General features: G+C 46.6%; 3 protein-coding genes across 3 annotated transcripts; 2 read left to right on the plus strand and 1 right to left on the minus strand.

Moving 5' to 3' along the window:
• Positions 1 to 14,687: 14,687 nt before the first annotated feature.
• LOC125556409 (uncharacterized) lies at positions 14,688 to 16,033 on the minus strand. The gene has a single exon (XM_048719149.2). The coding sequence runs from the start codon at positions 15,800 to 15,802 to the stop codon at positions 14,831 to 14,833; it is 972 nt and encodes a 323-aa protein (XP_048575106.1). The 5' UTR covers positions 15,803 to 16,033; the 3' UTR covers positions 14,688 to 14,830.
• Positions 16,034 to 33,762: 17,729 nt separating this feature from the next.
• LOC125510047 (cytochrome C oxidase assembly factor) lies at positions 33,763 to 36,545 on the plus strand. Its single transcript, XM_048675135.2, has 3 exons — positions 33,763 to 34,013; positions 34,216 to 34,320; positions 36,179 to 36,545. The coding sequence occupies exons 1-3, from the start codon at positions 33,945 to 33,947 to the stop codon at positions 36,218 to 36,220; spliced, it is 216 nt and encodes a 71-aa protein (XP_048531092.1). The 5' UTR covers positions 33,763 to 33,944; the 3' UTR covers positions 36,221 to 36,545.
• Positions 36,546 to 46,327: 9,782 nt separating this feature from the next.
• On the plus strand, positions 46,328 to 48,033 carry LOC125510051 (uncharacterized). Its single transcript, XM_048675138.2, has one exon. It carries the CDS (start codon positions 46,637 to 46,639, stop codon positions 47,651 to 47,653), a length of 1,017 nt encoding a protein of 338 aa, XP_048531095.1. The 5' UTR covers positions 46,328 to 46,636; the 3' UTR covers positions 47,654 to 48,033.
• The last annotated feature ends 24,056 nt before the right edge of the window (positions 48,034 to 72,089 follow it).

Here is a 72,089-nt window from a genome sequence, read left to right on the forward strand (position 1 = left end):
AATAAGTATCATGTTTTGTATGCTCGAATAGCTCATGTATCAACTAGTGTTGTCCGTATCTTCCATGTTAGGCGGGTTATTCTCAAGAGGAGTGGACTCCGCTCCTCACTCACGAGAAAGTGGCTGGTCACCGGGATGCCCAGTCCCATGCTTTATGCAAATCAAATCAAAATAATTGCAAACAAAACTCCCCCTGGGAATCTTGTTAGTTGGAGGCACTCGTTGTTTCGAGCAGGCCATGGATTGATGCTTGTTGGTGGAGGGGCGTATAAACTTTACCATTCTGTTTGGGAACCGCCTATAATGTGTGTAGCATGGAAGATATCGCCATCTCTTGGTTGTTATGTTGACAATGAAAGTATACCGCTCAAAATATTATTCATCTCTATTTCAAAACTGAGCTCTGGCACCTCTACAAATCCCTTCTTCCCTCTGTGAAGGGCCTATCTATTTACTTTCATGTTGAGTCATCACCTTCTTATTAAAAAGCACTAGTTGGAGAGCACCACTGTCATTTGTATTCATTACTGTTAGTTTACATTGAGTATGACTTGACTGGATCTATTTTACCATGAATTATAATGTCTAGTCAGTCCTTGATCTTTAAAGGTGCTCTGCATTTATGTTTTGCGGTCTCAGAAAGGGCTAGCGAGATACCATCTTGTTATATCATATTATGATTGTTTTGAGAAAGTGTTGTCATCCAAGATTTATTATTATTGCTCGCTAGTTGATTATGTCATTGATATGAGTAAACATGAGACCTAAAAGTTATTGTGAATATGGTTAGTTTATAATCTTTGCTAAAAACTTGAATGTTGGCTTTACATATTTACAACAACAAGAGCAAACCGAGTTTGTAAAAGTTTTTCTTTATCACTTTCAGTATGTCAACTGAATTGCTTGAGGACAAGCAAAGGTTTAACCTTGGGGCAGTTGATACATCTCCGGCGTATCTACTTCTCCAAACACTTTTTGCCTTATTTTGGACTCTAATTTGCATGATTTGAATGGAACTAACCCGGACTGACGTTGTTTTTAGCAGAATTGCCATGGTGTTATTTATGTGCAGAAACAAAAGTTCTCGGAATGACCTGAAACTTCACGAAGATTATTTTTGGAAATAATAAAAAATACTGGCAAAAGATCAAGACCAGGGGGCCCACACCCTAGCCCTGAGGGTGGGGGCGCGCCTCCCTACCTCGTGGGCCCCCTGGAGCTCCTCCGACCTCAACTCCAACTCTATATATTCGTGTTCGGAGAGAAAAAAATCAGGGAGAAAGATTCATCGCGTTTTACGATACAGAGCCGCCGCGAAGCCCTAAACTCTCCCGGGAGGGCTGATCTGGAGTCCGTTCAGGGCTCCGGAGAGGGGAATCCGTCGCCATCGTCATCATCAACCATCCTCCATCACCAATTTCATGATGCTCACCGTTGTGCGTGAGTAATTCCATCATAGGCTTGCTGGACAGTGATGGGTTGGATGAGATTTATCATGTAATCGAGCTAGTTTTGTTAGAGTTTGATCCCTAGTATCCACTATGTTCTGAGATTGATGTTGCTATGACTTTGCTATGCTTAATTCTTGTCACTAGGGCCCGAGTGCCATGATTTCAGATCTGGACCTATTATGTTTTCATGAATATATGTGAGTTCTTGATCCTATCTTGCAAGTCTAGTACCTACTATGTGTTATGATCCGGCAACCCCGAAGTGACAATAATCGGGACCACTTCCGGTGATGACCGTAGTTTGAGGAGTTCATGTATTCACTATGTGTTAATGCTTTGGTCTGGTACTCTATTAAAAGGAGGCCTTAATATCCCTTAGTTTCCGCTAGGACCCCGCTGCCACGGGAGGGTAGGACAAAAGATGGCATGCAAGTTCTTTTCCATAAGCATGTATGACTATATTCGGAATACATGCCTACATTACATTGATGAAGTGGAGCTAGTTTTGTGTCACGCTAGGTTATGACTGTTACATGATGAACCACATCCGGCATAATTCTCTATCACCGATCCATTGCCTACGAGCTTTCCATATATTGTTCTTCGCTTATTTACTTTTCCGTTGCTACTGTTATCACCACTACAAAACACCAAAAATATTACGTTTGCTATCATTACCTTTTACTATCGTTACCACTACTATCATATTACTTTGCTACTAAATACTTTGCTGCAGATACTAAGTTTCTAGGTGTGGTTGAATTGACAACTCAGCTGCTAATACTTGAGAATATTCTTTGGCTCCCCTTGTGTCGAATCAACAAATTTGGGTTGAATACTCTACCCCCGAAAACTGTTGCGATCCCCTATACTTGTGGGTTATCAATCATTGCCTGGATATTGTCAAGATTATTTGAAGTTCTATCAATTGCCCAACAGTAATTTGCTTACCCACCATTTGCTATTTTTCTCGAGAGAAGCCACTAGTGAAATCTACGGCCCCCGGGTCTCTTTCTCATATTATTTGCCTTTGCGATCTATTTTCCTTTGCTTTCATTTTTAGATCTATTAAACCAAAAATACAAAAATACCTTGCTGCACTTTATTTTATTTGGCATTTGATCTATCAATCTACTACAATTTATTCACGTCCGTTTGCCAATTTCTGGCGCCGTTACCCAAAAGGGATTGACAACCCCTTTAATATGTTGGGTTGTGAGTATTTGTTATTTGTGTGCAGGTGTCATTTACGTATTGTTGCTTGGTTCTCCTGCTGGTTGGGATAACCTTGGTTTCATCATTGAGGGAAATACCTACCGTCGCTGTGTTGCATCATCCCTTCCTCTTTGAGGAAATACCGACGTAGCTTCAAGCCGCATCAGCAAATTGTGTTTCAAAACATGCCCTTGATTAAAGAATATTTCATCTATTTCCCTTCTTTCATTCATAAATATATCATTTTCATGGTCTAGCAAATATTGTTCTAAAGGATCAGTAGGAGGTACGACAATAGAAGCAAGACCAATAATTTCATCCTCACTGGGCAGTTCTTTATCATGGGGTTGTCTACAAAATTTAGATAAATTAAAATCATGAGACATATCCCCTAAACCAACAGTAACAATATCTTTCTCGTAGTCTATCTTAGCATTAATAGTATTCAAGAAAGGTCTACCAAATATAATGGGACAAAAATCATCTTGTGGGGTAGAAAGAACAAGAAAATCAGTAGGGTATTTTATTTTCCCACACAAGGCTTCAACATCTCTAACAATCCCAATTGGTGATATAGTATCTCTATTGGCAAGCTTAATAGTAACATCAATATCTTCTATCTCAGCAGGTGCAATATCATTCATAATTTCTTGGTATAAGATATAAGGAATTGCACTCACACTAGCACCCACATCACATAAGCCATGATGACAATGATCTCCTATTTTAACAGAAACAATAGGCATGCCGACAACGGGTCTATGTTTATCTTTAGTATCGGGTTTAGCAATTCTAGCAGCTTCATCATAGAAATAAATAACATGCCCATCAATATTATCGACCAAGAGATCTTTAACCATAGCAATACTAGGTTCAACTTTAATTTGTTCAGGGGGTGTAGGTGTTCTAGTATAACTCTTACGAACCACAGTTGAAGCTTTAGTATGATCCTTTATTCTAACAGGAAAAGGTGGCTTCTCAATATAAGTAGTAGGAACAATAGGATCAACATTATAAGTAATAGTTTCTTCTTCAACTTTAATAGGTTCTACTACTTTCACTTAAATGGGAGGATGATATTTAAACCACTTCTCCTTAGGGAGATCAACATGAGTAGCAAATGATTCACAAAAGGAAGCTACTATCTCAGAGTCAAGTCCATATTTAGTGCTAAAATCACGGAAAGCATCGGCATCCATAAAAGATTTAACACAATCAAACTTAAGGTTTATACCTAACTCATTACCTTCGTTGAGTTGCCAATCTTCAGAGTTGCGTTTAATTCTTTCCAATAAATCACATTTGAATTCAACATCCTTCTTCATAAAAGAACCAGTACAAGTAGTATCGAGCATGGATCGATCATTATGAGAAAGCCGGCCATAAAAATTCTGGATAACAATTTCTCTTGAGAGCTCATGATTGGGGCATGAATATAACATTGACTTAAGCCACCCCAAGCTTGAGCGATACTTTCTCCTTCATGAGGCCAAAAATTATATATGTAATTTGGATCACAATGAACCAGATGCATAGGATAAAACTTCTGATGAAATTCCAATTTTAATCGGTTGTAGTTCCATGACCCATATCATCACATAGCCTATACCATGTCAATGCCTTCTCCTTCAAAGATAAAGGGAAGACCTTGTTCTTGACTTCATCCTCGGCCAAACCTGCAAGCTTAAATAATTCACAAACTTCATCCACATAGATTAGATGCATATCAGGATCTAATGTTCCATCTCCTGCATAAGGATTAGCTAGCAGTTTCTCTATCATACCCGAAGGAATTTCATACTAAATATTTTCAGTAGGTGCAGTAGGTTGAGGGGAAACTCTTTGTTCTTCTCGTCGAGGTGAAGATACCCCGAACAAGCCCCTCAAAGGATTATTTTCCATAGTAACAAGTGACAGTAAATTTCAGCACACTATATAAATGTTTCCTTACCAAATTCCACTTACCAAAGGCGCTTCACTCCCCGGCCACGGTGCCAGAAAAGAGTCTTGATGACCCACAAGTATAGGGGATCTATCGTAGTCCTTTCGATAAGTAGTAGTGTCGAACCCAACGAGGAGTAGAAGGAAATGACAAGCGGTTTTCAGCAAGGCATTATCTGCAAGCACGGAAATTATTGATAACAGATAGTTTTGTGATAAGATAATTCGTAACGGGTAGCAAATAACAAAAGTAAATAAGGTGCAGCAAGGTGGCCCAATCCTTTTTGTAGCAACGGAAAATCCTGGACGAACTCTTATATAAAGCAAAGCGCTCCCGAGGACACATGGGAATTATTGTCAAGTTAGTTTTCATCATGCTCATATGATTTGCGTTCGTTATTTTGATAATTTGATATGTGGGTGGACCGGTGCTTGGGTGTGTCATTCCTTGGACAAGCCTCCCACTTATGATTAACCCCTCTCACAAGCATCCCCAACTACGAAAGAAGAATTAAGATAAATCTAACCATGGCATGAAACATATGGATCCAAATCAGCCCCTTACGAAGCAACGCATAAACTAGGGTTTAAGCTTCTGTCACTCTAGCAACCCATCATCTACTTATTACTTCCCAATGCCATACCCTAGGCCCAAATCATGGTGAAGTGTCATTTAGTCGACGTTCACATAACACCACTAGAGGAGAGACAACATACATCTCATCAAAATATCGAACAAATACCAAATTCACATGATTACTTATAACAAGACTTCTCCCATGTCCTCAGGAACAAATGTAACTACTCACAAAGCATATTCATGTTCATAATCAGAGGAGTATTAATTATCATTAAGGATTTGAACATACGATCTTCCACCGAATAAACCAACTAGCATCAACTACAAGGAGTAATCAACACTACTAGCAACCCCACAGGTACCAATCTAAGGTTTTGAGACAAAGATCGGATGCAAGAGATGAACTAGGGTTTGAGAGGAGATGGTTCTGGTGAAGATGTTGATGGAGATGGAGATTGACCCCCTCTTGATGAGAGGATCATTGGTGATGACGATGGCTTTGATTTCCCCCTCCCAGAGGGAAGTTCCCCCGGCAGAATAGCTCCACCGGAGCCCTAGATTGGTTCTGCCCAGGTTCCGCCTCGAGACGGCAGCGCTTCGTCCTGAAAGCTTTTTCTGATTTTTTTTCTAGGTCAAAACACATCATATAGCAGAAGATGGGCATCGGGGGCCTGCCATGTGGCCCATAAGGCAGGGGCGCGCCTAGGGGGTAGAACGCGCCCTCCGCCCTTGTGGATGGCTGGTGGCCCCCCTCTGGTGCTTTCTTCGCCCAATTTTTTTATTAATTCCTAAATGACTCTCCGTGAAGTTTCGGGACTTTTGGAGTTGTGCAGAATAGGTCTCTAATATTTGCTCCTTTTTCAGCCCAGAATTCCAACTGCCGGCATTCTCCCTCTTTATGTAAACCTTGTAAAATAAGAGAGAAAAGGCATAAGTATTGTGCTATAATGTGTAATAACAACCCATAATGCAATAAATTTTGATATAAAAGCATGATGCAAAATGGACGTATCATGTTGCTTCAAGGCTCTTCTCTTCTACTCTTTTCACTTGCTGGTCCTGTAATAAAAATGAACGTATCGCTCCTACTTTAAAATGCATGTAATAATGTTGATACTTGATTCGTAGGTTCTGGGACGATTTTGAGCCCAAGCCGTAGATCTGGTCCTTTGCGGGGGGGGTTGTGGGGGAGGGATGGCTCCCCTTCTGACCTTTCTTAGTTGGGATTAGATGTGTCGTTAGTACGTGTGGTACGTCCCAAACATATCTACTTTGCCAAACACTTTTGCTCTTGTTTTGGACTCTAATTTGCATAGTTTGAATGAAACAAACCCGGATTGATGTTGTTTTCAGTAGAACTACCATGGTATTATTTGTGTGCAGAAATAAAAGTTCTCGGATTGGGCTAAAACTTGACGGAGAATATTTCCAGAATATATAAAAATATTGGTGAAGATACCCATTGGAGGGGGCCACTAGGGAGTCACGAGCTTAGGCAGCGCCCCCTAGGGTGCGCCCTGTGAGCTCGTGGGTCCCACATGCCTCCGTTAGCCCTAACTCCAACTGCATAAGTAAAGTCTCGTGAAGAAAAAAAATTAGAGAGAAATAATCATCGTGTTTTACGAGGCGGAGCCACCACCACCTCATGTTCTTCATCAAGAGAGATGATCTGGAATCTGTTCGAGGCTCCGGAGAGGGGTATTCGTCGACGTCGTCATCATCAACCCTTCTCCATCAACAATTCCATGATGCTCAGCACCGGGAGTGAGTAATTCCTTCATAGGCTTTCTGGATGGTGATGGAGTTGGATGAGATTTGTCATGTAATCGAGTCAATTTGTTAGGGCTTGATCCCTAGTATCCACTATGTTCTGAGATTGATGTTGCCATGACGTTGCTATGCTTAATGCTTGTCACTAGGGCCCAAGTGCCTTGATTTCAGATCTGAACCCTCTATATTTTCATGAATATATTTGAGTTCTTGATTTTATCTGCTAGTTATATGCACTTGAATATATTTGAGTTCTTGATCTTATCTGCTAGTTATATGCACTTGTTATTGTTTTGATTCGTAGACCCCAAAGTGACAATAGTTGGGATACTCTCTGGGGATGACTATAATTCGAGGAGTTCATGTATTCACCATGTGTTAATGCTTTGTTCCGGTTCTCTATTAAAAGGAGGCGTTAATATCCCTTAGTTTCCTTATGGACCCTGCTGCCATGGGAGGGATAGAATAAAAGATGTCATGCAAGTTCTTTTTATAAGCACGTATAACTATATACGTAATACATGCCTACATACATTGATGAATTGAAGCTCTCATGTATCTCTCTAGGTTGTGACTATTATATGATGAATATCATCAAACACAAATATCCATCGCTGATCCAATGTCTACACTTTTCCCGTATTCATCTTTGCTAAGTTACTACTGCTGCTGCTGTTACAATCATCACAAACTACTTCTGTTACTGTTCTTATTACTATTACTACTGTTACTGACTTACTGCTACTATCGAAACTATCAAACTACTGTTCTACTAAACACTTTGCTGTAGAAATATTATTTCCCACGTGTGGTTGAATTCACAACTCAACTGCTAAGGCTCATAAATATTCTTTGGCTCCCTTGTGTCGAATCAAAAAATTTGGGTGAAATACTACCCTTGAAGACTGTCGTGATCCCCTATACTTGTGGGTTATCAAGGTGCTGCTCCCTTTTGTTTCTCCTTTAGTTTGGTCCCTTGTAAGAACTTGGTGGTTCCTGGTAATAGAAATCGGAGAGACGGGCTCACTTTTATAAAAAAAAGGGATAGCCCGTCTAAAATTTGTGATGCCCCACGGGTGTCGACTAAACAGTTTAAGTGGGATGGGCTAAGTTAGTCGCACTATTATCCACTCCCACTTGTAGCCTGAATCGACGCTCATGGGGTGCTGCATGACCCGGAGGGCCGCGCCACGACGGAGGTTTGCCGCATCCTGCATGGGCTAGCAGCGCCCGACGGCTCTGGCATGGCCACCATCGGTGCATACATGGGTATGCATGATCAGGAGATCCGCTCTGTCTTCCTCATCGTCTCGGACCAACAAGCACCTATACAAGCAGCAATGGCTGCTTGCGCATGGTGCTTGTGCACTTCAACAACCATCACGTCAAGGTCTTCTTCGGAAATGCCAGGACACTCTCGTCATGGGATGGTGCGTCGTCAAGGTTGTAGCTGCATCTTGTGGATACATCGATTGACATCGATACCACCCAAGTTGTGATGGGAGACTGCGATGCCAGCATGTTGGATGCATTCGAGGCGTCAGATCTGAAGCCAGAAGTGGCGCGCGGCTATGCTGCTAACAACGATGCAGTGGCTGGGAAGGATGGGCCGACCTCAAGAGAAGTGGCCATGGAGCAGTGTACTAGCAACGGGGCGCGCGGGGACAGGGCAGATCTAAGTGATGCAACTCCTATGATGTGTGTCGATACGTCGAAGTCGATGAGGCTATGGCTAGGCATGGAAAATAGGCACACCTTGTCGTCAATGAGGCTCTGGCAGGCACCACTACTGAGGTTGATGCACGACGGGTGTTCAACACTGAGGCGCCAGTCACGGTAGACGGCTGTCGACATGGGATGCAAGCAGGGTCGGCCTTGGGCATGTGCAACAAGCGGAGTTGCACAGGGCCTCAAATGTCCTAGGGCACCCGTTTAGGCCAACTCCAATGCGCTGACACATTTCGTCCGATCGCGACGCGCCAACGCGTTCCCAAAATATGTCCACTTGAATGTCCGTCTGGAAGCATTTGCTATCCAAATTTTGCCCAGATTTGTGTCCATGTGGACATGAGACAGACACGTTGCGCGTCCACTCGGTGTCTGCCTTAGGTCCGTGTGTCGGCCGCCCAACCACCAATGTTGGCCCAATTAAATGTCACACACACACCCGGGCCCACACGTCGGCCACGGGAAGTCTCACGTGCCCGTCCTGTCCACATCTAGCTTCTTGCTCCCCGACCAGCTGACACAAACCTTAGCCGCCGCCGGCGCTATGGGCTTCTTCAACAAGCGTGGCAAACTTCACATTGGGGCGTGATACGTCTCCAACGTATCTATAATTTATAAAGTATTCATGCCATGTTGACAATAATTTTATATGGTTTTGGTGCACTTTTATATTATTTTTATGGACTAACTTATTAATCTAGTGCCCAGTGTGAGTTCATGTTTATTGCATGTTTTTCGTTTCACAGAAAATCCATACTAAACAAAATCCAAATGCGATAAAAATTTACAGAGATTTCTATGGAATATATGTGATTTTTGGGAGGAAGAATCAACACAAGACGGTGCTCGAGGGCCCCACAAGGAAACATGGCGCGACCTACCCCCTAGCCTTGCCGGGATGCCTTGTGGGCACCTCGTAAGTCGGTTGGAGCATTCTTTATCCGCAAGAAAGATAATTTCCCAATTAAAATCCCCTCAAAATTTCGGCCCAATCGGAGGATCTCCGGAAATATAAGAAACAGTTTTCGGCCACAAAAAAGTAGCGAGAAATAGAAGAAAACATAGATATCCAATCTAGTGGAGAGATCCCTACCCCCACCCCCGGAGGGCCAATGAAAAAGAAGGAGGGGTCCCTTCCCCTCTCCCACGGTTGTGTCGAGACACCGCCGGGGACATCTCCTCCATCACCATCACCACCAACTTCTCCTCCATTCTCATGGTGATGTGTGAGTAGTTCACCCCCGAGGGCTGAGGATATGTACTAGTAGCTATGTGTTTGATCTCTCTCTCTCTCGTGTTCTTGATTTGGCACGATCTTGATGTATCATGAGCTTTGTTAATATAGTTGGATCATATGGTGTTCTTCCCTCTCTATCTTTGTTGTGATGAATTGAGTCTTGCTCTTTGAGCTCTCGTTATGTTGGATTAAATATTGGATTTAAGATCACTTGATGTATGTCTTGCATATGGATACCCATGATGACAATGGGGTATTCTATTGATTCGCTTGATGTATGTTTTGTAATCAACTTGCGGATTTCTGTGGTGACATTGGGGTAATCTAGGCATAGAGGTTGATACATGTTTTCGTCCTACTTTCTCAGATAGAAAATTTGGAGTGATTCTTTGTTGCACGTTGATGACCCAGAAGTATAGGGGATCTATCGTAGTCCTTTCGATAAGTAAGAGTGTCGAACCCAACAGGAGCAGAAGGAAATGATAAGCGGTTTTCAGCAAGGTATTCTCTGCAAGCACTGAAATAATAGGTAACAAATAGTTTTGTGATTGGATAATTTGTAACGAGTAATAAGTAACAAAAGTAAATAAAGTGCAGCAAGGTGGCCCAATCCTTTTTGTAGCAAAGGACAAGCCTGGACAAACTCTTATATGATGTAAAGCGCTCCCGAGGACACATGGGAATATCGTCAAGCTAGTTTTCATCACGTTCATATGATTCGCGTTCGGTACTTTGATAATTGGGTATGTGGGTGGACCGGTGCTTGGGTGCTGCCCTTACTTGGAAAAACATCCCACTTATGATTAACCTCTATTGCAAGCATCCGCAACTACAACAAAAGTATTAAGGTAAACCTAACCATAGCATGAAACATATGGATCCAAATCAGTCCCTTACAAAGCAACGCATAAACTAGGGTTTAAGCTTCTGTCACTCTAGCAACCCATCATCTACTTATTACTTCCCAATGCCTTCCTCTAGGCCCAAATAATGGTGAAGTGTCATGTAGTCGACGTTCACATAACACCACTAGAGGAGAGACAACATACATCTCATCAAAATATCGAACGAATATCAAATTCACATGACTACTAATAGCAAGACTTCTCCCATGTCCTCAGGAACAAACGTAACTACTCACAAAGCATATTCATGTTCATAATCAGAGGGGTATTAATATGCATATAGGATCTGAACATATGATCTTCCACCAAATAAACCAACTAGCATCAACTACAAGGAGTAATTAACACTACTACCAACCCACATGTACCAATCCCGGACTTGGAGACAAGAATTGGATACAAGAGATGAACTAGGGTTTTGAGAGGAGATGGTGCTGGTGAAGATGTTGATGGAGATTGCCCTCTCCCAATGAGAGGAGCGTTGGTGATGACGATGGCGATGATTTCCCCCTCCCGAAGGGAAGTTTCCCCGGCAGAACAGCTCCGCCAGAGCCCTAGATTGGTTCCGCCAAGGTTCCGCCTCGTGGCGGCGGAGTCTCATCCGGAAAGATGTCTTGTGATTTTTTCCTCATCGAAAGACTCCATATAGCAGAAGATGGCCATCGGAGGGCCACCAGGGGGCCCACGAGGTAGGGGGCGTGCCTAGGGGGTAGGGCGCGCCCCCCACCCTCATGGGCAGGGTGTGGCCCCCCTGGTGAACTTCTTGCGCTCAGTATTTTTTATATATTCTGAAAACGTCTTCCGTGAAGTTTCAGGGTTTCAGGACTTTTGGAGCTGTGTAGAATAGGTCTCTAATATTTGCTCCTTTCCCAGCCCAGAATCCCAGCTATCGGCATTCTCCCTCTTTATGTAAACCTTGTAAAATAAGAGAGAATAGGCATAAGTATTGTGACATAATGTGTAATAACAGCCCATAATGCAATAAAAATCGATATAAAAGCATGATGCAAAATGGACGTATCACACGCTGAGGGATTGTTATATGATTCAGTTATGTTAGCACTGTTGAGAGATTGCACTAGTGAAAGTATGAACCCTAGGCCTTGTTTTCAAGCATTGCAATACCGTTTGTGCTCACTTTTGTTACTTGCTACCTTACTGTTTTTATTATTTCATATAACAAAAACCTATATCTACTATCCATACTACACTTGTATCACCATCTCTTCGCCGAACTAGTGCACCTATATAATTTACCATTGTATTGGGTGTATCGGGGACACAAAAGATTTCTTGTATTTGATTGCAGTGTTGTTTGAGAGAGACCATCTTCATCCTATGCCTCCCATGGATTGATAAACCTTAGATCATCCACTTGAGGGAAATTTTTTATTGTCCTACAAAACTCTGCACTTGGAGGCCCAACAACGTATATAAGAATAAAGTTGTGTAGTAGACATCAGGGTGGCAGGGGGCGGATGCGACTGTGACACGAGCGCGATCGGTTATACCTCCCCATGCGCCGGGCACACTACCATTGTGAGCACCGCACCCCTCTGTCGTGGTCGGACATCAACCTCTCACACGGCTGGCACCTCGACCCCAGCATGATTCCGGTGCTGGCGGTACCGCAGTCCGAGCGCGCGCGTGCGGCCGAGATCCGCAACCATCGTGCTGCCTTCTCGCCTGCGCGTCAGACCCAGCCTACATGGCGGACTCCCCGAACTGGGACGTCCGGTTCACCACAGAGCACGATGTGCGCCGCGAGGGGATCGTCCAGATGGATGCCCGCGCTCCACCACCGCCGATGGTGGTGAAGCAAGAGCACGTAGAGGAGGAGGCCGTGTTCCAGGCGGCCCTCAAGGAGACTGACACGAAGGGCGCTCGGGGAGTCTGAGCACGAGGAGATGGCCAGGTGGCCTGGTCTTGAGAAGGCACTGGCGGACTCGGCGGCCGGCATCGAGGCCAACACACCGCCACCACCCGCGCCCACGCTCGGGTCCAAGGTCTACCAGCGGACGAGAGTGCTTCCCATCTACGTGTTGTGCCCGCCCGTTTGGCAGGGTGCGACCGAGGAGGGGGAGGAGGAGCGACAACACCTCTATGTGTGGGGGCGGTTGCTGGCAGCCGAGCGGGAGGCGACAGAGCACGACATGGAGGTAGAGCGCGGCCTGGAGGCTAAACGGCTCCAATAAATAAGAATTGGAATAATAGAAAAAATATCCTTCGCCCCTTATCTCTTCATCATCGTCGGTTCCGTCACTTGTGGTATTCGTTTAGAATCTTGTTGACCCTACTCGCTTACTCCTATTTTCCTTATTTATTTTTGACATAACTAGCACATATGCCCATGCGTTGCAATGGGAAAAGAATGATATTTTGTTCAAGCATAATGTCTCATAGCATCCTTCTATAAAATGAACATAAAAAAATACGATGCAATTTAGCCGTGTTATATTTTCTTTGCCGGGCATAATCTTCCACTGATTCCATTTAAGTAAAATTCTTCCTTTAGTTACCATGACGTCCTCACCCGTTTTAGTCGGGAATCAAATTATTCATTTTCTAATTTAGTAGTCCAACACATTAAAGCCTACAAATCTTTTTTTAATTATGCTATATTTTTTACCTCAAGTCCTTCCTTTAATTAGCTCGCCCTATACACGAGGACTGCCACTCATATATTTAGAACGAGTTGAGATTAGTAAATGTGAATGGCGTATAGGTCGTTGGTTGTTACATAAAACATCCAGATAGGAGTTCCTGTGATCAATTTCGACAATATTGATTTATTTTGACCTAATTATTTTTCGCGGTCTCTATAAAAGCCCATAAAAGGCCCATCAACGTACAAGTATCTGGATCAGGTCACTTAGCGTGCACTCAAACCAAACGAAAAGGACTAAACCAAACCAAAAATACCTATTCTCTTTAATAGTAGGTATAGATTAATTAGAACTTTCTTGAAAGAATGGGGTTCTCTCTAGGGCCATTCCGATATTGCTCAAGGGTTTCTTCCATGTTATGATGCTACAATGGGAGACTTTGAAGATGATGAAGAAATAAAGGAGTCTTCACTACGGAGGACATAGTTGACCAGCTCAAGAACAAGTAAGGTACTAACTTTTCTGTGGGTGGGTATCCACAAGAGAAAGAAAGAGCAGGAGTCTTATATGATTTTGCTATTTGTCGATGTATTTTTACGTGTATTAATGTTGGATGTGTACATTTTAACTATGTAGAAATCGGATGTGTACTCATTGTATTTTGTATCCATGATTTATTTTAAGTCAATAAAATCCACCCTTGTCGAAAAATGGCGTATGCTCTCTAGCATAGGGCTGCATCTCTAAGCACATTCATCATTTTGCTCGCGTATAATATTAGGCCCATATTTATATTTACAAACAAAAAAATTAACTAAAAATGAGTCTCCACATTGTCGAGCTTTTTATTTAACACTGTACAGATGCAGCCGTTTATATATACATACATACACCCACCCCTATTAACGCGCGCATACACACCCTACTCATATAATCACCTCCGAAAAATTGAACCGGCATATTATCTTAAGATTTTACGAAAGTCACCGTAGGCGCCTTGTAGTCGACCGAGACATCGTATCTCATTAAACGCGCATCACTGAAAATTCTGAAATAAATTCAAGATAAATGCGAGCACCAACACTTAAACTCTGATGGACTGGAGATATCACTGTTAGTAAACAACGTTTGTTTACGTGCTCCTCCGATTCTTATGCTGGCGTCCTAGTCACTCTTCAACCATTTTCTTTTGTGGACCATCACGAAATAAAAAAAAAGTGTAGACACATTTTTAAAATAAAAAATATAGACACATTGATCAAACAACTGTTCCAAATTTGAAATATGCGTCGAATATATTCAGATGCCCGACACGTCAAAGCACTCAAAGCTCACCGCGGGTTTCGCAACGGTCTGGAGCTGCACGCAAACTGCTCGACAGAAAGCAACAAGGCATGTTAGGCGCCACTGACCCATGCGAACACGCGCTTGCTGCTGAACCTCAGGGACCTGGAGACCTCGCGCTCCCTCCGGCCGGCCGGCAACAGCAGCTTGCGCGAGAGGTCCTCCGGCGCCTGACTGGCGACGCCGTATTCTTCGTCATGCGAGAAACTGAGCTCGAACTTGTAGGCATCCGAAGGTCGCGCGGCGAACCGGCAGCTCTGAGACTGGTGACCGCCGCCGTCCAAGCGAGCGTGCTCTCGCTCCCGCCAGCGCGTCTCACCGGTGCCGAGGGGGTCTTTTCGGCTGGCCGGCAGAAGCAGCTGCCGCGAGAGACCCTCCGGTTGCGCCGGCGGGTTGCGGGACGCGCCGCCTTCGTCGCGCGAAACAGTGAGCTCGTCGACCGGCGAAGGACGCACGGCGAACCGGCAGCTCTGAGACTGATAACCGCCGCCGTCGAAGCGCGCGTTATCCCGTCCTCTCGTCTCGTCTGTGGGGAGGGGGTCCTCTCGGCTGCTGGCCGGAGGAAGCAGCTGGCGTGGTGCGCCCTCCGGCTGCGTGCTGCGAGTGGAGCCTCCGTCGCATTGTACACCGACCTCGTCGGCCGTCCAAGGACGGGCCGCGAACCGGCAGCTCTGGGACTGGTAGCCGCCGCCGTCGAAGCGCGCGTCCTCCCTCCCGCACGTGGGCAGCAAGAGCTCGTAGCGATCTGCCGAGGAAAGCTTCCGCAAGAGACTCTCTGGTGGCGGGCGGCTGTCGCCGCCGTCGTACGAGAACCCGAGCTCGTCGGGCGGCGAAGGTGGACGCACGACGAAATGGCAGCTCTGGGACAGGTACGCACCGCCGCCGTCGAAGCGCGCGCGCTCCCGCCCCAGCGCAGCGGCGGCGCTGGCGGCGATCTCCGCGTAGCGGTCCGCCCTCGCTGACGACGACCTCCGCTTCCTCTTGATCGCCGCGTACACGAACGGGATGAGCCCCACCACGGGCATCTCTCTCCCCCGCTCCCTGATCTGCAGCTAGCACCGGAGCTAGCGAGCAAGAGTGTGGTGCCTACTGCTTTCTTGCTTCTCTCAGGCTGTCAGGCAGCACGTTGAGGTTTCTTGACGAGACGAAACGGATCGACATCGCCATGTCTCTTATACTCCTAGCCTACCAGTACAGGAGGAGACTAGACCGTGTGATCACGAGCCAGAGTTAACTATGCAAAGACGACAGCTGCAGCCGAATTTTCAACTGGTTGAGGAGGCTCCTGCTGGATCAACATGCACTAATCTATGGCGGATTCGGTATATATTCGCGGCAGCTAGGACCATGTGAAGACGGCTGCCGTTTACACTTTACAGGCGACGCATCAACGTCTCAGCATGCATGCATTCAAATAGCAAAATCGGGTATTTTCGTCGGATCGAGGAACTCATGGATCGATCGATTGGTAGTTGTTGGGGCCAAGAGCTAGCCGCCATCCGGAATAAACAAGCCCAGGTGCTCAACCATACACTAACAGGTAGCCTAACCTACACTTATTATACTGTTGTATGTATGTATATACATGGAGACAGAAACACACACGTACATCGATGACACACATACAACCATGCATGTTCGTTTGTCTCTCTATTTCACCTTTCGTTACTTATCCAGCGGTACGAACTGGATTGTGTTTTGCCGGGGAGAAGAAGCCAAGAAGAAGAGGCCCCGTGCCGTTGGATCTCATTGTTTCCTTCGAGGAACCCTGTTGGATTGTTGCCATCGTCTCTTCTAAGATGCTCCTTTTTCTGTCATTATTGAGTTCAAATTTGTCTTCTTTTTTGGAGGTCCGTACTCAATTAGCACGGTCGGCTCAAGATACTTATTACTAGCGGTAAGAAGTAATTTTTTTGAATTAACCACAGCCATGCCATTCTACAAGTAGGCTAGCGAAGCCGAACATTATCCTCAACAACATGGGCTGGATTAGCTACTTCGATACAAAGTATTTTTGTAGTTTCCTCATAGTACAGTTTCTATGTTGATTTTTGGTAAAACTCTAACATTGAGGCTTTGAAAGATGTCCGGTCGTATTTAGTGTGTAGGTCCGGGGATAGCGCGCGAGCTATACTCGCTTATGCTCTTCTCTCATGAAGGTGTTTTTTTTGAAAAGGGGGATGACCCCCGACATCTGCATCTGAGCGATGCATACGACCACTTTATTAATTATTCGCACAAGACCTTACAAAGTCATACAACAGTAAGACTAAGGCCGCCGTCTAAGCAACAAACTGTCGCTACACCTATCCAGTTGATGAAGGGGTGCAGATAGCCTGGGCCTAATACCAAACAGACATCGCAGCCAAACCTAAACATCTAAGGCTGTGTTTGGTTGAGCTGCAGATTCTGAAAAAGCTGTTGTGGAAAAGCTGTTGTGGAAAAGCTGGAAGCTGAAAAGTTAGGGTACCCCCAGCTTTGAAATTTACACTAGGGGGAAGCTACAGATTCTCAAAAGCTGCTTTGAACATTTACCCCTTTGGTTAGCTTTTGGCTTTTCAAAGCAGAAGTTGGTAAAAGAAGCTGAACCAAACACAGCCTAAGACTTAAGGTCCCAACCAGGACGCCTGTCGGGTATGGGGAACCTATCAGTCTAGCGAACTCCTCAACCAGGACGCCTGCCGGGTATGAGGTCGCCGCAGCCACCTGCCACTAATCCATCTTCAGAGCTGTATTGTTGCATCAACCGTGCCAGGTCTCTCTGCCATCGACACCACCACGATGCCAGACAGGGTCGTCCTCCTGCGCGAGACCATCCTCGCACATCAAACTCCGAATCTGCACTGCGCCACGACGTCGAGATCCGTCGCCATCAATGTGTAGGATGAAGCACCGCTCCACCAAAGATGATGTCCGCTGGTCCCGCGAAGCCGAGTGCACCTCCAAGAATGCTGCCCCCAAGGGGGTGACGACACATACTTGTCGCCAGCATCCGATTAGTTGATCTAGGGTTTCCCCCGGAGGTATTGAGTGGAGTTAGGAGCTTCACCTCGATGATGCCTTCATGAAGGAAACGATGATAAGGACATCGTCATCACCGGTTCCAGCCATTGGCCGAAAACTAGGTTTTCACCCGAATCCGTCCAAGGAAATCCACCCGACAACATGTGCACCGTCTCGACCGCTTTCAAAGCCCCAGATCCAGCCGCCTAGATCCGGCGACCACCCGCGGCAACAGTGCCACCGTAGGAGCCTTGGCGCAGCGGCCACAGCCTGAGTGTGCCACCACTGGAGCCTAGGAGGAGGGCTCCCACCCCGCATCACCAAGCCGCGAGAGCCGCATAGATGAATCATGCGCACTCGTCACCGTCTCTGATCCGAACCAATCTAAAGCAGATCGTCGTCACAGATCTGCCTTGGATAGGGACTAGCTTCATGAGCCGCCACCCTCCAGGGCCGCCGCCCCGGGATCCAGGCAGAACATCGTCGCTGCCATCGGCCATGTTCCGCCGTCGCCGACCGGCCAAGCCGCCGGCCACTGCGACCACACACGCCGCCATGACCAAGCACGCCCGCCGAGCAGCCGGCTGTTGGAAATATGCCCTAGAGGCAATAATAAATTGGTTATTATTATATTTCCTTGTTCATGATAATCGTTTATTATCCATGCTAGAATTGTATTGATAGGAAACTCAGATACATGTGTGGATACATAGAAAACACCATGTCCCTAGTAAGCCTCTAGTTGACTAGCTCGTTGATCAATAGATGGTTACAGTTTCCTGACCATGGACATTGGATGTCGTTGATAACGGGATCACATCATTAGGAGAATGATGTAATGGACAAGACCCAATCCTAAGCCTAGCACAAAGATCGTGTAGTTCGTATGCTAAAGCTTTTCTAATGTCAAGTATCATTTCCTTAGACCATGAGATTGTGCAACTCCCGGATACCGTAGGAATGCTTTGGGTGTACCAAACGTCACAACGTAACTGGGTGGCTATAAAGGTTCACTACAGGTATCTCCAAAAGTGTCTGTTGGGTTGGCACGAATCGAGACTGGGATTTGTCACTCCGTGTAAACGGAGAGGTATCTCTGGGCCCACTCGGTAGGACATCATCATAATGTGCACAATGTGATCAAGGAGTTGATCACGGGATGATGTGTTACGGAACGAGTAAAGAGATTTGCCGGTAACGAGATTGAACAAGGTATCAGGATACCGACGATCGAATCTCGGGCAAGTATCGTACCGATGGACAAAGGGAATTGTATACGGGATTGATTGAATCCTTGACATCGTGGTTCATCCGATGAGATCATCGTGGAGCATGTGGGAGCCAACATGGGTATCCAGATCCCACTATTGGTTATTGACCGAAGAGTTGTCTCGGCCATGTCTGCATGACTCCCGAACCCCTAGGGTCTACACACTTAAGGTTCGATGACGCTAGGGTTATAGGGAAAGTATGTACGTGGTCACCGAATGTTGTTCGGAGTCTCGGATGAGATCCCGGACGTCACGAGGAGTTCCGGAATAGTCCGGAGGTAAAGATTTATATATGGGAAGTCATCATACGGTCACCGGAATAATTCGGGGGGGTTACCGGTATTGTACCGGGACCACTGGAGGGGTTCCGGGGGTCCACCGGCAGGGTCCACCTGCCCCGGAGGGCCCTATGGGCTGTGTGTGGAGAGGGACCAGCCCCTTAGTGGGCTGGGTGCCTCCCCCCTAGGGTTTGGGGAACCCTAAAGGGGGGGCGCCCCCTTGCCTTGGGGGGCAAGGCAACCCCCCTGGCCGCCGCCCCCTCCTCAGATTGGATCTGAGGGGGCCGGCCCCCCTCTCCCTTGCACCTATATATATGTGGGGGTGGGAGGGCAACCGCACCCAAGTTCTGGCGTAGCCCTCCCCCTCTCCCAAGTCCTCCTCTTCTCCCGCGGTGCTTGGCGAAGCCCTGCAGGATTGCCACGCTCCTCCTTCACCACCATGCCGTCGTGCTGCTGCTGGATGGAGTCTTCCCCAACCTCTCCTTCTCCCCTTGATGGATCAAGGCGTAGGAGACGTCACCGGGCTGCACGTGTGTTGAACGCGGAGGTGCCGTCCGTTCGGCGCAAGGATCATCGGTGATTTGGATCACGACGAGTACGACTCCATCAACCCCGTTCACTTGAACGCTTCCGCTTAGCGATCTACAAGGATATGTAGGTGCACTATCCTTCCCCTTGTTGCTAGATTACTCCATAGATTGATCTTGGTGATGCGTAGAAAATTTTAAATTTCTACTACGATCCCCAATAGTGGTATCAGAGCTAGGTCTATGCGTAGTTTCTATGCACGAGTAGAACACAAAGTAGTTGTGGGCATCGATTTTGTCAATTTACTTACCATTACTAGTCTTATCTTGATTCGGCGGCATCGTGGGATGAAGCGGCCGGACCGACCTTACACGTACTTTTACGTGAGACTGGTTCCACCGACTGACATGCACTAGTTGCATAAGGTGGCTAGCGGGTGTCTGTCTCTCCCACTTTACTCGGATCGGATTCGACGAAAAGGGTCCTTATGAAGGGTAAATAGAAATTGGCATATCACGTTGTGGTTTTGGCGTAGGTAAGAAACGTTCTTGCTAGAAACCTATAGCATCCACGTAAAAACTTGCAACAACAATTAGAGAACGTCTAACTTGTTTTTGCAGCATATGCCTTGTGATGTGATATGGCCAAAAGGATGTGATGAATGATATATGTGATGTATGAGATTGATCATGTTCTTGTAATAGGAATCACGAGTTGCATGTCGATAAGTATGACAACCGGCAGGAGCCATAGGAGTTGTCTTAATTTATTTATGACCTGCGTGTCAACATAAACGTCATGTAATTACTTTATTGCTAAAGTGTTAGCCATAGTAGTAGAAGTAATGGATGACGAGACAACTTTAAGAAGACACGATGATGGAGATCATGATGATGGAGATCATGGTGTCATGCCGGTGACAACGATGATCATGGAGCCCCGAAGATGGAGATCAAAAGGAGCAAAATGATATTGGCCATATCATGTCACTATTTGATTGCATGTGATGTTTATCATGTTTTACATCTTATTTGCTTAGAACGACGGTAGCTTAAATAAGATGATCCCTCACTAAAATTTCAAGAAAAGTGTTCCCCCTAACTATGCACCGTTGCGAAGGTTCGTTGTTTCGAAGCACCATGTAATGATCGGGTGTGATAGATTCTAACGTTCGAATACAACGGGTGTTGACGAGCCTAGCATGTACAACATGGCCTCGGGACACATGCGAAACACTTAGGTTGACTTGACGAGCCTAGCATGTACAGACATGGCCTTGGAACACGAAAGACCGAAAGGTCGAACATGAGTCGTATAGAAGATACGATCAACATGAGATGTTCACCGTTGATGACTAGTCCGTCTCACGTGATGATCGGACACGGCCTAGTCGATTCGGATCATGTTTCACTTAGATGACTAGAGGGATGTCTATCTGAGTGGGAGTTCATTAAATAATTTGATTAGATGAACTCAATTATCATGAACATAGTCTAAATTGTCTTCGCAAATATGTTGTAGATAAATAGCTCACGTTGTAGCTCCCTGTTTCAATACGTTCCTAGAGAAAGATTAAGTTGAAAGATATTGTAAGCAATGATGCGGACTAGGTCCGTAGTCCGAGGAGTGTCCTCACTGCTACACAGAAGGCTTACGTCTTTGATGCACCGCTCGATGTGCAAACCCCTACAACGTCGTCTGTGGATGTTGTGAACACCTGACAGACACATCTTGATGACTACATGATAGTTTAGTGCACCATACTTTACGGCTTAGAATCGGGATTCCAATGACGTTTTGAACGCCATAGAACATTTGTTCCAAGAGCTGAAATTGGGATTTCAGGCTCATGCCCGTGTTGAGAGGTGTGAGACCTCTGACAAGTTCTTTTGCCAACAAGATGGAGGAGAATAGCTCAGCTAATGAGCATGTGCTCAGAATGTCTGGGTGCTACAATCACTTAAATCAAGTGGGAGTTAAACTTCCAGATAAGATAGTGATTGATAGAGTTCTCTAGCCACTATCACTAAGCTACTAGATCTTCGTGATGAACTATGACATGCAAGGGATGGAGTTGATCCCGGAGTTGTTCGCGGTGCTTAAGACCGCAAAAGGTAGAAATCAAAGAAGGAGCATCAAGTGTTGATGGTTTAACAAGACCACTGGTTTCAAGAAGGGCAAGGGCTAGAAGGGAAACTTCATGGATGGCAAACCAGTTGCCGCTCCAGTGAAGGAACCCAAGGTTGAACCCAAACCTGAGACTGAGTGCTTCTATTGTGAGGGGAACGGTCACTGGTAGCGGAATTACCCCAAATGCATGGTAGATAAGAAGGCTGGCAACTTCAACAAAGTATATACGTGTTATTAATGTGTACCTCACTAGTACTCCTGGTAGCACCTGGGTATTGGATACCGGTTCAGTTGCTATTATTGGTGACTTGAAGCAAAAGCTACGGACTAAACGGAGACTGGCTAAGGGCGAGGTGACGACGTGTGTTGGAAGTGTTCCAAAGTTGATGAGATCACCATCGCACGCTCCATCTGCCTTCGGGATTAGTATTGAACCTAGATAAATGTTATCAGGTGTCTATGTTGAGCATGAATATGATTAGATCATGTTCATTGCAATACGGTTATTCATTTAAATTAGAGAATAATGGTTATTCTGTTTACATGAATGATACCTTTCATGGTCATGCGCCCTATGTGAATGGTTCATTGAATCTCAGTCGTGGTAATACACATGTTCACGCCAAAAGATGTAGAGTTAATAATGATAGTACCACTTTCTCATGGCACTGCCGCTTAGGTCATATTGGCGTAAGATGCATGAAGAAACTCCATGTCGATGGATGTTTGGAGTCACTTGATTTTGAATCACTTGACACATGCGAGCCATGCCTCATGGGCAGGATGACTAAGACCCCATTTTCAGGTACAATGAAATGGGCAAGTGATTTGTTGGAAATCATGCATGCTGATGCGTGTGATCCAATGAGAATTAAAGCATGCGGTGGATATCGCTATTTTCTCATCTTCACTGACGATTTGGGTAGATATAGGTATATGTACTTAATGAAGCACAAGTCTGAAATGTTTGAAAAGTTCAAGCGATTTCAGAGTGAAGTTAAGAATCATCATAACAATAAGATCATGTTCTTACGATCTGATCAAAAGGGGATTTTCTGAGTTACGAGTTTGGCAATCACTTAAGACATTGTGGAATTGTTTCACAGTTGAAGCCACCTGGAACACCACAAGGTAATGGTGTGTCCGGACGTCGTAATCGAACACTATGAGATATGGTGCGATCTATGATGTCTCTTATCAATCTACCGTTTTCATTTTGAGGTTATGCGTTAGAGATAGCTGCATTCACTTTAGATAGGACACCATCTAAGTTCGTTGAGACGACGTCGTATGAACATTGGTTTGGCAAGAAACCAAAGTTGTCATTTCTTAATGTTTGGGGCTGCGATGCTTAAGGCTTCAGCCGGAGAAGCTCGAACCCAAAGCGGACAAACACATCTTCATAGGATATCCAAAGGTGACAGGTGGGTATACCTTCTATCTCAGATCCGAGGGAAAAATGTTTGTCGCTAAGAACGGGTCCTTTCTCGAGGAGTTTCTCTTGAAAGAATTGAGTGGGAGGAAGATAGAACTTGATGAGGTTGTCGAACCTTTACTTCAACTAGAGAGTGATGCGACACAGAAAGATGTTTTCTGTGGCGCCTACGTCTGTTGAAGAGGAAGTTGATGATAGTGATCATGAAGCTTTAGATCAAGTTGCTATCGAACCTCATAGGTCGACAAGGATATGTACTACTCCTGAGTGGTACGGTAATCCTGTCTTAAATATCATGTTGTTAAACAACAATGAACCTACGAGCTATGGAGAAGCGATGGTGGGCCCGTATTCCAACAAATGGTTAGAAGCCATGACATCCGAGATAGGATCCATGTATCAGAACAAAGTATGGACTTTGGTGGACTTGCCCATTGATCGGCAAGCCATTGAGATAAATGGATCATTAAGAAGAAGATGGACGTGGGCGGTAATGTTACCGTCTATGAAGCTCGACTTATGGAAAAGAGTCTTTTCACAAGTTCAAGGAGTTGACTACGATGAGAATTTCTCACCCGTAGCGATGCTTAAGTTCGTCGGAATCATGTTAGCATTAGTTGTATTTTTCGATTATGAAATCTAACGGATGGATGTCAAAACAAGTTTTCTTACCAGTTTTCGTAAGAAAAAGTTGTATGTGATACAATAAAAGGTTTTGTCGATTCTAAGGATGCTAAAAGGTATGCTGGCTCCAGCGATCCTTCTATGGACTAGAGCAAGCATCCCGGAGTCGGAATATATGCTTTGATGGAGTGATCAAAGCTTTTAGGCTTATACAATGTTTGCTAGAAACTTGTATTTACAAGAAAGTGAGTGGGAGCACTACAACATTTCTGATAAGTATGTGTGGATGACATATTGTTGATCCGAAATAATGTAGAATTTTAGGAAAGTATAAACGGTTGTTTGAAGAGTGTTTTCAAAGGAAGACCTGGATAAAGCTGCTTACAAATTGGGCATCAAGATCTATAGAGATAGATCAAGACGCCTGATGATACTTTCAAAGAACGCACACCTTGACATGTTCTTGAAGAAATTCAAAATAGATCAGTCAAAGAAGGGGTTCTTACCTGAGTTGTAAGGTGTGAAGTTGAGTAAGACTCAAAGATTGACCACGGCAGAAGAAAGAGGAAGGACGAAGGTCGTCCCCTATGCTCTTGTCATAGGCCCTATACGGTATGCCATGCTGAGTACCGCACCTGATGTGTGCCTTGCCACATGTCTGGCAAGAGGGTACAAAGGTGATCTAGTTTTGGATCACCAGATAGCAGTCAAAATTACCCTTAGAGGAATAAGGAAATGTTTCTCAGTTATGGAGGTGATAAAGAGTTCGACATAAAGAGTTACGTCGATGCAAGCTTAATACCTATCCGGATAGCTCTGAGTAGAGATACCGGATACGTATAATGGAGCAATAATTTGGAATGGCTCCAAGTGGAACGTGGTAGCAGCATCTACGATATAAAGTTTTGCGAAATACATAGGGATCTGAATATGACAAGACCCGTTGACTACAACCTCTCTCACAAGCATAACATGATCAAACCCAGAACTCATTGAGTATTAATCACATAGTGATGTGAACTAGATTAGTGACTCTAGTAAACTCTTTGGATGTTGGTCACATGGCGATGTGACCTGTGAGTGTTAATCACATGGCGATGTGAACTAGATTATTGACTCTAGTGCAAGTGGGAGACTGTTGGAAATATGCCCTAGAGGCAATAATAAATTGGTTATTATTATATTTCCTTGTTCATGATAATCGTTTATTATCCATGCTAGAATTGTATTGATAGGAAACTCAGATACATGTGTGGATACATAGAAAACACCATGTCCCTAGTAAGCCTCTAGTTGACTAGCTCGTTGATCAATAGATGGTTACAGTTTCCTGACCATGGACATTGGATGTCGTTGATAACGGGATCACATCATTAGGAGAATGATGTAATGGACAAGACCCAATCCTAAGCCTAGCACAAAGATCGTGTAGTTCGTATGCTAAAGCTTTTCTAATGTCAAGTATCATTTCCTTAGACCATGAGATTGTGCAACTCCCGGATACCGTAGGAATGCTTTGGGTGTACCAAACGTCACAACGTAACTGGGTGGCTATAAAGGTTCACTACAGGTATCTCCAAAAGTGTCTGTTGGGTTGGCACGAATCGAGACTGGGATTTGTCACTCCGTGTAAACGGAGAGGTATCTCTGGGCCCACTCGGTAGGACATCATCATAATGTGCACAATGTGATTAAGGAGTTGATCACGGGATGATGTGTTACGGAACGAGTAAAGAGATTTGCCGGTAACGAGATTGAACAAGGTATCAGGATACCGACGATCGAATCTCGGGCAAGTATCGTACCGATGGACAAAGGGAATTGTATACGGGATTGATTGAATCCTTGACATCGTGGTTCATCCGATGAGATCATCGTGGAGCATGTGGGAGCCAACATGGGTATCCAGATCCCACTATTGGTTATTGACCGAAGAGTTGTCTCGGCCATGTCTGCATGACTCCCGAACCCCTAGGGTCTACACACTTAAGGTTCGATGACGCTAGGGTTATAGGGAAAGTATGTACGTGGTCACCGAATGTTGTTCGGAGTCTCGGATGAGATCCCGGACGTCACGAGGAGTTCCGGAATAGTCCGGAGGTAAAGATTTATATATGGGAAGTCATCATACGGTCACCGGAATAATTCGGGGGGGTTACCGGTATTGTACCGGGACCACTGGAGGGGTTCCGGGGGTCCACCGGCAGGGTCCACCTGCCCCGGAGGGCCCTATGGGCTGTGTGTGGAGAGGGACCAGCCCCTTAGTGGGCTGGGTGCCTCCCCCCCTAGGGCCCATGTGCCTAGGGTTTGGGGAACCCTAAAGGGGGGCGCCCCCCTTGCCTTGGGGGGCAAGGCAACCCCCCTGGCCGCCGCCCCCTCCTCAGATTGGATCTGAGGGGGCCGGCCCCCCTCTCCCTTGCCCCTATATATATGTGGGGGTGGGAGGGCAGCCGCACCCAAGTTCTGGCGCAGCCCTCCCCCTCTCCCAAGTCCTCCTCTTCTCCCGCGGTGCTTGGCGAAGCCCTGCATGATTGCCACGCTCCTCCTTCACCACCATGCCGTCGTGCTGCTGCTGGATGGAGTCTTCCCCAACCTCTCCTTCTCCCCTTGCTGGATCAAGGCGTTGGAGACGTCACCGGGCTGCACGTGTGTTGAACGCGGAGGTGCCGTTCGTTCGGCGCTAGGATCATCGGTGATTTGGATCACGACGAGTACGACTCCATCAACCCCGTTCACTTGAACGCTTCCGCTTAGCGATCTACAAGGGTATGTAGATGCACTCTCCTTCCCCTTGTTGCTAGATTACTCCATAGATTGATCTTGGTGATGCGTAGAAAATTTTAAATTTCTGCTACGATCCCCAACACCGGCACCACCAGATCTTCCACGAAGCCCGCCGCTCGGCCGCCTCCTCCCATCACCACACCGCCAAAGCGCCGCTGGCGGTCAGATCGGTCACGCCGCCGCGACGACAGCTCAGATCGGGGAGGAGGGCCCGTGCGCCCCGGGTCACCCGCCTCACCCAAAGGAACGCAGGAGGGAAGGGGGCCTCCGCCGTCGCTGTCCGCCGTCCGGGGCTTTTCCCGGCGGCCTCCTCCAACGGCGGCGGAGGGCAGGGGAGGGAGGGGTTGGGAGCCCGACGGCGGAGGGGCTAGGGTTCCGCCCGAGCCGCCCTAGCGGGGGGCGACACGGGGGACGGGGTGAGGTGTTGGTATTGAATTCTCTCTCATGAAGGTGTTGACACCCAATTTTTCTCTGTGTGTTTCCCTGACTCGTATGATGTTCCTGGTTTGACCCGGTTTTCTTCTGCGTTTCTTATGTATATATATTTTGATATATACTTTTTTGGATGTGGCTAGCAGGCGCCCGAGCACCCGTTGGTGGGATCAAGCGCTTGTCCATATATGGAAGGAGCAGCCAAGCGTGCCTTATACAGTCCGTCAGAAAAGGAATCTTGTCCATACATGCATTTATTTGGGGGTTTAAAAAGTTTAAAATACTGTAACATTTGATGTAAGCATCAAAATCCAGTTTTGCTTTCACGGTTGGGTTTCTCGCGATGAGTTCTTTAAAACTAGATCTCATATCGATAGGTTTCGTTAAACTTTTTTTCGAGGCAACTTTGGGTACGATGAAGGCAGCTTTAGTGTTATAGGAAAGCAACTTCATTTTTTTGCCTTGTAGATGTGCCTATAAGGTTGGTTTGTGTAAAAAATGAGAAAATCACACAAAACATGAGGTACCTTAGTGCCACATATAAGCAACTTCATTGCGCACTATGTGTATCAATGAAATTTTCCTAATATTATCCCAACTTGCTTATCGTGTTTGCTCAGTTGCCTACTGTGGTTGGTTAGTTGCCTACCACTGATGCCCAGTTGCCAACAATACTATGAAAATTGGCCTACCATTGATGCACGGTTGCCTGCTATTGGTAATTAGTTGCCTATCATTGCTGCTTAGTTTTTTAACTTTGCAAATTAATTGCCTAGAATATTATGGAGTTGTTATCACAAGGCAATTAATGTGTACTCTCGGTCTAACTTGGTATCTAGACAAAAGCAATGATATAGGGAAAATTCTAAGTTCTCCCTTGATGAAGTTAGTGGAGGCAAAACAAGGACAATGACTTTCAGATTGTTATGCATTCGAGTACCACACAAAAACCGTTAGCAACTTTTGAGGTGTTTTTGTGCAACTCTAGTGCATTCGACAAGTAACTCATGTGTTTTTTCCATTATTATATCTGAAGATCTCAATAATTTTCACGGGCAACTCGTGCAAAATTTTCGAACAACTTGTGTATGTTTGTGGGCAACTGTCTGATCCACCCCCTATATATAAAAAAATTCTCATCACCCTAGATGCAAGTTCTCATATGCCCCCACTTATGCAACTACTCAACACCCATGACCTGGATAGCCAACATTCACACGCTCAGTAGTATTCCGGGGAGACTCCCTTAGAAAAGGAATGCACAAGGCAACCATCCATCCCAATATAGTTTTGAAATTTGGAATCATGATAGATAGCTTAGATCCCACAAAAACTTTTCAAGATTGTAGGAAAATTAGGTCCCTTGATGGACAACTTAGGTCTCATCTTCCCTCACTATGCAACTGGTCCTCACATTTTGAGCAACTCCTTCTCGTTGTGCGAGCAACTCATTCCCATCTTATGAGCAACTCATGTATGCGTCAACCTCTCGACCCCACTCCTCTCCAACCCTGCTCATCACATGTGTGATAGTTAAAAAACCTGAAAGAACTCTAGCATTACTAATTTAGGCACAAAAGTAGTGAAACGTCACATCATAGAAAGAGTAAAAAATGGCATCACAAAAAACACATAGGCTTATCTAACTTATACTATTTTTGTAGGGAACTTGGTGCGAAAAATATGATCAACTTACATAGATTTGTGGGCAAACTTTCAGATATGCCCCCTATGCAACTCCTGATCCCCCCTAGCAACTCGATGTCACACTATGTGCAACTCCTACTCATATTTTATGTATGCAACTATACATATCTGCATATAGAAATTGTTCTTGCAAACTCTCAGCAACTTCCCCCTAGCAGAAATCCACACAATTGTTCTAGCAAAGATCCAAAGCAACTATTCCTATAAACAATTATCCTAGCAAATCCTAGCAATTGTATTACCAAAACACAATGCTTGTTTCTAGCAAACCAAGCACATGTATTAGCAAACCACAATGCAAAGCTGAGCAATTCTCCTACAAAACCAAGCAACTGCATTACTAAAAAACATATATGGGAAAATTGTCCTAGCAAAACCAAGCAAACTGTCCCTAGCATTACTACTTGAATTGTCTACTTCAGGCAAAAAAACATATGACCAACTTGAATTGGCTTTGTGGACAACTATCTGACCCCCACCCCCTCCCAATGCAACTTATCTATTCTAGCAAAAATCCAAAACAACTCAATTACAAAGAAAACACAAAAATGAAAAACTGTTATAGCAAAAAACAAGCAATTGTTCTAGGAAAACCAAGCAACTGCATTAAAAAAAATGCAAAAACCTATTCAAAACAAATCCGAGCAACTGCCTAACAATGATGCCCTCGCTAATTAGTTGGCTAATATACTAGGAGAAGTTGTCTGTCGGCGTAGCTCATATTGCCTATACTCTGAAACATAGTGTTAGCATACTTGATAGTGTGGTAGACAACTTATATGTCAATTTAGTGAACATGATAGTCGTGGGAGGCAACTTATAAGGACTTCTCGTTGATAGGCAATCACAGTAGGCAAACAAAGAAGTTGCTTTCCTATAGCACTAAAGTTGCCTCATCAGCACTCAAAGTTGCTCTAAAAATAAAGTTTGTCGAAACATATCCATGTGAGATCTAGTTTTAAAGAACTCGTCGCGAGAAACCCAACGTTGAAAACGAATCTAAATTTCGATACTCGAACCAAAAGTTATAACTTTTTATTTTTTGTAAAACCCAAATAAATGCACATACTTTTTCATTCTTGACTGATTTATGTAATGTAGGGAGCATTCGAAGGGATGGAGACAAGATACTTTCCTTTTTTATAATGTAATGATGACAAGGGATGCTAATTACCTTTTATGGTAGGCCTGCTCAGACGCACCGCGTGCCATGTCCGTATATAGCATGCGCTCGCGAGGTCCATTGGACGCAGCTGCACGATTCAGTATTTGGGTACTTTTTTTCATACATATTGTACTTTTTTGGTACACATGAGAAGAAAAATCTTATACATGTTTAACTCTTTGCTAGTACATGATTTACGGTCTTAATTAAGTAAATATATTTATTTAAAATATAACTAAAATAAAAAAAGAAGAAACAAAAGCGAAGTCAGTGTGGCAGGGCGAGCCCATGTTGTACCCGGGGGATAGCGATGTAACACAAACCCCCTGAAGCGAGCGCTGCTTCAACTTGCTCAACCCATTTTCAGTTTTCCACCCACAGGTTTTGGGAAGATTCTATAACCTTCCCTCAACCACATTTTTCTTTGTTTTTCTTCCTTTTTTCATCTTCCTTATTCATTTTATTTTACTTCTAAATTATTTTCTTTATAAAAATCTATGAACTTGTTAAAGCTCCAGGCCTTTTTCAAATTCAAGGACAATTTTCAAGTTCTTGATTTTTTTCATATAAGTGAACATCTTTTCAAATTGATGAACAATTTTTTAAACATGTAAAAAAATCAGTTCATGATTTTTTTAAAGATGGATCTTGTTTTAAAGTTTGGGAAAATTTGACTTTCGTGACATTTGTGGAATTTACAAAAAAATAGAATCGACAAAAAGTTCTTGAAGTTTGGCAGCAATTTTCGAAATGCATGATTTTTTGAATTTGTGAACATTTTTTGAATCAATGAACTTTTTAAAACTTTGGGAACACTTTTTAGAAATTCTCAAAAAAAATTGAGCCATCCTACATTTCTCAAAATTCATGAACATTTTGTCAATTTGCCAAATTATTACAAACTAGTGAACAATTTTTATATTGTTCATTTTTAAAAATTCATGAATAATCTTTTGCAATCCATGAATTTTTTTAGCTATGAACATTTTTGAAGAGTTGGAGTATTTTTAATATCTAGGAATTTTTAAAATTTGTGAACCTTTTAAAAATTTGGAACATTTTATGAGATATCGAATTTGATTTACAGAAGAAAAAACAAGAAGGAAAATGAGAAAAGAAAAGGGGCAGACGAAAAAAGGGTGACCCGCCTCGCACGTGGGCCAGGTCACGAGGGTGCGCGGGGGACTAGGGTATGTGTTTCATCACTTTCCACCCCATAGGAGGTCCCTTGGCATATTTCTTATTCGTTGCTTGTTGCGTCAAACTATCGCGCAATGCACAAGCAAACCACATGAACAAATTTCGATGGATCAATTGAATTAGAAGCTTTGGTCTAGGATTGAAGACTACCATTGCAATACGATGACCGCCCTATCCAACCACACTCAAGTCTCTTGAACACCGGTGTCATGTGACCCGAGAGCAATGCAATGGATGGTCCGATTGTATTGATCAAGTGAATAATTTTCCACAAAGTGGGGTGCCAGTCACGGAGTATGGCCCGGTCATCCAAGAGCTATACAAGCAACACAACAAAGAGGGCAGCGACATGGCCTTCATATTGCACCATCACTGCAAGGAACTAGTTGGCAATCAAAAGTGGATCCAAAGGAACTTCAAAACCACACCAAAGATATCACGGATTAGCATATCCATTGAAGCTGATGACGAGGAGGATGAAAATCCTAGCAAAAGACCGGATGGTACAAAGATTACAACAGGCGGATGACGGGAAGTTTTGTGCAATGATTGAGACCAAGAAAGATTTGGCGCCCGAACGCAAAGAAGATAAGGCGACAAGATAGAATGAAGTCAAGTTCATGAGGATTAGAAGTGAAAGACAAAGATGGCGGCTCAAGCGAAGATGGCGGAAGTAGAGTAGCACTTGAGGAGATGCTTGCAAAAGAGAAGAAGGCTGATGAGTATGCTACCATTTTCATGGCCCCGAGCATGATGAATGCCATGGCAAGGAAGTATTGGGAGCTCACTCGTGTGGAGATCTTGTCCCAAAAGGAGGTTAGCCTACGTGGTGGTGGTGATGGTAGTGGTCGTGGGGGAGATGGTGGTGGCCGTCGGGGGTGATGGTGGTTTCTTTGGCGGTGGTGATGAGCACGGAGGTGCTTGAGTTCGTGTATGCATTTGGTAGGGCTTGGTCCAGAACACAAGATATGTCATGTTGTGGTTTTTTTTGGATAAAACTTGATCGATGTGGTGGCTTTTGGATAAATTGTATGCATGTTTTAGTTTGAATTGCTCGATTGGATTAACTATATGTATGTTATGGTTGATTTTTTGCGTATGCCGAATCCGAATCATTGAAATGATTGATGAAATACCGCCAATTGCTTGAAATGTATGTGCCAAAGGGATAGAAGAATTAGTCAAAAAAATTAGGGAGTTAAATATGGTGATTTAGTTAGGTTTGGCTACTATTTAACTCCTAAAAGTTTAGGCAGTTAAGTTGGAGGATGCTTTAAGGAGTTAAAGTATAGGAGATCAGCGAGAGATGTTGTAAGGATTAGCTTCGCTTGAAAGTCTTGATACATCTCTTTGGGTGGCAAAGCCTTCCATCGAGCAACGTTGGATCGACATGTCAAGCGATAATAAACCAAAATGAAGTGACATAGCTTCTATCCCTAATCTTATTTGTTGGATCATTTCAAATGAGAGAAATGCCCATATGTTCAATAGCAAGACTGCACCGCATACCCCTCTACTCCACACCATCAACATTTTTTTAACTCCTGCGATACTGTGATTATTTCCAAGAAATAGTCATCTTACAAGTCATGGCATTCTTAATGCCAAGGTTTTAGTATTTACATATCTACTCTCCACCTCTTTATTTTCCAATCGATAAATGTTTACTTTGTTGATACTTCTCGGTTTATCATTGTTGCTCTTCATGTGATATTCATACATTACGATGGTATTTTGTTCCCATGAGTGCGGTTTTCAAATTACTTTGCATTCAAGCATAGCCTAAGAGCCCCCGCAAAAAAATCATAGCTTAAGAGGTTTTTACATCACCCTTTCGTGGTATCGGATTAAATAATAATAGTATTAGGTCGATAATATCATGCATTTCATTTATCATCTTGACGACTTCGACACAAACAGGGTTGAACATCACACGGTTACACCTGCTTGAGTGGCAAAGAATATACCATGTCTATTAGTCCATGGCTTAGCCTTATGCAATTTTGGTGCTTGTTTATCGTGTCATGTAATTGACCTTGGTTTTTCAGGCTATAACTCCCAATTTCATGGCCGTGCTATCAAGGTTTAAAATGCATCGATATCCACCTTAAAAATATCACCAGGTGGAAGATCCCATTCATCTTGTTTGATCTAGAGTAGTGTTGAATGTCTTCTCATAGTTCGCAGCAGGCCGATCTAGACGGATTTCAGACATTTCAACATCGACATGTAGGCGTCTTTCCCACTAAATGAAGTACAAATCAGAGCGACCTGAAGTTTCTTAGACAGCCCCTGCAACCATCATATGATTATGACTCTCTCTATCTCCCTATGACCCTCTTCTAGCTCTGCTTTTCTTTCTTTTTAGGAGTAGAATTCTAGCTCTGCTTTTTTCTGAGACAATTCTAGCTCTGCTATGTGGACCATGGAAGGCCAGTTACCTGAATCAGGCCGGGAAATGGTCCACGAAGGCCCAACCAAAGCCATCTCCCACCCGACCTGTTGCGCCGGCCGCCGGGAGGAGGAGAGACACGCCGCCGTCTCGCCTCTTTCCCCTCCCGCAAGCCGCACCGCAGCCGAGCGATCGAGAGTCGGAGGTGGAGGTGGGAGATGTCGAAGTCGTGCAAGGGGCTAGCCATGGAGCTCGTCAAGTGCCTCAGCGAGACCGACTGCGTCAAGGTCAGCCGCGGTCCCCCCCTCCCCTTCTCTCGCCCCCTTTCTCCCCGGGCCTCGCCTCCTCTTGCCGCCGCCTCCCCCCTTGGTCCGATTCGGTTTAGCGTATGAATTTTGCGCCGCTGTTGTAGCCTGCGGTGCTCTGTGCGAGATTGCTGTACCGCCGGCCGATTTGCTCTTCTTCCCCTGATGCGTTTTCCGCGCGCAGGTGCAGAAGAGGCCGTACAAGGAGTGCGCGGGGGAGAAGGCGCCCAACATCACCAGCGAGTGCGTCGGCCTGCGGGAGACCTACTTCAACTGCAAAAGGGGCCAGGCATGTCTTCAATCGCTCGCTGTGCATCAGCCACACCAGTTGTGACCCATTGTTTCGTTGTGCATCAGCTATACTGGTTCCCCTTGATGATTTTGCTTGCAAATCGTTGTTCTGTTGCGCTGTTAAGATATTACTATTATGCGTGGATGTGATTAGCTTGCTGAATCTATAGGGGATGAGCTTCTCTGCGATTTATTGCGAATCCGGCGTCCAGCACTTGTTAGGTACTTGAGATGGTACTTGGTCCACTCCCTTGTGGGCACAGCTTTGTTAAGTGATGTATTGTTATGAACTGGCTTCTGGTGGTACAGTTCATATAGCTGGCGGATGACCCCCAACTGAACACGTTTGGGGCCTGCCACAATGCCTGTATAATGCCCTCGCAACCGACGTCCAGGGGTGCGCTACTGCCATTTACTTAGTTTGTATGCTACAGATCAATACAACAATGCCTGAGGCAAATATCTCTGGGGTATGATAGGTTAGGTTTTATTTGTTTCTGTTCTGTATGTCCAAGATTTCAGAGTGAAGGTGAATTTTAAACGTCAATAGGTATGCTTCGTTGATTTTACTTTAAATCGAAATATGGGATTCTTTGACCAGATATACAGCGTCGATCAAGCTTATGATACCTACAAAGTTAAATCACTAGAAGCTCCTTCCTTTGAACTGTAATATACAAGCATTTAAGAAATGGGCCCTTTTCATGTTTGATGCATTAGTTTTAGTATATCTATGCATCATACGGCTTATAAGAGACTATATTTTTGGTCGACAGACAGATTGTTCACAAAATATAGTGGGCAATGTGAGGAAAAAATTACAACTATAAACAGCAACCAAAATGTTTTTTTCCTTTTCACCTTGCTTGTAGAATCAGAAAAGTATATCCTGCTCTGGCGGACAGAATTAGTATCTCTCTATAACTACTCTACACCACATATCTTTTAAATATCCTTTAAATACCTGTTATCATATATTAAAGGAAGAGATTTAGCTAGAAATGCCTGTAGTACTTGGCCCTTTTTAATTTTGATGTATTCTTTTTATAGTATCTATGCATCGTACAACTTATAAGAGACTAGTATTTCGTTGTGGTAGAACAGTCTGTGCACAAAAGACGTGTGACAATACAAGGAGAAAACTACAATTGTATGGGCTGTCAAATGCAAAAATCTTTTTTCCCTTTCACGTTGCTCGTACAATGATAATAGTGGACCTGTGGCTGGTGGTCAGAATCGAAATCTCTCTGTAACTACTCCCGTACGCTACATATCTTGAAATATCCATATTTATCGAAGGAGCAGATTTAGCTATACAAAAGGCTGTAGTATGACAACTTGAGTACGTGAAGATTTAAAAATGATACATACCATGTATATGTTTTCTTTAATTCATAGTAGTTTGGTACTAACCTTCAAATTCCATTGCTATATGCTGCTTCAAATCTTTCATCATTGATTCATATGCAGCTTCTGTGTGAATTGTGGATACTAGTACTACTTCTCATTAACAGCTCATTTCATTTCTTCCTATATAGATATAATCTTATATCCATATGCTCCACAGTTATGGTAAACCATCGTCCTTTGGTGTACAAGCTATGAATGCGACATACAGCCTACTTTAAGAATATTTTGCGGGTTTGGCCCATTACTATTGCATTAGATATGAATGCTTGATGTTCTATCCCTCCTTTTTAGACGGCTATTAATTCTATTGTTCCATATGCTTAACTTCCTTTGGTAGCATCTTGATTGCCTAAATTTGATCGTTGTTCTGTTTAGGCCTTCTGTACCCTTTTTGTTACTCAAGTTTGCAAGTGGAAAATTGCTAAGTTTATTAATCGCTGCAACAGGTTGACATGCGAGCCCGGATACGTGGGAACAAGGGGTATTGATGGTGTGCATGTGAGTATTGATGGTGTGCATGTGAACTCCCTTATCCAGTTAAAACTTGTAGCCGAATTGTGACTACAAGACATCTTTTGTTCTATATATGCTTTTGATCTCCAGTAGAATCATATGTATTTTTTTCCCTCGCGAGTCACGATAGGATAGAGGAACCAACTCAGCACACGAGTAGATTCAGTCAATGAGAGGGTGCATCGTCTTGTGGAGAAAAGAAATGTTTGATCATAATGCAGTTTGTCTGCAATTTTCTGATATGGAACGGCGGAACTATCACAGATCATGCGAGTAGTTTCCACTGTGATGTGAGGTGTATCTCTATGTTACCGTCTGACCTTTTTTGTTCTGAAACTCCTCAGAAAGAAGAACGGGGTAAAATGTTGGACAGCTAAGCTGCTTTTCTTAACTGGGAAGCAAGTTGGCTACTAGCTTGAGATAGAAATTTCACTTCTAGTGAGTGCGTCCCTTGTTAGAATAGGACATAATCGTCTTTATTACATGATGGAGCCACTCTCCGTCGCTCTGTTGAAATGACCTTCTTTGGAAGCAAGTTCCATTTTCCAAGTGATGTATGGCTCGCTGCATTGTACAGTATCCCCAGCCTACTGATGCAGACTGTAGCAGTGTCGTATTGCGTCACTGTGTCGTCCTTTTTTTTCTATGTTGATGCAAGCAAAAAAAACCAAAATCATGTTCTCCTTTCAGTGTCAAAAAACGTTTTACATTATGGGACGGAGGTAGAATTGAGATGAACATGACTTTGCAATCATATGCTTTTATCATTCCTGCATTTTTGTATTCCTACGAATCAAAGAAACCGCAGTGTAGACTAATTTACTGGCTAGTAAGTTTTTTTTTAGATGCTGGCTAGTAAGTTTTAGCATCGCTGTCTGAGGCAGTCTCTTTTGCTAGGGTCGTTCTCAGCTTCACATGTCCGGGTATGTTTTGGCTAGCCGCGTGTGCCGACTAGTCAAAGTCACGACGATTTTACATGGTGGCATTTCTCTGTCCTTTATAGAAAGTTTTTCCTCCAGGTTTTTTACAGCATTTGGTGCTCCTTTTCGTGGTCGAGGAAGCCCTTTCTTACCTGAAAGCCAGATTCGTGAGTCCTAAGATAGGGGGTTGCTTTTCCATTCGCCATCACATCGATGCGATCACCCTACGGGAGTAGCACTCTCTCATTTTTCCTCTTCCCGATTTCCGTGATGGAAGCCTGTGCCCCCTGCCCGGGGTGAAGGGAAAATGGAGCTGGCCAGTACTGCTCGGGATCGAGGCTAATGAGGCAGCTATGATTAGACCGGATCGGACGTCGATCCCGACGATGCTGATCGAGTCCTCTGACCTTTTGCGCCGATGCGATGCGTGGCGTCCCAATGCCGCAAAGTGGGTTCTGACGTTTGAGGCGCAAGCCACTGGCAGATCTCCCTTTTGTCCGTCATAAGGGAGAGGATAGCCTAGGGATCTCTTAATCCCCCAGTGGATCCTAATATATTTTCACCGTAAAAAATGTACTACTAGTAACTACTTTTATGAGTTGGTGCTAGTCAAATATTTCGGAGTTTATAACTATACACAGGATCCTTTGATTCAAGCCATTTTCAGGATTAGAATCCTTAAGAATTTTTTGATTTTATACTATGAATCTTGTACTACTAGTAATTTTCCCTAAATATTCTGTAGTACTACATTCCATAGGTATCAATTCCTCACGAAACTAAACACAAGGGTATAATGGGCACCCATGCTTGATATCCCAAAATTCCAGTTTTTTTTTTGAAATTTCCTAATCATTTTGAAACTATATTCATATAGGGGTGTGTCTCACCCGAGAGCTCCCATGCATTTCCCGTGATTCCCCGTCTCATGTTTCCGCATTATTAGACATATATAATTTTTATAGAGGAGTTCACCGCTACAAAATGCACATGGAGTTGTCTTCACAGCTAGTGAGAAACGGGTGGATGTAACATAACCTCATTGTTTGCGATGCACGAGTAGAGGACAGTGGCCATGACTAGCAATGACAATGAGAGCAATCAGAACCAGAGCGCTTGTGTTCTTCTTCGACATCACCATTTTAAGTCATCCGTAAAAAAAAAAGACATCACCATTTTAAGTGTACTCCAAAAAAAAGAATTTGAGAGGCTTGCTAGTACTTCCTTTATGCCCAGTTCCTCTTCTTAGAGCAACTCTAGCAGAGCCCGCAAAACGCCGGCCCGCAAAACGCGTTTGCAGTTCGCGCAAAACAGCTTTTGCGGGCCGGCGCGGGCTGGTACAGATGTAGACCCCGCAAATGGATCCGTATACTTTTTTACGGGTCGGCTATGCGGGTTCTGCTCGGACACCACCGTGACGACCCGCAAACAGATAAACTGCAAATCTCATGTTTGACATAGGATTTCACAAATAAGTTCAAATTCAAACGACACAAATAGTTTTACGCGTAAATAGAAGCCAAGTTCATTATGGCTAAAGCAAAAGAGGGCCCTGCAAAAGGTTTGCGCCCATGTCCGCATCATCTTGATCGATCTTCACTCCGCGCCATCGAGTCCACCTTGGAGTTCATCCGCGTCACCGAATCCACCTCCGGCGCTTGTTCCAACTCCCGCACCGAAATCATCCACATTGTCACCATATGGAGCGGAGAAAACATCATCGAAACTGTAGCACGAACCGGCCGACGCCACCATTCTTCTCTTCAAGATTTCCCTCCTTGCCATATCATGCCATGTTTTGGTGAGGTCGTCCATGTCATTGCGGTTCATTGACATGATCTTGTTCTCTTCGGCGAGCAACATGGACATTGATTTGTTTTCGACGGCTCGTGCTCTTCTCTCCTCGATGGCAGCTTTCCGCAGCCCCTCTTCCTTGAGCAACTGCCACTTTTCTTGCTTCTCCTTCGCCTTCTTCTCGGCCAACTCTTTCTTGATCTCCAACGATTTCAACAACATCGACTCGTTGGATTGCAACATGGCATCAATCTTCTCCCTCAATCTTGATGCTTCTTGCTCTCTCTTTCATGATCACCATCGTCATCGGCGCGACAACTTGATCTCCATCGTAGCATCGTTGTCGTCTCTCCAACTATTGCTTCTACGACTATCGCTACCGCTTAGTGATAAAGTAAAGCAATTATAGGGCGATTGCATTGCATACAATAAAGCGACAACCATATGGCTCCACCAGTTGCCGATAACTCCGTTACAAAACATGATCATCTCATACAATAAATATAGCATCACGTCTTGACCATATCACATCACAACATGCCCTGCAAAAACAAGTTAGACGTCCTCTACTTTGTAGTTGCAAGTTTTACGTGGCTGCTACGGGCTTCGCAAGAACCGTTCTTACCTACGTATGGGGTGCTTAGGCGAACTATGGCACACGGCTAAAAGATAAAGTTGACCTAAGCAACGCTACAGTATTATCGAGGTGGACTATGGCACACGGCTAAAAGATCAACTTGATCAACTGTTGTGTCTATGGGGTGCCCCCCTGCCCCCGTATATAAAGGAGCAAGGGGGGTGCGGCTGGCCAGGGAGAGGGCGCGCCAGGAGGAGTCCTACTCCCACCGGGAGTAGGACTCCTCCCCTTTCCTAGTTGGAATAGGATTCAGGAGAAGGAAAGAGAGAGGGGAAGAAGGAAAGAGGGGGCCGGCCCCCCTTGCCCTAAACTAATTCGGTTTGGGTCTTGGGGGGCGCGCCCCACACTCCCTTTGCTTCCCTCTATTTCCACTAAGGCCCATGTAGGCCCATTAAGTCCCCGGGGGGTTCCGTAACCTCCCGGTACTCCGGTAAAATCCCGATTTCACCCGGAACACTTCCGACATCCAAACATAGGCTTCCAATATATCAATCTTCATGTCTCGACCATTTCGAGACTCCTCCTCATGTCCTTGATCACATCCGGGACTCCGAACAACCTTCGGTACATCAAAACATATAAACTCATAATATAACCGTCATCGTAACGTTAAGCGTGCGGACCCTATGGGTTCGAGAACTATGTAGACATGACCGAGACACATCTCCGGTCAATAACCAATAGCGGAACCTGGATGCTCATATTGGCTCCCACATATTCTACGAAGATCTTTATCAGTCAAACCGCACAACAACATATGTTGTTCCCTTTGTCATCGGTATGTTACTTGCCCGAGATTCGATCGTCGGTATCTCAATACCTAGTTCAATCTCGTTACCGGCAAGTCTCTTTACTCGTTCCGTAATACATCATCCTGCAACTAACTCATTAGTTGCAATGCTTGCAAGGCTTAAATGATGTGCATTACCGAGAGGGCCCAGAGATACCTCTCCGATAATCGGAGTGACAAATCCTAATCTCGAAATACGCCAACCCAACAAGTACCTTTGGAGACACCTGTAGAGCACCTTTATAATCACCCAGTTACGTTGCGACGTTTGGTAGCACACAAAGTGTTCCTCCAGTAAACGGGAGTTGTATAATCTCATAGTCATAGGAACATGTATAAGTCATGAAGAAAGCAATAACAACATACTAAACGATCGGGTGCTAAGCTAACGGAATGGGTCATATCAATTACATCATTCTCCTAATGATGTGACCCCGTTAATCAAATGAGAACTCATGTCTATGATTAGGAAACATAACCATCTTTGATCAACGAGCTAGTCAAGTAGAGGCATACTAGTGACAATATATTTGTCTATGTATTCACACATGTATTATGTTTCCGGTTAATACAATTCTAGCATGAATAATAAACATTTATCATGATATAAGGAAATAAATAATAAGTTTATTATTGCCTCTAGGGCATATTTCCTTCAGGTCGTCCATGGTGGCGACGGACGGCCGGGGAAGAGCAGCCGGAGCTTGCGGAATGGGGGCAATGGTGGCGAAGGGTGCGGGGAGCGGGAAGGGCCGCACGGAAATGTCCCTCCCGCCAAATCTCACGCGGGATAGGGGTTGAGCTCGGGTTGGCAAAAAAATATAGAGGTTGGGGGAGAAGATTTGCCGCGCCCCGCAAAAAAAATTGCGGGCCGGGGCGGGATGCAGGGTCTGCTCGTGCAGATTTTCTGACCCCGACCCGCAATTTGGCGGTTATTTTGCGGGCCGGGGCGTTTTGCGGGGTCTGCTAGAGTTGCTCTTATATACTTATATTTTTGTGCATTGTATTGCTCATCTGTCTTGGCGTTATATAGATGTGTGTCGACAAAATGTCTTATATTTTGGTACAGAGATAGTATATCAGTATTTTGATCCTCAAATAAATCTTTGGTTGACAAATACTCCTATCTTTTGTGTGAACAACACCTATGGCCGATTTAATGCATTAGTTGTGAAAATTAATATGATAACTTTTACTATGATGAAATAAGTAAATGCATTAATTTCGATAAACAAACACCATATATTGTGTAGGAATACCTCCTAATATTGAATTATTAGAGGTACTAAGAGCAACTCCAACGTGCTGACCCAAATGGACGGTGATTTTGTCCGCTTTTTGTACGTTTGGGCCAGCCGTCCGTTCGGCATCCGTCCTGTTCATAATTTAAGTCGGCAGTGTACCCATCGCGATGACCCATATTTGCCCGCGTGACCGGCTTGCCGCCATTTTTGAACAAATATACACACATTTTGCATAGTTTCACAAGCAAAAAATAGCATAGTTTCACAACCAAATTAATTTAGCATAGTTTTACAAGCCGAATAAAAATTAAATTATCTCATATATATTTAAAAAAGATGAATCTATTGGTTGCCAACATGAGCCCACGTATACTCAACTAAATCATTTTGTAGCTGCATGTGAGTTTCTCAATCACGCATTTTATGATGAAATTGGGTGAACTGTGCAAACGTTGTCGTTCCTCCTTCATGCCCAGGCACAACATTCTCACCTTAAAACTGAAACCCTTGATTGTAAATACGTTTCAGGTGCTCATCCTCTACGATCATATTGTGCATGATCACACAAGCAGTCATCACCTCCCACAACTTCTTGATGCTTCAAGTTCTAGCAAAATACCGAACGATGTCCCATCAAGACTGTAGAACACCAAAGGCACTCTCGACATCCTTTCTAGCACTCTCTTGCTCTTGGGCAAATCTTTTCCTCTTCTCTCCGATAGGGTTGGGGATTGTCTTCACAATAGTGGTCCACTGAGGATAGATACCGTCACCTAGGTAGTATCCTTTGTCGTAGTTGTGGCCGTTGATGGTAACATTCACCGGCAGGTTGTTGCCTTTAGCAAGGCTTGCAAACACTGACGAGCATTGAAGCACGTTGATATCATTGTGCGATCCGCCATGCTGAAGAAAGAGTGCCAGATCTAGAGATCTTGTGAGGCCACGACCTCAAGTATGATAATGCAAGCCCCGACATAGCCCTTATACTGCCCTTGCCAAGCAGAAGGGCGGTTCTTCCACTCCCAGTGCATGCAGTCTATGCTGCCAAGCATCCCTGGAAGCCCATGTTGGCATTTATCGCCAACAAGCAGGCTGTATCTTGAGCAGTCGGCTCTCTCATGTACTCAGGATCAACACAACAATCACAGCCTTGCAGAACCTGTACATGGACTCTAGGCATGTAGACCCGCTCATACAGACGTACTCATCAATAAGATCACCGGGCACTCCGTATGCAAGCATCCGAATGGCTGCAGTGTGATAAGATGAGAAGCCAATCTTTCCAAGGGCATTCTCTTTGCACTCGAAATAATTATCGTATCTGACCACCCTCTCTCTAATACGGTTGAAGATGCCTAGCCATACGGAAACGCCGCCGGAATTTCTGATGTTTGAACAGCGGGTTGTTTGTGTCAAAGTAGTCCTTTCAAAGAAGGAAATGAACGCTCTCTCGGTTGCGATTAACGCCGGAATGTGCCTCGGGACAACGGTTGCTGCCTATTAAGGTGGTCATGGACCAACACGGCAGCCAACATCTCCTCCTCCTCATCGGTCGAGGAATCGTCGGAGTCCCACAAGAAATTGTGGAAAAAGAACTCACCGGCGGAGTCCATTTTGTATCTTGAGGCAAACTGTTGAACAACTTGCGGGCGTCGACGAAGAAGCTGGCCGGCGAAGAGACGTGCGCCTCCCTTGGACTAGGTGGCTGGCTTGGCGGCGTCCGACAAGCATGCCGACGTCAGGATAGCGGGCAGTGTCGGACGAAGGAGCTAGCTGGGGCAGGGAGGCGGCTTCCTGCTCGTGGCGACATCGGAGTGGGGATGAGGGGGAGGGGGGAAGCTGCGGTGCCCCGACGGCGAGGCGGTGGTGGCAGCGACGTGGGAGGTGGCGGCGTTGGGGGCAGGTGTGTCGGCACGGGCTGCTAGCAGAGGCACAGGAAATGGGCGGCGGCGGCGATGGGACAGGGCGGGCGAGGTTTTGCTGTCGATATGGGTGAAAGATGATGGTCAATGTGCCACCGACTAGCGGGCTAGGGGGGGGGGGGGGGGGGGGGGGGAGTAGGCGTGTGTCGCGCACATCCATTTTGTGTCCACGCGAATGTAAATCAACTCAAAATTGGACCGGAAATAGGTCAAAAAATGGATGAAAAGCGAACGCGCGTCCGTTTGAATTGGCGCGGTGGACCGACTTGTAAAGACATTCTGGACCGAATGCAGTGGATCGAGTAGAATAAAACGGAGCTTAAACCCGAGGGGCAGTTAGCTGCTCAAGCAGAGAAGATACCCGATCGATGGAGCTCAGCAGCCACTGAGTGTCCGGCGTTGTAGCTCCGTGCTTGCTGGTGCAGCTGCAGCGAGCGAGCAGTGCGGCTCGCTCGCCTGACAGCTCGGTTCGAACCGACGCGCCCACCTACCGACACACCCGGTAGCCACTTAACTCTACTTAATCATGACAGGCCCTCACTGACTTAGCAGCTCACTCTGCCGTCACCCTTCCTTGACACTCGCACCACTACTTTGAAGGTAAAGCTTGACTACTAGCCACGCATGCTTGAGCCCTAAGTCACACATGCTTGAAGGTGAGGCTCTCTCTAATGTTGACAATTTGATAAAACATGATGGTTGTGTTGTCACGTACGTATGCTCACCATGTTCAGACGAAAATTCAGATAAGAACGGGCAAACTGGAGCGCACACCGGAAGGGAAGGACGCCGTGTGTGTTTTTTTTCCTAGCGGGGAAGGGCGCCGTAGTTGACCAGCAACTGCCTGGTTCCTTCGAGACTCTGAAATCCAGATTTTCTTTTTCATATGCCTGGTCATACGACTGTGCATACACATTCCGCACATGTACACTTCACAGGCGAATTTTTGAAACCGGACTAGAAAGAGACTCAATCCATTTAATTAAGAAAGATAGAATTGTTTGGTTAATTATGAAAACTTGGGCAAAAACCGGAACAACACGCCCACACAGGGCATCACTAGCCGACCTGGCTGCCCACAATACTCCCACGCATCACCGAAAGAGAACTATGTTGAGGTTATCACCACTTCTCATTGAGCAACGACTCCAACTTTAGTGCATTCGACCATCAATGACGTCTCGCCACGAGCACACAAGACCTGGCCACCTGGGCCATGCCAAACGATCGGCCACAAGCGCCGGTGGCAAGGCAGCTCCAAGTCCGAAGGCGAGCTACAACGAAGAAATATGGAAGGTTGGCGCTGTGAAGGATCGACGAGCCAGAACACCCACTATAAGTCATCGTCACAACTTAGGCATCACCATCACAACTCTGACTCCTTCGCAAACAGACCCCAATGACAGCACAAACATGCCGAAGAGGCGACTACCACAACCTTGTCGTGGCCTCGACCTCGCTCATCCCCATCGATATTGTCACACAGCCGCCCACGACCACCACCTCGAACCATGAGTCCGTACGACCGGATACATCTACAACAATGCTCCCAAAGAGAGAACGTGACACCTAGCAAAGCTTATAGCATCACTATCGTCCGATCCAGGAGACGCCGCCGTTGACGGGCCTCGGGCATAGCCGAAGCACGGCTTTCACCGGCCGCCCTGCACACCGAAGCCCGCAACCGACCCGGGCCACCTAGTCACATATGAATTCATGATGCAATGCAACCACAAACTCGCGTTGTGCAAAATACTAACCCTAAGAGGGCTTTTGGTCTGCCACCACAAACCGATGACCCAACGCCACACCTTGCCAAATCGCACTGTGGTTAATCTATGCACACCTTCCCCAAGAAAGGTGACTCCTAGGCGATCTTCCTGCCTTCTAGCGGCGTTGTCGTCGGTCTGCCTCATCTTTCGTGTCCTTAGGGCCATGGAGGCGTAGTGGACCCCAACTCTTGCTGGGAGGGGGGAGGGGCACCTGGTCCCTTTTAGGTATTTTTTAGGTTGGTTAGGGTTTGTGTCCATCTCAAGAAGGCGATGCGGTAGTTGTTCCTGAAGATATAATAAGATCCTACCCGCATGGCCCCCGTCCCGGCGGTGCGTCTAGTGTTGTGGGAGGGCTTGTGGAGGTGTGTCTCCGGTGGAATCGTGGAATTCAGTCGGTGTTGTCTTTGATGGATCCGGTCTTCGTTCGTCTATGTTGGTGTGACTACAGGTTGGATCCTTCCGATCTACACTTTTTTTCATCAGCGACAGTTGCTATTTTGGTTCGCTAGTCCTGCCGAGCCTTAGTACGATGACTACCCGACTGTCTATTATAAAAGGTTTGCCCAGCTCCGGTAAGGGAGGGGTGATAATGGCGGGCATCTTTAGCTCACTCAAGTGATTATAATCGTCGCTAGGTGGTCTACGGATTTAAATGTAATTTCTATTATTTTTTATGAATAGTTGGGAAGTTTTTCCTTCCAAAAATGAAAAGTTGCACCTTCAGTGGGCAGTGAGGTCAATGAAGAAGTACATTCAGATGAGCTAGTTGCACCTTCACTGAGGCAGGACGTGGGCAGTGAGGTGAACCAGTTTCTGCAGGGACCAGGGCAGAGTCAGTGAGTGACAGAGTATCCACACTGACATTCTCTTTTCCTGCCAACAGAAAGGCCCCTGCCCCCCCCCCGCGCATGCACGCAATTCCACTACCTGATGCTTTTTCTGATGCAGGTGCCGCTGCTCCTAAACTAACCGTGATCAGATTCACCACCCACACCTCACCAACCCGTCCAAGCAGAGCAGAGCAGTCACCCCTCACCAACACACACACAAAAGATCAAAACTTTCTCCCCATCTCTCGTTTCGTTCGTGCATATCATATCTCATCTCATCTCATCTCTCTTCCCCCGAAACAAGGGGAGCACACAGCGTCCAGCTAACAGCCCCTCGGCTCCCGCTCTCTATCCATCTATAAATGCGACGTCCCGAACCAACCTCCAGGATCCTGATCTCCAACGGAATAGAAAGTTGAGATTTTCCCGGTTCAGAATTAGAGCCTACAACAGGAAGGTGCGCGTGCGTGCCGGTGGTGATCATGAAGCCGCGCGGGCTTCCGGCGGCGGCGGCCGGTGTGCCGGCGAGGCTCCGGCCGCACCTCCCGCGCGTCACCGCCTTCCTCATCGTCTTCTCCGTCGGCTACTCGCTAGGGATCGTCTCGTCGTCCGCCCGCCCGTCCACGCCCAAGCCGTCGCAGACCGTCATACGGCCCCACGCTGCGCACCTCACCGCGGCCTCCGTCGGAGTCACGGCCTCGTCGAACGGCACGGGCGCGGGCGCGGCCTACCCGCGCTCGCCGCCGCATGACCTGTTCAGGTTCGGGGACAAGTGCGGGGAGGCGGTGCCGGCCGAGGACGTGGTGAAGACGCTTCTTGACAAGCTGTTCGACGGCGAGAGCCCGTACGCGAGCTTCCCGCCGGAGCACACCGCGAAGCTGCTGCACCCGGCGGCGGCGCGGCCGCGCGGGTGGGGGTCGACGGGGGCGGTGTTCGCGGACCTCATCGAGGAGGTGCGCCCCGACGTGATCGTGGAGCTGGGCGCGTTCCTGGGCGCCTCGGCGCTGCACATGGCGGCCGTGGCCAGGAACCTGTCGCTGTCCCCGGCCATCCTCTGCGTGGACGACTTCCGCGGCTGGCCGGCGTTCCGCGGCCGCTTCCGCCGCGACGTCCCGCAGCAGCGCCACGGCGACGCGCTGCTGCTGCCGCAGTTCATGGCCAACGTGCTGGCGGCGGGGCCCGAGGCCGCGAAGGCGGTGCTGCCGCTGCCCTTCTCGACGGCGTCCACGCTCGGGGCGCTGTGCCGATGGGGCGTGTACGCGGACCTCATCGAGGTGGACGCGGGCCACGACTTCCACTCGGCGTGGGCGGACATCAACCTGGCCTGGGCCGTGCTGCGCCCCGGCGGCGTCATGTTCGGCCACGACTACTTCACGGCCGCCGACGACCGCGGCGTCCGGCGCGCCGTGACGCTGTTCGCCAGGGTGAAGGGCCTCACCGTCCGGCCCCACGGCCAGCACTGGATCCTCTCCCCGAAGCCGCGCGGCGACGGCCGGTGACGCGCGCGTGCTCTCGGTCGGTCTCTCCGGTGTGCGTGCTCGTGCTTGTCGCCGTCACCGGCGGGGCCTGCCACGCACTCCCGCGAGGCATCCAGCGGAACGGAAACCCACCATACGTGTCCACGTCCCAGAGCAGAGCAGGACGAAAAGCTTACGTACGCGCCTTGTCCCCGGTCTCTGAACTTGCGATCGAGGTGTTCGTTCGTCTGGGCCGCCATTTTTCTTTTCTCCACCAAAAAACACATTCTTCTTATCTTACACGAGAGATCAACAAACACGATTGTGCACGCACGTCCATTGTACATCAAAGGTAGATGAAAGACTGTTGTCATGTTTGGTAACATATTACTTATCGATCAAGATGAGATTGACTACTCCTATTTATCTTCTGGTAAAGAAAAAGCAGCAGGGGTCTTTGCGGTGATGGTGATAGATAAGTTCTGTACGTAGTGGAGGATGATGTGGTTCGCGCACCGTCCGGAGCGAGGAAGCTTTAGCTAGAGCTAGAAGAAGGTGACGGTGCGACCGAAAGCGCTGAGGACGACGTACGTACTGGATGCTCAGCGTGCGAATGGCAATGGCTGGGAAAGCGAGAGAGTAGTGGCGAAACTGGTTAGGTGGTTCGTTAATAAATTTGCGTGTTGGTTCAATCATCATCTTCGAGTGATTTACAAGTCAATCTCTCCTGTGACCGGCCGAGCCCACGGAGTAGAGAGCTTTGCTACACTCATGGGCATTTTTATACGGATTCCAATCTACATGGAGAGGTGGCATCAGTTAATTGGAAATTGGAGGGGGCCACAGCTAAAATCAGGGTCACGGAGGGCATTACGGGATCAGTTTGTCTAATTCACATCTAGATGTTTTTTAAGCATGTCACGTCTAAACTTTCTCCTCCCTGATTTTAGCTGTGGTGTCACGGAGGGCATTACGGGATTACGTGTCCTCCCCTAATAAACTTTCTCCTCCCTGATTTTAGCTGTGGCCCTCTCCAATTTCCAATTAACTGATGCCACCTCTCCATGTAGATTGGAATCCGTATAAAATGAGCAAAGCTCGTAGAGTACGTACGTACGGGTGGACGTGGATGTGGATGGTCTTAGCTAGACTTCTTCACACGTACGCCTGGATGGATCTCACATAGTTAATCTGCTGGAGGGATGAAGGTTCTTTGGACTTTTCTATCTGAGAGTCCGTGGAGGAGACGCACCACGCGCGCTGAACCTCACGCAACAAAGTCAGGAACTACGGACTGAACTCCATTTGATACTTTCGTTTTTGCTTGGCTGTTCCGCAGCAGCCGTGACCGCCCGAATATGTCTGTATTACACCGGCGTACCCGTGATATACGACTCAGTCAGTACATACGTTGCTGTATCTTTTGATGCAGCTGTTGTTACTGTGCGCCTTCTTAGCGAGAGCATAAACATAGCTTTACCGAAGCGGAGTCATGGCCGATTCATGTCTCACAACCATATACGGTCTCATCAGATTAGAGTGTCCCACCAACGTATGGGTCTTGTGGGTTACACTACTAGAAGGCGTTACCACGTGACACATGTGGTAAGCAATCCAAATTACTAGAAGACTTTCTCGGACATTGATAAAAAACAAGTGATACGGTGTGCGGGTGGTGTCACGTATTTTATGTTCAAGAGTTATGTAAAAAGCTGTCAACCAACGCCGTGAGTGGCCAGTAAGGGCATGATCAACGGTGGCATCACCTTGGTGATGCCCCGGCCCATCCACATAAGAAGTTGAGGCCGCTGGTTAGTTTTGCATCTACCCAATGCATCCATGGCTTCGTGACGTCGTCATGAGCGACAACCATGTGCGAGGTAGAGAGCTCCCTGTCTCTCCTTGTCTGCTCCCTGTATCTTCCTTTTCTCATATCTCTGTTGCCTTTTCATCTCTCTCCTCACTTTATCAATCGAGAAAGCCGCCTCTTCTACAAGCATCCGTCCCATCTACAAGGCACCCGCTGAGCTGCCAGAATGGCGTCCGAGCCGAGCTGGCCTGCGGGGCAGCAGGGCTGGGGCTACCCATTGGACACGCTCTAACACTAACCTCAAAAGGTTTAGACAAGGTTTCAAGCTTACAGGACCACACAGGTCCAATGGAAACAAAAGGGATCACTCTCCTGGAATTAAATTGCCTAAAGATCTAGCCTCGGCTATCACCCATGTCTTGGCCTCCTCCTTGATTATTGTCACCACTTTCGTTGGCCGAGATTCCTTGTCGCGAAAGCCTCGAGCATTTCTCTCGTTCCTGATTTCCCAGCAGACAAGCATTTGCAAGGAGATTCTCGCCTTTCTAGAATAGCCAGGTCGTGGCAGACCACCATTGCTTGACCGTCTGTATATCTGTTATGTGGCTGCTAGAAGAAGGGCGTGAGAGGGCCGGCCGGAGGCCTTTTGCCCATGGCCGCGCAAGATGGAAGGGATTTCCTTCTTAATTCTTACTTGATTAGATTAATACATCTCCTCCCCTTATATAGAGAGGTTTACTTAACCCTAAGCAAGCGACCCTTATCTCTAATTAATCCTAAGATTAATGGACTATACCACCAGCCCAGGCCCATTAGGCCCATTACGTACTCTAACACTACACCCCACCTGGACATGCAGCTTGTCCTCGAGCTGCAACCTAACCAACTTATAACCATGACTCGACGCAACACAGACCTAACACCTAAAAACAAGCCTTTTACATCTCGACTTGTTTTATTACTTCAACTTGAAATGGACTGGGACGCTTTATTTTGGACCCTGAACATAAAGTGGACACCATCCGCATGTCGGACGTGCACGTGTACAACCACCTGGATCCACGGACACCATCTAGACAAAAGGAGTGTATGTGTATGGCCATCCGGAAGTGGTCGCAAGAGCGACCAACAGAGGCGCCCTCACGCCGGCCGGCGGCGGAATGCAATGGTGCTATGCGGTGCGCTCCTGTCGGTGACACCATGCCTTTTCCCCGCCAGACGACAGTTGGTCTTCACCGCACAGAGAAGAGTGGAGGGCTTTCGATGGAGAATGGCGAGGAGGGGTGCGTCCCCCAACCGCCGATGTCGCGGACTTTGAAGTTGCTCTCCATGGGGAAAGCAGTATGCCCAAGATCCCCGACGCAACGGACAAGATCGAGGTCCTTTGCAGAGCAAAGCGCAACTGGGAGGAGCGACAGCTGCAGACCACACATCTCCCGCGCACGCCGACGCGCTAGGAGGCCGCTCGCAGCAGCATGCAGCCTCACCGCCGCCGACATGTGGCGGGTAGCAATCCAAGCCAGAAGTGGTGACGTCGACGGCGGGAACTTGATCTGCTGGATGGGGACGCCCTGGGACGGCGGCGGCGCTGATGGGAACGAGGTCGTCGCAGTCCCGTCGTAGGCATCCCATACTGGTACGATATGACCGGCGCCGTGGTCACGTCCAAGGGTGGCGGCGGCAGGGGTAACTGCTGTTGGTCTGGCGGCGGAGGTGGTGGCTGTTGGGGATGTGGCTGGGGCGCATGGGGCCCGACGAGGAAGGTCCTGATGCCCGCCACAGCCTGCCGTAATTCCAGGATTGCGGCTGTCATCTGCTCTGGGGTGAGGACGAGGACGGACGACGCCAGGGGTGCAATCGCCCCTGAGGACGCCAACACGCCCAATGCCGGCGCGCCTGCTGTGTGGGGCAGCAACGCTGATGAAGACGCTGGTGGCGGCGGATAGGTGTGCGGCGGCGGCGGGTGGAAAGAACTCGGTGGAGGGCTGGACATGATCGAATCCGGGAACTTGATGGAGTGTTAGAGTATGTAATGAGTCTAATGGGCCTGGGCTGGCGGTATAGTCCGTTAGTCTCAGGATTAATTAGAGATAAGGGTCACTTGCTTAGAGGTTAAGTAAACCTTTCTATATAAGGAGAGAAGATGTATCAATCTAATCAAGCAAGAATTAAGAAGTAAATCCTTTCCGTCTTGCCCGGCCGTAGGCAAAAGACCCCTGACCGGCCCTCTCGCGCCTTCCTTCTAGCAGCCACGTAACAATAACACTTCATAAGTGCGTCGCAGACTGCATCCCCAAGCCAATCATAAATCACGTTCCAGACTCTGATGATATAGCGGCATTTGAAGAGCCGCGCAATCACTCTCCAATATCACAGGCTCATAATTATCAACCTTTTTTTGAGCCAATTATAATTATGAATCAGTATGTCTGGCGACTACATGCCTCCCTAAATGGGCAGGCCCAGTACAGGAACGAGCGCCTTGCTCGGTGCTTTCTATGGCGCGCGTTCTTTTCTGCCACGCATCCACTACACGTGCATGTCCCATTCTGAAGTTTGTTCTTGTTTTCTTATCACTCTATTTATATTTCTGAAATATTTACTATATGAAAAAAAATAGTTTCCTGTGTTTTCAAAATGTTACTACACATTAAAAATGACCATGAAATGTCAAAATTTGTTCACACAATAAAAAAATTACACACCATTCAGAAGAAAAGGTTTGTAACGATTAAAAAATGTTCATACCTACGGAAAATATTATTCATGACGCTTTTAGGAAATTTCCATGTAATTTAAAATTTTATTCACGCACTTTTAAAAAAAATTCATACCTTACCAGTCAAAAAATGTTTATTACATTTATAAAATTTTAGCACATTTAGAAAAATGTTCATGACTAACTTTATTTTAGTTTTTGATGTAAAAACGTTACGAAATACTCCCTCCGTTTGTTTTTACAAGATGTTTCAGACAGGTTGCTTTGTACTGTTTTAAACAATGTCTGAATGTCTAGAACGTCTTATAAAAATGAACAGACGTAGTACAAAACAAATGCTTGTATCATTTCAAAGATTGTTCATAATACACAAAAATGTCAATATGTTTAAAATATCATGAAAAAAGTAAAAAAAATGTTCAAACATGTATTCATAAAATATTCCATGTGTATTATGAAATAAGTCAAAGTTTATTTGAAAATATTTAGCAAAATAAGTTTAGCTGGTACTTCAAAATTTGTTGATGTGTATATAAAAATTAATGTTCATACCTTAAAAATGGTTCATCAAAATATATAAGTTTCTTTGCGCAATTTTGCAATTTTTTAATAATATACTATAAAAATAATATTCCTACACAAAAACTCTGTGAGCTAAAAATGTCATGAATTTGAAAATCAAAACTAAGAAAAATAAATAAATAATTGGAAAGGAAAACGGAAGGAAAAAACAGCAAGCCGTAAACAAAGATATGTCGACGTGTATTTAAAAATGTTCATACTTTTATAAAAGATGTTCTTGAAAATATAAAACTTCATTTTGCATAATATTGGAAAACATGTTCATGACATATGGAAAAACGTTTCTACATAAAACATAAAACCGAAAGAAAGAAAAACACAGAAAAAAATTCCTTTTCAGAACTTCTACAAAGGTCATAGTGTATTTTCTAAGTTAGTCATCATGCATTTTAGAAAAGTGTTTCATCACATATTTACAAAATGGTCACCATGTAGTTTACAAACATTCATTGTGCATTTCAAAATATGTTCTTTGCGAATTAAAAAATGTTCATCAGTCATGTTTCAGACCGTTTCGACTGGTACTTTAAGAAAATCCTTATTATTATAAAATATGCATCGTGTTTAAATAAACATTTGCGAGCACTTTTTATTTAGATAGATACTTTTCTAAATATGGACCACTTTTCAAAACCTTTATTTATGTGAACAATAAAAATGCATGAAAACTTGATGAGTATATGTGGCAATCTTGAAGAGAAAATTATCTACCTTGCAAAGGTATCTTGGCGGGATCAAATATATGACGAGATTGCCAGACATTGTGATCATCCTTGATCAGCAAAAAGAGTATATAGCTCTTCGGGAATTATCCAAATATGTTTTCTAGAACATTTCTAAAAATAGATAAGTGATACAAAAAGAATGTGAAAAAATAGAAAAGAACTCTGCGCTAACCTAGCTTTTTTAGGGCTGAAAGCTGCTTTATTCAAAATCGACAATCATAGGAATACAAATAATATATGGGGTTCTTGTGAGCCAAAGATGGCGTCCAGGCTAAACTAGTAGCAACTTTAGCGAGCATATGCGCTTCATGATTAAATCTGCGGTTCTCGTGGACTAGCTCCGAGAATGTGAACATCTACATTTTCGTCTTGATCTCCTCCACAACCACTTTGCTTGTGCCTGAGAGTAGCAACACAATTGGTTGCAATCTGGACCTTCTGAAGATTTAAATTGAGCGCCAAAGACAGACCTTTGCTACATGCCATGGCTTCAAGCATCTCTGGTTTAGTTAGATCATCAATCACCACAGCTAAAGCACCGAGGAGAAGTCCAGTGTAATCACGGCATACCACAACAATTGCTCCTCTAGCATGTTGACGAGCTAGCGTCGCGTCAACATTCACCTGTGCCCAACCAGCTTGTGGTGCCATCCACTTCTTCTTGCGCTGCATGATCAGATCCCGCCTAGGCGGGTGCATTAACTTTTGCTTCACCGGAACAAGCACCAAGTCAGAAATATAATTGTTGATGAAACACATGGTTGAATGCACCGATTGATATTGTTGTTCGTGTATGCCTTTTTTCGAACCCACCATATTAACCAGTGTTACTCTGGCTTTGATGAACTGTTCTTCACTGGCAAGTTCAACCAACCAAAGACGAGCATCATCAATTTTGATTGTTACCATAAGCCAGACTAGCTCCTCATCCACCATGCCTTGAACACACTTTGCCATGTGACAATCTATAAGGGCGTGTTTCCAACTGTCCACAGCCCCATTGCAGATCACACATACATTTGTTTCTGAGCGCCTAGCTTGTACTCCATCGGTTCCAAATTACTCGTCATGGTTGGACGAGTAATTTGGAACGGACCACGACGAGTAATTTGGAATGGAGGGAGTACACTGGAACGAGCGCGCCTTGCGCTGCTGGACTTGGCCCATAGTGGGGCGCTTATATGTTGATGAACCATGTAAAACCTCATCCCCATGGCCTGCCAATAAAGAAAATCAAACATATAACCGAAATCAGTGTTAATGGGCACCTTTGCAAAGGTCACTTCCACCTTCTCAGGTGTTGACAAGGAAACATTGCATGTTCGTCAATTGTCACAACATGAGAGTTTTTCCTTTTTTTTGTAGATTCCTTTTTTTCAAAATGTTTTATCTCTGGAACCATGCGTACAATTTATGAACCATTTTCATGGTTGGATTCCTCGCGTCGAGATCTTTGAAACTAGATCTCAAGGTAATAGGTTACGACAAACCTTTTTCATGAAAAAACCAGAAATAAAAAACAAAGAATGCCCAAAAATACAAAACCAAAAAATTTGAAACCCGAATGCATGGTTGTGTTCTTTTTCCTTTTCTCGAGAAGTACAATTATATTAAATTGTGCTTCTCGTGAAAGGACATGTTGTGTTTCTCGCGGAAGCACAACTGTGTACTTTTCCCTTTTCTGGAAGCACAACCGTGCTTCTCGCAAAAAGCGCTCCTTCCCCGAAAAAATTCGGCAAAACCTAGGAAAAATCAGTCAAAAACCATAAAGGGGGATCCTCCACCAATTTTTTAAAATAAAATAAAACCACATAAACCAGAAAATGCATGCAGCAAAAAACAAAATCCCTAAGGTTGAACAACTTGGCACGTTCCAGAGGCGAGAATAGTTACCGCTGCGATTGCGTCCAAAGGGGTGCCCGTTAGCTAGCTGCTCCCACATAAAAGCCAAGCCCACACAAGGTGTTCACCAAGCCAACCGACTGCATTGTCCTTGTAATTTGTAAAACATGCTCATATCATTTAAAAAAATTGTTCATCACATTTAAAAATTTGTTTGTGCAATTCTTTACAAAATGTTTGTACCATTCAAGAAAATATTTCACATATATTCAAAAAATGTTCAACGTGTGTACAAGAAATGTACAAGTGTATTTATTTTAAATTTAATGTGTATTTGAAAAGTGTTCATCATATATTTAAAAAAATATCCAAGGTGTATATAAAAAATGTTTGACATGTACTAAAGAATTCACCAAGTATTTGAAAAATGTACAACATATATCAGAAAAAATTTCACCATGTATAAGAAAAAAGTGCAATGCATGAAAAATGTTCAACTTTTATTTGAGAAAATGTGCATCATGTATTAAAAAGTGTTCAAGGTATATCTAAAAACTATTTCACATGTACTAAAAAAATTCAACATGTACTTAAAAAATGTTTAACAAATACTCCCTTCGTCCCATAATGTAAGACGTTTTTTGACACCACACTAGTGTCAAAAAAACATCCTATATTAAGGGACGCAGGGAGTATTTTTTTCAAATATTTATTTAAAAAATATTAAACTTGTACCAAAAATAAATCAGCGTGTATATGTAAAATGTACAAGCTGTATTAGGAAACTCCACATGTAATTAACAATGAAAAAAAATTAAAAGCAGAAAAAAATAACAAAAACTGAAATAAAACCAATATAAAAATGTACTGAAAAAGTCCAAAAGAAACCGTTAAAAACTGGTAGAAAAACAAAAAAAAACGCTTTCCAAAATTAGTTCACACGGATGGACAGAACCTTTCCAAAAACTGTGCGATTGGGCCGGGCCACCAAGGGAAACCCTTTGTAGGCGAGATAGAACATTTGTGACCTTTGATAAACATTTGTATATGAATGATCCGCTTAAATGAAATTTTATATAAATATTTTTTTAAACGCAATACAGTTATACAGGCACAGACGTACACACATATACTCATTTTCATGAACACATTTACATACACCATGAGCACCTTGAGAGAATAAGCCGGCGGTGATGAAGTCACGACATGCACTTCGTTATTGATGGAAATGTCACCTTTCACTGATAAGTATATAAATGCTTGCACCCTGAAAATAACCTGAAGGTGGACACATATACACATTAGCGTGTACATAGATACGTTATGCGCTACGACGTCAACTTATCAGGATCGGTCTGTGAGAAACGTCGTACCCTAGCTTCGGGCGACTCCTGCGTGTTATATAGCTAGGGGCGCGACACCCTGAATTGCCTACAAGTAGTTAAGATTACAATCTCTAGTCTTCTGGTACAAGGAAAGGAGGCCGGCTAAGCCGGGTGACACCCTTTCTTAATCACAACTTAGTCAAGTTGAGATTATGCTTAAATTTCTCAAGACTTCTTGTGGGTAATGCTTTTGTAAATCCATGTGCAACCTCATCTCGTGAGTGCACAAAACAAATCTTCAATTGCTTATTAGCTACCTTTTCTCGAACAAAGTGAAAGTCTATCTCAATGTATTTTGTCCTGGCATGAAAAACTGGATTAACAGATAGATAAGTAGCACCAAGGTTATCACACCATAGACATGGATTCGAGTGTGCTTCACGCCAAGCTCTTTCAACATGGACTGAACCCATATAACCTCTGCTGTGGCATTGGCTAGTGCTTTATGTTGGGGACACACATAACAGGTAGGCCCACGAAGGATCGAAATATCATAAAGCATGAGGTCCACACATCATGTGGGTCTAGATAAATCTCATACAAACATACTCTCCACTTGGACATATCGACAAACTGTCCACTCGGAAGACAGTCAACCACTCGATTGTATGCCTCACTTGGATGACAGTTTATGGCTCATTCGGATATGCGAAGATCAACAGTCGACAAGGCAGTCGAAGCATCATATGACATTATGACATCAATGCCCCACTTTATAACATAGGAGGTAAGGGGGTGGCGCACTCTATATAAGTCACCCCCACCACTAGACTTTGGACAGGACCTCATTCTTCTCCTCCTAGCTCTCTCTCTCTCTCGTCACTAGTCTTAGGACTTAGCTCAGGCATGGGGATCCGTTCCCCTCTCTCCACACACATTGTAATCTCCGGATACATACTCAGATAAAACAAAGCCTCTCCAGAGCACGAGACATAGGGTTGTTATCTCCACCGTGAGAGGACCGAACTCGCTAAAACCACCGTGTCACCCATTTGCATCTCGATAGATCATGCTCCTTTACCCTATCCTTTTTTATTGTCGGAATCGTTCCAACGACAGTTGACGCCCACCGTGGGGCATGGTGCCTATCGAGCCATGATGCATATGGTTATTTTTCAACCACCGGCGGCAGACCGATTCCCGCTGAAGGAAACAGGCATCAATCCAATCACTTACAGGAAACCGGCTGCACCTCTGCGCACGGCCATCGGCGCTGTCCGCCCTGTCGTCATCTCCAACATCGGTACAGCCGAGTGCGTGCACGACCACCGGTGCCGTCCGCCCTGTCGTCGTCTCCAACCTCAGTAAAGCGAGTGCTTGCGCGACCACCAACATTGTCCGTGTCGTCGTCGTCTCCGGCCTCCGCACAACCGATTGCACCTCGTATGCGATGTCATCGTTGAGCCTCCACGCGTGGCCGCCGGCTCCATCAGCCTCGTCGTCGTCACGCACGAGCGTCGGCGTCGTCCGCTTCATTGTCATCTTCAACCTTGTCGTTGAGCCCCCATGCCCGGCTGCCGACTCCGCCTCGTGTTCTCGGCCTCCACGGTGGTTAACAAACCACTATGACAGTCGGACAGGGATGTTTTGGTCCAGCAATCACTTGGTCGCCTCGTGCTTCGTCGTTGCTCAGCTGGATACGTGCCACTCGGACGCCTCGCACATCGTCATTCCATGGCACGCATCTTCATCACTTGGCCGCCCCATGCATCGTCACTCCGTAGAATGCGTCTTCATCACTCGGCCGCCCCATGTGTCGTCACTCCGTGAGATGTGTCTTCATCACTCGGACGCCCCGTGTGTCGCCACTCCGCGGGATGCGTCTTCATCACTCGGACGCCCCGTGTGTCGCCACTCCGCGGGCTGTGTCTACTTCACTCGGACGCCCCGCGTATAGCCACTTCACGGGACGCATCTACTTCACTCTGACGCCCCGCGCATCGTCACTCTGCGGGACGCGTCTACTTTACTCGAACGCCCCGCACATATTCACTCCGCGGGACGTGTCTACTTCACTCAAACGCCCCGCACATCTTCACTCCGCGAGACGTGTCTACTTCACTCGGATGCCTCGGGAATTGTCACTCTGCGGGACGCGTCAACTTCACTCGGACGCCCCGCGTATCGTCACTCCGCGGGACGCCTCTACTTCACTCGGAAGCCCCTCACTCCGCGGGACGCGTCTACTTCACTTGGACGCCCCGCGCATCGTCGCTCCCCGGGACGCGTCTATTTCACTCGGACGCCCTGCGCATCGTCACTCCGCGGGACACGTCTACACGACTCGGCCGCCCCGCGCGTCGCCGTTTGGTTGGTCACCTCATCACCACCCGGCTGCCCCATGCGTCGCCACTTGGTTGGTCACCTCATCACGACTCGGACGCCCCGCACATCGCCACTCGGTTGGTCACCTCATCACCTCGGTCGCCCGCGCGTCGCCATTGGTTGATCACCTCATTATCACTCGGCCGCCCCGCACGTCGGCATCGGTTGGTCACCTCATCATCACTCGTCCGCCCAGCGCGTCGCCACTCGGTTGGTCACCTCATCACCACTCGGCCGCCCCACGCATCGCCACTCGGTTGGTCACCTCATCACCACTCGGCAGCCCCGCGCGTCACCACCCGGTTGCTCACCTCATCACCACTCGGCTGCCACGCGCATCACCATTCGGTTGGTCACCTCATTACCACTCGACCGCCCTGCGCGTTGCCATCCGTTGGTCAGCTCATCACCACTTGGCCACCCCACGCGTCGCCACTTGGTTGGTCATCTCATCACCACTCGACCGTCTCGTGCGTCGCCATCGGTTGGTCACCTCATCACCACTCGGCCGCCCCGCGCGTCGCCACTTAGTTGGTCACCTCATCACCACTCGGCCGCCCCGCGCATCGCCACGTAGTTGGTCACCTCATCACCACTCGGCCGCCCCGCGCGTCGCCACCCGGTTGGTCACCTCATCACCACTCGGCCGCCTCGCGCGTCGCCACCCGGTAGGTCACCTCATCACCACTCGGCCGCCCCACGCGTCGCCACCCAGTTGGTCACCTCATCACCACTCGACCGCCCCGCGCGTCGCCACCCGATTGGTCACCTCATCACCACTCGCCCGCTCCGCGCGTCGCCATCGGTTGGTCACCTCATCACCACTCGGCCGCCCCGCGCGTCGCCAGTCGGTTGGTCACCTCATGACCACTCGGCCGTCCCGCGCGTCGCCAGTCGGTTGGTCAAGTTATCACCACTCGGCTGCCCCGCGCGTCGCTACTCGGTTGGTCACCTCATCACTACTCGTCCGCCCCGCGCGTCGCCACGTGGTTGGTCACCTCATCACCACTCGGTCGCCCCCGCTGTCGGTGTCAAAACCGGCGGATCTCGGGTAGGGGGCCCTGAACTGTGCGTCTAAGGCGGATGGTAACAGGAGACGGGGGACACAATGTTTACCCAGGTTCGGGCTCTCTCGATGGAGGTAATACCCTACTTCCTGCTTGATTGATCTTAATGATATGAGTATTACAAGAGTTGATCTACCATGAGATCGGAGAGGCTAAACCCTAGAAGCTAGCCTATGGTGTGATTGTTGTTGTCCTACGGACTAAACCCTCCGGTTTATATAGACACCAGAGGGGCTAGGGTTACACAGAGTCGGTTACAAGGGAGGAGATCTACATATCCAAATTGCCAAGCTTGCCTTCCATGCAAAGGAGAGTCCCATCCGGACACGGGATGAAGTCTTCAATCTTGTATCTTCATAGTCCAACAGTCCGGCCAAGGGATATAGTCCGGCTGTCCGAGGACCCCCTAATCCAGGACTCCCTCAGTAGCCCGTGAACCAGGCTTCAATGACGATGAGTCCGGCACGCAGATTGTCTTCGGCATTGCAAGGCGGGTTCTCCTCCAAATCCTAAGTACCTGTCGTAACGAGTTGTGTCCGGCCTCCCATGAATGTTGCACTCCTCGGCTTCTGTGAATTAATAATGGCTATCTTCCACGTGTCTAGCGAATGCGAGAGGTCGGGGTGTTTTTACATTTACCACCCTAACCAGGCAGATGAATCCTCTATTTAAACAGTCGGGGATCTTCAGATCTAGATCACACCACCTTCCCACAGCGAGTATCCATCGGAGCGTGCCCGAAAAAAAATCCATCCCATCATGGCCGGCCACGCAGCTCCTCCTCTCGCCCCCGTATCCCTAAGCTAGGTAGTTGGGAGAAGTGTTCTATTTCCCATAGCCAACTAGTAGAGTTGCAGACCCAGGGGTTTCTTCCTCCTGCGTACATGGTCCCCGTCCGAACCAGACTTGCTACTTATAATGGCGGGGAACAAGCAGAAAGCTTTCCCAACCCATCCACGGGGGAGCGGGTATGCCTCGTCCCTTATTTACCGAGGGGACTCGGATTTCCAATCCATCCATTCCTCCGTGGGCCCCTGGAGTTCCATGGCCTCCAGCTACATAACTTCACTCCCGCCTCCATATTACACATCGCAGGCTACGTTGCCCTTTGTGAGCTGTTTTTGGGCTGCGAAACTCATTTTGAGCTATGGCAGAGGCTATTCTGCCTCGTGCTCCGTACACAGAAGGGGTCAATATTTCAAGTGGGCGGAGCCGAAATATGGCGCATCGCCGGGATCGGATACCTGTCCGGTACTCCGAAGAAGACATCCGAAGACTGGCCTTCGAAGTGGTTTTATATGGAGGACGTTCCCCTTCCAGACCCTGTTCGGATGGGCCTTCCTGAGTTCAACAACGCCCCTTTGAAGAAACCCCGTAGCTGGCGCCCTCAGAGCCCCCAGGAGGAAGATAACAGAGAGGTCCTTTACCTGATGAGCCGGATAAAGACACTGGCCGAATCAGGACTGCCAATAATCGAGGTTATGTCAATATGTATAATACGGGGGGTGCAGCCACTTCAATATCGGGGACAACCCATGTGGCACTTCAATGGAGAAGACGATGCCACCCGCTGCGGCCGGAAAGGTCCGGACTCCGCCAACGCTCTGGCGAAAATACTGTCCGATTTATATAAGGGAGAGGAAGAGGAGTTCATCCGTATTAAGCCGCGGGATGGATTCTCCATGTACACCCCCCCAAACTGGGTGAGCTGCTGCTTTTTACTCCAAACCTTCCTGCTTTCTTTGTCATAAATATTTACCTTGCTATTTCATAGCAGGAACTACGAAAAGCTGTGAGGGAGATTCACAACCCATCTCCACAGCCAGAGGACCCCGATCGTTCCCTTGATCTCGGACTCGAAGAAGATCCGGACATATTCGTGGAGCTCATCGAAAGGACGTTTTATCAGTTAAGCCGCGACAGTGCCTTGGTGGCCATCACCGCCGATTATCCCGGGCTGCTCCCTGCATCGCATGTAAGTAAAACCGGAGTCCCAAATTCCAAGAAGGATCCCCTTTTTCGCACTTCACCCACCTCACATGTATGGTGTCTTGCAGGGAAGGCCCTCGGGACGCCATGCCGGACCCGCAGTGACTCACTAACAAGGGGCACCGAAACCGGGTAGGCTTAAAAGGAAGGCGGTCAGGACTGAGATGCCGTCGCAGAGGTATGAAAAAGAACCCTGCTCCGTGGTTATTGTCTTTAAAATATAATAACGTCCGTGGTCAAAACCAGGAAAAACGCTCGCTGGACCGTATCCGGAGAGCCTGCCGGCCATGCCTCCACTAGCCGGGCTCCAGAGCCGGACTTCGAGGCAGATGCTAACGTGGGGACAACGCCGGATATTCCTCCTGCCGAGGATGCGGATAGGCTGTCCGCTACAAATTCCAAAGTGGAGAGTGCCATGAAGCACAGGCGTCACCGGCCATACTCCGCGACCCCAGTTTTTCTGAAGAGGCGTTTGATGCCTTCAACTCAAGGGACGCGTACATCCGAGCTGCTCAAAATGGTCTTGCCAGAGCCACGGACCAGTATGTAAAGGATATACAGGTAAGAAAATCTGATAATTATATATATACCAGTAGCCCCTGAGACTTGAAACAGTTGGCACAACTGATTTAAGGATCATTATTTGCATAGGTTCTTATTGAGAAGAATACCCAGTTGTCTCAAGAGCTGGAGGAGTGCAAAGCCCAGCTATGGGCCGCAGTTGCCAAAATGGAGGAGTCCAAGAAGGCCCCATCTGGTAACACTTGTTCCTATCGAAAAGAACGAGATATACCAGTTAATATTTGGCTTGCATGCTAATCTAATCAATAGATTCTGTAGATGATCCCGGAGTGAATCCGGAGGAGCAACATGCTCAACGACAGGTGAAGGCTGGCGAGCGCGTGCTTATACAAGTTAGGCGGGAGAAAAACGATCTCCAAGATGCCAATACCCGGCTAGATGTTGAACTGAAAGATGTTCGGGCCCAGCTGGCTGACTCCGTAAAGGAGAATAAGAGGCTTTGATGTGGCATTTTCAGTAAGTGCTTGAGCAAACTTCTATAGAGTTCGGCGAAGAAACCAGTTAACAGAGCTATATCTGTAGGTATGCTGACGGGCCGTCCCGGAGAGGAGATGCCCGGGTCTGCGGGAGATCTTCCGCCAGAGCTCTCACAACTGCACGAACAAGTTCAGCAGGTGATGCGGGACCTTGCCCAGGCCTTGTGGCCATCCGCCTCCCTACCAGGAGGCATGGGGGAGCTTGTAGAGATACTCAAGGGAGCGCGATGGCGCTTCCGATTATGGAAGATATCTGCCTGTCGACAAGGTGCAAGGGAAGCCTGGGCCATGGTGAAGACTCGATATACCAAGGATGACCCGAACCATATGGCCGAGGTCGGACCTGTAGGGCCTGACGGGAAAGAGATCCCCGTCAGCTTGGTGTATGACCAGGTGAAATTAGCCGCAAAGTATTCCCAACAGGATTGTAGGCTAGACAGCCTGTTGGATGGTATAGAAGAAGAATTTTGTCAGTCTAAGTGACTGTGTACTTTGAGTGACATATATTGTCCCTAGCCAGATTGTAAATCATTTGTCATGGCAGACCTTTTCGCTTCGACCTCCGGACCCGACAGTCCGGAGTGTATCCAAATACCCGCTCAGTTATGTAAAAACCGGGGTACGCATGGAAACCAGGCGTAGGGGTCATAAGTGCTTGAACAGACAAGTAGCCAACTAGTTATGTTATATTACATGGATAGTAAGAAACATCTTCCAGGGTGAATAGTTCCGTTAAGGGTTCCTTTCCCTGGGTACGCATGCATTAATGTGCATGTCCGAACTGCGACATAGACGCAGGATATAAACATCTGGGGGTATGTATTCTAATAAGTAAAAAAGTCATCCTTTGTTCGCTGACCGAATATTCCCTTAAGAACGCTAGCTTTTGGCTTCACCCAGTCTGAGGTACACATCTGGCTGACCCGACAGTAACAACCGCAGAGGTGCTCCCCTTATGCCCTAGCCGAATTAACAGGAACGTAAGGCATAAACACAAGAGCCAGGCAACCCAACTTGGCCAAAACTTAAGTCATATCGATGCATATAATGGCAAAGAAAAGGTGCATGTGTAAAAATAACACATGTGCGGCAGGCATAGAGCCCGGATCATAATTATATTAAGCTTCTGTATAAGAAGCCCCCAGGTATAATGAGTGCGCTTAGCGCGTACAAATTGTGCAGACAAGACACATTTTAACCTTTGAAGGCCGCGAAGAAAAGGAAGAAAGACAGAAAAATATAGATAACGAATATATAACAAATAGATGGAGGTAAGGAGACAAACACAGAGTCCGGCGCTAGGCGTAGAACCTTCGGAGTCTGGCCGCGTTCCATGGGTTTGGCTCGAGTCGATTGTTCGATGCATCCCGCTGACGGTACGGTCCACCGGTCAGAACTTTGTCAATAACAAAGGGACCTTCCCATTTGGGTTTGAGCTTGTCCTTTTTCTTCTCTGGTAGGCGTAGAACGAGTTCGCCAACATTATAAGTTTTGGCCCGTACTTCTCTGCTTTGATATCGTCGAGCCTGTTGTTGATAGAATGCGGATCGGGATTTTGCCACGTCACGCTCCTCCTCCAGGGCGTCCAAACTGTCCTGCCGATCTAGCTCGGCTTCTTTCTCTTTGTACATGCGCACGCGAGGTGAGTCATGAATGATGTCACAGGGCAGTACCGCCTCTGCGCCGTACACCATAAAGAAAGGTGTGTATCCGGTATTGCGATTTGGCGTGGTCCGCAGCCCCCATAGTATGTAGTCGAGCTCCTCGACCCAGTGCGTATCTGATTCCTTCAAGGACCACACTAGTCTAGGTTTAATGCCGCTCATTACAAGATCATTTGCTCGTTCGACTTAACCATTAGTTTGAGGGTGATAGAAGGATGCATAATCGAGCTTAATGCCCATGTTGCCGCACCAAGTTTTTACCTCATCGGCTATAAAGTTCGAGCCGTTATCGGTGATAATACTGTGGGGGACACCATAGCGGTGTACAACCCCGGATATGAAATCTATCACCGGTCCGGATTCGGCCGTTTTAACTGGTTTGGCCTCTATCCATTTGGTGAATTTATCCACCATGACCATTAGGTACTTTTTCTTATGGCTTCCTCCTTTAATAAGGGGTCCGACCATATCAAGCCCCCAGACCGCGAAGGACCAAGTAATGGGGATTGTTTGGAGGGCGGTAGGTGGCATATGGCTTTGGTTTGCAAAGAGCTGGCAACCGACGCAATGTTGAACGAGGTCCTGTGCGTCTGCTCAAGCTGTCGGCCAGTAGAAACCTGTACGGAAGGCCTTACTTACAAGGGCCCAAGCTACGACGTGATGGCCGCCGAGTCCAGCATGAATTTCTGCCAAAAGTTGATGTCCTTCCTCCTCGGAGATGCACCTTTGCAGTACTCCGGTAGCGCTTTTCTTATAAAGCTCTCCCTCGTGTACCTTGTAGGCTTTTGACCACCACACAATGCAACGTGCCTTGTTTTGGTCCTCAGGGAGTTCTTGCCTATTTAGGTAAGCCAAGATGGGTTCTGTCCATGGGGCGATGACAACCATAATCACGTGGGCAGAAGGTGTTATCTCGGTGGCGGAGCCGCCGATTACGTCAGAGTGTTCGGGGTCTGGTGTTGTGGCAGGATCTGGACTATTGTTGCCGGTCTCCCCTTCCCACACCACGGATGGCTTAAACAGCCTCTCCAAGAAGATATTAGGTGGGACAGGGTCGCGCTTAGCGCCGATTCGGGTGAGGATATCCGCCGCTTGATTGTTTTCTCGGACCACATGGTGGAATTCGAGCCCCTCGAATCGAGCTGACATTTTGAGGACGACATTGCGATAAGCCACCATTTTTGGGTCCTTGGCATCAAAATCTTCATTTATTTGAGACATTGCGAGGTTCGAATCCCCACGCACCTCTAGGCGTTGAATGCTCATGGAGACTACCATCCGGAGACCATGCAACATGGCCTCATATTCGGCTGTGGTGTTGGAGTCTGTGTATAATATTTGGAGTATGTATTGGACTGTATCTCCAGTTGGGGATGTCAGGAGGACGCCTGCTCCCAGACCCGCCAACATTTTAGAGCCGTCGAAGTGCATGATCCAATTGGAGTATGTGCCGTACTCTTTAGGGAGTTCGGCTTTTGTCCATTCGGCGATGAAATTTTCCAGTACTTGTAACTTAATGGCTCGTCGTGGTTTGTATGATATGTCGAATGGGAGGAGCTCAATAGCCCATTTAGCAATCCAGCCCATGGCATCGCGGTTTTTTACAATGTCGTTGAGCGGAACCTCGGAGGCCACCGTAATTGAACACTCTTGAAAGTAGTGTCGTAGTTTTCAGGATTCCATGAAGACCGCATATGCTATCTTTTGATAATGTGGGTACCGGGATTTGCATGGAGTGAGGACAGTAGATACGTAGTATACCGGCTTTTGAAGCGGGAACTTATGTCCGTCCGTTTCTCGTTCGACGATGAGCACTGCGCTTACAACCTGGTGTGTTGCCGCTATATATAACAACATTGGTTCGCCGATATTTGACGGGCCAAGATTGGGTTGCTGGCCAAAGAAGCTTTTATTTCTTCCAATCTAGACGTAGCCGCGTCCGTCCACTCGAAGTGTTCGGTGTGCCGGAGAAGGCGATAAAGAGGTAATGCCTTTTCTCCCAATCGGGAGATAAAGCGGCTTAAGGCAGCCACGCATCCAGTTAATTTCTGGATTTGCTTGAGGTTTGTTGGGATAGCCAATTGTGACAGAGCTTGGATTTTAGCCGGATTCGCTTCAAATCCTCTGTTGGAAACGATGAAGCCCAAGAGCTTTCCGGCGGGTACACCGAAAACGCATTTTTTCGGATTGAGCTTAATGTCATATGTTCGGAGATTGTCGAACGTGAGCCTCAAGTCGTCTATCAAGGATTCGACGTGTCTGGTTTTAATTACCACATCGTCTACGTATGCCTCCACTGTTTTGCCGATTTGTGCTTCCAGGCATGTCTGAATCATGCGTTGATAGGTCGCACCGGCGTTTTTGAGCCCGAAAGGCATGGTGTTGAAACAGAAGGGGCCGTATGGAGTAATGAATGCCGTTGCGGCTTGATCGGGCTCCGCCATCTTGATTTGATGGTATCTGGAGTATGCGTCAAGGAAACACAACGAGTCGTGTCCCATGGTAGCATCGATAATTTGATCGATGCGGGGGAGGGGGAAGGGATCCTTGGGGCAAGCCTTGTTAAGGTCCTTAAAATCAACACATAGGCGCCAGGATTTGTCCTTCTTTTGTACCATCACCAGGTTTGCTAGCCAGTCCGGATGTTTTATTTCTCTAATGAATCCGGCCTCGAGTAACTTGGCTAGTTCTTCTCCCATGGCTTGTCGCTTGGGTTCGGAGAAACGCCAAAGAGTTTGCTTGACCGGCTTGTATCCCTTTAGAATGTTTAGGCTATGCTCAGCCAGCCTGCGTGGGATGCTTGGCATATCTGAAGGATGCCAGGCGAAGATGTCCCAATTCTCGCGTAAGAACTCTCGTAGTGGGGCGTCTATTGCGGGGTTCAGTTGTGCCCCGATAGATGCTGTTTTTGTAGGGTCCGTTGGGTGGACCTGGAATTTGACTATTTTGTCCGCTGGTTTAAAGGAGGTGGACTTGGGTCTTTTGTCGAGTATCACATCATCTCTGTCCACTGTAGAGCGCAGCGCAGTTAGTTCTTCGGCTGTGAGGGCTTCGGATAACGCTTCGAGGGCCAGTGCGGCGGTTTTATTTTCGGCGCGGAGTGCTATGTCCGGATCACTAGCTAGAGTGATGATTCCATTGGGCACGGGCATCTTGAGCTTCATGTACCCATAATGGGGTATAGCTTGGAAGATCGTGAATGCCTCTTGCCCTAGAAGGGCGTGGTATCCGCTGCTAAACGGGGCCACTTGGAATATGATTTCTTCGGACCTGTAATTCTCCGGCGTGCCGAATACCACATCTAGTGTGATTTTTCCCGCACATCGTGCCTCCCGACTAGGGATGATTCCTCTGAAGGTCGTGCTGCTTTGCTCAATGCGGCTCTTGTCTATTTCCATTTTTCTAAGAGTCTCCTCATAGATGAGGTTTAATCCGCTGCCACCGTCCATGAGTACTTTAGTAAGCCGGAAGCTGTCCACAATTGGACTAAGGACCAAAGCGGCTGGAGCTCGGGCCGTGCGGAATTGAGGTTTGTCACTGGCATTTAAGGTTATGGCCGTGTCGTTCCATGGATTTATCGTTACAACATGGCAGACTTCGGCGAGGCTGCGAAGTACCCACTTGCGCCTATTGTTTGAGGCGAAAGTCTCGAAGACTGTCAGTACTGTATTGTTATTCTCCGCGGGAGGGTGCTCTGCGGTATTGTTGACGAAGAGATCCTCGCCGCTCCTGGCCACCTTCCGGAGTATCCAACATGCTCTAAGGCTGTGTGTTGGCATGGTATCCGATGCACTGTGAATTTTGCATGGCCCATTGAGCCATCCCTCCAATACGGTTCCGCGCCCTGTAGTGGGTTTTGGCTTCTTTGTAATTAGATTGGGTGACTTACGAGAGTACACCCTTTTAGTTCCGACAGAGGGTTTAGTTAGAGCCGAAGGATCCCAGAATTATGTTTGGGTTTTCCAAGTGCTTTCCATTGCACAGTACTTCCGTACTATGGACGCCAAGTCAGCGAAGTGTGTTATATCACGGCGAGTTATGGCGTTGAGGATTACCTTGTCCGTGCATTTTTTTGCAAAAGAATGAAATTGCGTCTTCTTCGTGACAGTCCTTCACCTTGCTTATTGCAAGGAGGAATCTGGCGCAATAGTGATGTACTGTCTCTTGGGGCTCTTGTCTAATATGGGAAAGATCACTTACATGAGGGTGGGTGGGTAGATTTAAGTCCAAACCCTGACCCAGTCTGAGAACCAAATGAGTTTCCGAGCTTGGTAGTTCGGGCTCTGGGACGTTGCCCAATGGTACTAGCCCACTGTTCGATTCCAGGTTCGAAGCTTGGGCCATGTCCTCCCGTAGACGGGTATCCGGTTCGGAGAGCTCGGGAATCTGGACATAGTTTGTCCTCAAAATAGAGGAAGAATCGCTGCATCGCTCCTCCACCACCGCTATCTGATGGGTAACCTGCGGAGAGTTAATCTCCCTTTGGTCGGGTTTAAGCCCGATCCGATCATAGTCCGTAGCGACTCCCAAGGCGGCGATGCGATCCAAGAGCTCGTTGAAAGAAGAGAGCTCCATTGGATCCATCTGCTCGGTGAATCCCGAGCCGACGTGGAGGCTGTTTTTGATGACCCGAGAAGTCATCATCGGCGCGACGACCGACGGGGCGGTCACGACGAAGCCGCCTAATCGGAGGGTTTGGCCTACAGCGAGGGCTCCCCCAGAGGTAACGTTGTCCCTGACAACAAGACGAGCCATCGGGCCTTATCGTGACGGCATAGTGGAACTCTCAATGAAAGCACCAATGTCGGTGTCAAAACCGGCAGATCTTGGGTAGGGGGTCCCGAACTGTGCATCTAAGGCGGATGGTAACAGGAGATGGGGGACACATTGTTTACCCAGGTTCGGGCCCTCTCGATGGAGGTAATACCCTACTTCCTGCTTGATTGATCTTGATGATATGAGTATTACAAGAGTTGATCTACCACGAGATCGGAGAGGCTAAACCCTAGAAGCTAGCCTATGGTATGATTGTTGTTGTCCTACGGACTAAACCCTCTAGTTTATATAGACACCGGAGGGGCTAGGGTTACACAGAGTCGGTTACAGGGGAGGAGATCTACATATCCGAATTGCCAAGCTTGCCTTCCACGCAAAGGAGAGTCCCACCCGGACACGGGACGAAGTCTTCAATCTTGTATCTTGATAGTCCAACAGTCCGGCCAAGGGATATAGTCCGGCTGTCCGAGGACCCCCTAATCCAGGACTCCCTCACCCGCATCACCACCCGGTTGGTCACCTCATCACCACTCGGACGCCCCGCGCGTCGCCAATCGGTTGATCACCTCATCACCACTCGGCCGCCCCGCGCGTCGCCACTTGGTTGGTCACCTCATCACCACTCGGCCGCCCCGCGCGTCGCCACTCGGTTGGTCATTGATGGAAATATTCCCTAGAGGCAATATTAAGGTTGTTATTTATATTTCCTTATATCCTTATAAATGTTTATTATTCATGCTAGAATTGTATTAAACGGAAACTTAGTACATGTGTGAATACATAGACAAACAGAGTGTCCCTAGTATGCCTCTACTAGACTAGCTCGTTTATCAAAGATGGTTAAGTTTCCTAGCCATAGACATGTGTTGTCATTCGATGAACGGGATCACATCATTAGAGAATGATGTGATGGACAAGACCCATCCATTAGCTTAGCACTTCGATTGTTTGGTTTATTGCTATTGCTTTCTTCATGACTTATACAAGTTCCTATGACTATGAGATTATGCAACTCCCGAATACCGGAGGAACACTTAGTGTGCTATCAAACGTCACAGTAACTGGGTGATTATAAAGATGCTCTACAGGTGTCTCCGATGGTGTTTGTTGAGTTGGCATAGATCGAGATTAGGATTTGTCACTCCGATTGTCGGAGAGGTATCTCTGGGCCCTCTCGGTAATGCACATCACTATCAACCCTTGCAAGCAATGTGACTAATGAGTTAGTTGTGGGATGATGCATTACGGAATGGGTAAAGAGACTTGCCGGTAACGAGATTGAACTAGGTATGATGATACCGACGATCGAATCTCGGGCAAGTAACATACCGATGACAAAGGTGAAGGAAATATGCCCTAGAGGCAATAATAAAGTTATTATTTATTTCCTTATAATCATGATAAATGTTTATTATTCATGCTAGAATTGTATTAACCGGAAACATAATACATGTGTGAATACATAGACAAACAAAGTGTCACTAGTATGCCTCTACTTGACTAGCTCGTTAATCAAAGATGGTTATGTTTCCTAACCATGAACAATGAGTTGTTTGATTAACGAGGTCACATCATTAGTCGAATGATCTGATTGACATGACCCATTCCATTAGCTTAGCACCCGATCGTTTAGTATGTTGCTATTGCTTTCTTCATGACTTATACATGTTCCTATGACTATGAGATTATGCAACTCCCGTTTACCGGAGGAACACTTTGGGTGCTACCAAACGTCACAACGTAACTGGGTGATTATAAAGGAGCATTACAGGTGTCTCCAAAGGTAGATGTTGGGTTGGCGTATTTCGAGATTAGGATTTGTCACTCCGATTGTCGGAGAGGTATCTCTGGGCCCTCTCGGTAATACACATCACATAAGCCTTGCAAGCATTACAACTAATATGTTAGTTGTGAGATGATGTATTATGGAACGAGTAAAGAGACTTGCCGGTAACGAGATTGAACTAGGTATTGGATACCGACGATCGAATCTCGGGCAAGTAACATACCGATGACAAAGGGAACAACGTATGTTGTTATGCGGTCTGACCGATAAAGATCTTCGTAGAATATGTAGGAGCCAATATGGGCATCCAGGTCCAGCTATTGGTTATTGACCGGAGACATGTCTCGGTCATGTCTACATTGTTCTCGAACCCGTAGGGTCTGCACGCTTAAGGTTACGATGACAGTTATATTATGAGTTTATGCATTTTGATGTACCGAAGGTTGTTTGGAGTCCCGGATGTGATCACGGACATGACGAGGAGTCTCGAAATGGTCGAGACGTAAAGATTGATATATTGGAAGCCTATGTTTGGACATCGGAAGTGTTCCGGGTGAAATCGGGATTTTACCGGAGTACCGGGAGGGTTACCGGAACCCCCCGGGAGCCATATGGGCCTTCATGGGCCTTAGTGGAAAGGAGAAAGGGCCAGCCCAAGGTGGCTGCGCCACTTCCCCCTCCCCTAGTCCTATTAGGACTAGGAGAAGGTGGCCGGCCCCCCTCTCTCACTTCCCCTCCGAGGAATCCTAG

This window comes from Triticum urartu, chromosome 5A, assembly GCF_056163025.1.
Source record: "Triticum urartu cultivar PI428250 chromosome 5A, HENAU_Tu73, whole genome shotgun sequence".
NCBI classification, from domain to species: domain Eukaryota; kingdom Viridiplantae; phylum Streptophyta; class Magnoliopsida; order Poales; family Poaceae; genus Triticum; species Triticum urartu.

Coding starts and splice junctions, on each gene's coding strand:
- LOC125556409 (XM_048719149.2), bottom strand. CDS start 15,802: ATGCCCGTGGTGGGGCTCATCCCGTTCGTGTACGCGGCGATCAAGAGG.
- LOC125510047 (XM_048675135.2), top strand. CDS start 33,945: ATGTCGAAGTCGTGCAAGGGGCTAGCCATGGAGCTCGTCAAGTGCCTC. Junction 34,014..34,215: donor GCGAGACCGACTGCGTCAAG/GTCAGCCGCGGT, acceptor TTCCGCGCGCAG/GTGCAGAAGAGGCCGTACAA. Junction 34,321..36,178: donor TCAACTGCAAAAGGGGCCAG/GCATGTCTTCAA, acceptor TCGCTGCAACAG/GTTGACATGCGAGCCCGGAT.
- LOC125510051 (XM_048675138.2), top strand. CDS start 46,637: ATGAAGCCGCGCGGGCTTCCGGCGGCGGCGGCCGGTGTGCCGGCGAGG.